This window comes from Bidens hawaiensis, unplaced genomic scaffold (genome assembly GCF_021521415.1).
Source record: "Bidens hawaiensis isolate Kalapana, Puna unplaced genomic scaffold, B.hawaiensis_p1.1 tig00037766_1, whole genome shotgun sequence".
NCBI classification, from domain to species: domain Eukaryota; kingdom Viridiplantae; phylum Streptophyta; class Magnoliopsida; order Asterales; family Asteraceae; genus Bidens; species Bidens hawaiensis.
In genome coordinates this window covers 1-72,089 of record NW_027496614.1, presented here as the reverse complement: position 1 = coordinate 72,089, position 72,089 = coordinate 1, and the positions used below count along the sequence as shown (strand labels likewise).

Below are 72,089 nucleotides of genomic sequence, written 5' to 3'. Positions count from 1 at the left end.
ACTATAATCGTCGATAAAAGAAACGAAGTATCTTTCATGGTTCTGAAAGGTCCACATACATCAGTATGTATGAGTCCTAACAGATCACTTGCTCGTTCACTTTTATGAGTGAAGGAGTCTTTGGCGAGTTTTCCAGCTAAGCAAGATTCATAATCATCAAATGAGTCTGGTCCTGTGGATTCAATAATCCCTTCGGATTGGAGTCTTTTAACTCTTTCCTTGCTTATGTGGCCAAGTCGGCAATGCCATAGATAAGTATCATTGATGCTAGTCTTGATACGTTTTGAAAGAGCCTTTCACCGGATATACTGGTTCCCATTCAGGCGCTAAGCCGTAAACGTTGACAATATCCTCATAATCCCTCTTCTTACAATGGATAACGACGTTATCTATGGAAGCGTTATTCTTCATCTCTTCAGCCATTTTTAGATTACACCGGTAAAATATCAGAAATCTCAGATTTAGAGTTTGAGAGGAAAAGACAAGAAAGAAAAGAATTGGAATGAGATAAGAATGAAAAGGAGTTAGAAACCTCATATTTATACACATTGCAATTAATGCGACAGATAAGACGCCAGTGGAGAGAGAAAGCGCGGCCCAGTTAGAGGGTGGCACGTCAGGCGGGAAAGACGAAAAAGCAAAACTGACTACAGAAAGGCTTCATACACGTCTTATCAATTATCCTGCGACAGTTCTCTTTCCGCCACGTCATCGCTTTACTCCCGCTTGTAAATTCAAATATCTCAAAAGAAAATTTCCTAAGTATAATACAGTACAGGATTCACAAGATGACAAAAAAAGACTTCTTTTCATTCATATCGAAAGATAATTACAAACTATGAAAAGAAATTACAAGTCAAAATCTATTCTATGGGTCTTGGGCGGACGTGTCCTCCGGAGGCGTAGGCGGAGTGTCCTCTGTTCTCCCTCCAAATATTCCTTTAACCGATCAACGCCATCACTCGCCGTTGCAAACTCAAGAAGCATGTCTTGAAAGGGAAATGACAAGTTGTCATATTCATTAAGACGCATCTCATATTCCTAAGCCACATCAAGCCCATGCAGCGGGTGCTCTTTAAAAGAACGGCCGGCCTGGGCATACGCCGTCCCTTCATTGAAACCGGACACGCGGCCGGATTGAGAAGAAGCAGTAAGCAAGAAGGCGAGGCTATCTGTTAGCTCAGTTCCTTCCTTAATATGTTTAATAACCTGCCAAGGAAAGAGAGATTCATTGACGTTGGCGACACAAAAAATATGATTAGTAAGGGAAAAAAGGGAGTAACTTACCGCGTTAAGACCTTGCCCCAACAGCCATCGTCGGCCCCTTTCCGCTCGCTCTGCCCGTTCCTGGAGCTCGTGGAACCCGTCAACTATTTTTAGTTTGTCATTTAAGTATTCAACCGCACGGGCTTCCATATCGGCAGCTCTTTTCTCCATGAGCTCCGCATGTTCCTTCTGCAGATTAGACTCTGCCTCAAGGTCCTGAATAATGGTAGCTTGGGGGTCAATTGGGCTTCCAAGGCCGAGTTTGCGTCAAGTGCTTTAGCCAAATCCTCCTTTCTTTCTTTGAGTTTCATCTCGTGCAGCTTGAACTATTTTTAGTTTGTCATTTAAGTATTCAACCGCACGGGCTTCCATATCGGCAGCTCTTTTCTCCATGAGCTCCGCATGTTCCTTCTGCAGATTAGACTCTGCCTCAAGGTCCTGAATAATGGTAGCTTGGGGGTCAATTGGGCTTCCAAGGCCGAGTTTGCGTCAAGTGCTTTAGCCAAATCCTCCTTTTTTTCTTTGAGTTTCATCTCGTGCAGCTTGAAGGATGGCATTTTGCTTGTTGCAGGACTCCCTCCACTGACGGGATGCAATGGCATGTCTTTCTACTTCAGCCTTCAGAGCGATTTCAGCATAAGACAATTTCCACTTGGCAGTACTGGCTGCCAAGCGTTGCTCATTCGCTTCTTTCCTAGCCTCGTCAGTGGCTCGAGTCATCTTGCCCCATCTTTCTCCCATGGATAGCCACTCCCGCAAAATTTCTTGTCCAGTAGCCATTGTGTTGGCTAGGGATGAAGAATAATCCATGTAAAGATCGTGGCGAGAGCGACCACGTTGAAAGATCCTTTCCGTAGTAGGGACACAATGATTGACAAACGCCGCGCAAGTGCCCGGATCTGTGAAACGAGATCCTTTCACGATATCCCAATTAGGGATAAACATGTGGTCATCTTCCCCTGGATTAGGCTCCCTATAATAGTCAAAACTTGAGGCTTGAGGACGCACCAGGGGAGAAGAGAAAGAGTGAGGTGGTGATTGATGTGGCGCGTCGCGCACTACTACTCTTTCAACGTCCGATGGTGGACGTTGAGAGTGCGAACCTTCTCCCTCACCTGTCAGAAATGGTGATGGGGAGGTCGAAAATTATGGTGGAGTTTGGTGCGGAGACTCTTGTGCCTTAGACGCCTCCACGTCCACAACTGGGTCCTTCCCCTTGGAACTGGAAGCATTCTCAGTTCCAAACAGATAGGAAAGAGGATCTTCAGTTTCTCGTGGAGGAAGGGGAACATCTTAATCTTCCTCAGGCGGTGGAGATGGTGGTTTCTCTTCCTCCGGTGGTGGAGACGGTGGTTTCTCCGATGACACACCCCCACCAGTGGCGCCAGCTGGATCTACAATACGACAAAATCATACCTAAGTACCAACAAGAGCATAAAAGAAGGATAAGGCGCCGCATCGACTTACCGACCATCATTAATGCGATCGGCAAGGCTAAGTCTTGGCTTCTTTAGACGTTGAGTCCGACGTCTCTTTGTGGATGGTCCTCCCTCGGCATCGGTGTGGCTAGCGCTCGCATCACTTGCCTGGGAGGATTGAAGACTCCTCTTCCGCTCGAATTCTGCCAACATGTTCGAGACAGATGAAATTTCTAGAGCAACATCAGAATCTCCCTCTTCGTGGGATGACGATTCGTCACTCGAAGAAAGAATGACGATCACCCTATCAGAAGTAAGAGAATTTAGCGGATGAGGGTTAAGGAAGTACGCACCTGTTTGGAAGATAGCTTTTGAAGCTATCGGTTCAGCACGCACCTTGGAAGGGAAAAAAACTAATTTCATGTCCTCTCCAAGACAGGTACTTCCTTCACATCACGGATGCGTTTTCCAGGACAACCCTTATCGTCATAAAGGGCATTCAACATAGTCCCTTCACCTGAAATGCACATAACAAAATGTCAATCAGAAGTTTTACATGAAAGAAAAGTTGACAAAAGGAATAAGACTTACGTTCATTCACACCGATGAAGACAGGCTCCAAATCTATATACAGCCACAGGCAGCTCATACCCGCCCATACTAGGGCTTCCTCCGGCATAGCCACTTTAATTTATGCTTTAATTTACGTAAGCTTACTCATATTGTTTAGTTTCTAATTACTTTAGTTTCCAAATCATTTTATTGAGTTCTATGGTATTGGGTATGTGGCAACCATCCTCAATTTCATTCCGAGTCAAGGACCGAACCAAAACCGAACTCTTGTTTAAATACTTTATTATTTACATGTTGTATATAAAACTTGAGTATTATCATTTCTACGTTTATTCTAATAACTTCTATGGTATTTGGTATGCGGTAACCACCCTCGGTCTTATTCCGAGTCAAGGACCGAACCAAGACCGAACTAACCCGAGTTCACTCGCTTAAGACACACTAGTTGTGTTTTGGGCCACAGAATCTCATATTTTTCTTCAAAACTATATTATAAACTAATTTTAACTGTTTTCTCAAAATACTTGGTATGTCGGATTCAAATTGATCTTATAACAAGTTTGGACCAACAAAGCCACGCACACGGTTAACAGACGTTGAGGTTCTTCCTAATTTTGGTTAAGTTTCTTTTGATTTCATTGAGTTATCTCAACATTTATCACTTTGGAATCTCGGCTTCGGGCTTGATCAATTATCAATACTCGAACCAACAAGTCCAAACACTCGTAAAATCTCGTCTTAGTATCTATTTAACAAAGGGTTTTGCAATATCTCAATTATGCCCAAATACTTACTTGACAAAGGTTAAGTAAAACTAATGAATAGAATACTGAGACCCTAATTCGAGTAAACTTACTTATTTAAAACCATTACTTTAATTCTTATGTATCTACACTTTAACCCTCAAACTTTAATTATTTATCTTACTTGTCATGTTATTTTACTTTAAAGCTCTTAAGTCCCTCTACTAACTCAAGACCTTTTTTAATCTAGGTCTTGCTCGTTGAACTTACCTTTCCGTTTTATTGCAAACTAATCATTAAAGTTACTTATTTCACGTGAGTACATTTCATCCCCCATTTTCATTTTTATACTTTGGGGGTAACATGCATACCTATTCAAAACAACAATGATTTATGATATTAGATTCTCTTACCCCAAACTCTAGGGTATATGATACTTTGAATATTTGGTCGATTGTGTGTTATATGTCTCATATTCTTTACGTGCACGGGTGTTTATTTATGTTGTTGTTGAGCCTCAATAAGTATGGTTACACACACCCCTAACTACTTTAGCCTTGTGCTAGTAGAATATGGCCTCATTATATGAGTATGTTGGTTGTTACCAATTAAAAAAGATCCTCATTTATTTATGTTTATATACCGCAAATGTTGCTTTTATGTATAGTTTCATATACGAGTTGTGGATTTTGCCTCATATTATATATACTCAAAGCTATGAAACTGCTCACCAACATACGTGTTGACAAATTGTATTTTATGTATTCTTACTGGTTTGATTATTGGTTGATTGGAGTTTGAAGATGCTATTTTATTTTCAGACCGTTTAGGTTATTAAAAGAATGAACAATTTAATTATTTGCATTTGGTGTTATTTTGCATGAACAAGATGTGTTACTTTTGATGATTGAAGGAAATAAATGAGTTGTTTAAATATTTTCACTTTTATAGTGTCTTGTGTTCTTGAGCAATCCGTTGCACCGGGTATGTTCTGACGCCTTTGGTCAGGGTGTGACATCATTAGTCATTGTCTCGTCTTTATTCATACATCATTTGATCTATAGCATGTTTAGGTTATGGTGATTATGGGTGTTCAAAAGTGTTTGAATCCGAATCTGTATCCGAAATATTCGAAAAATCAAAATCCGAATTATCCGAAAGTTCGGATATCCGAAATTTCGGATTCGGATATTAATTTGAAAATTTTCGGATACTTCGGATATCCGAAATATCCGAAACTTTAAGTTATTTTAAAAATATATTTATTATAGAATAACATATTACCATCTGCAGACCCTTATCCATTTTTGCCTTTCATTCTTTCATTACACACATACACAACTATCTAGTAGTTATCACAGACCATATTCATTAAATCGTCTACCTACACGCTGCGCATCGGCCATGAACGATGATGGTTATTGAAATTCATCGGCGGACGGTGGTTGTTATCGATTTACCAGCGAACGTTGGTGGCACCTGATTCAGTTTCCGGTAACTTTCTATTCAGATATGGTGGTGGTTATCGGTACATCGGTGACCGATGGTGTTTATATATCGACATGTAGAAGACCCAAGGTGGACGGTTGTTTGATGTATTAGATTGAAAGACATATCTGAGTTTTGCTTTCACTTTGAAACAATTTCCCTTTTCTTTTCTTTTCTTTTCTTTTTCTTTAGAATTTTGGATATCCGTTTCACTATCCGAACGGATATCCGAAATTTTCGGATATCTAAAATTTCGGATACGGATTCGGATAGTGAAATCCACTATCCGAAATGTTCGGAATCCGAAGTTCGGATATCCGACTTTGAACACCGCTAATGGTGATTGAGTTCAGATAAGTGCTGTAATAATCACGATTAGTCACCAATTAATCGCTAATCAGTATGTTATCGATAGGTAGACGGTCAAAGCCATTCCCAATCATTCAAAATATCAGTATAAAATCGGTTAATATTTGTTAAAATCATACAAGTATATGAAAATTTATACTTACTAATCCAATCTAATTAATAAGTTTAAAAAAACATAAATAAAATGGTGTGTGTGTGTGTGTATGTGTGTGTATAGGATCCGGTACAAGGACGCTTAATGTACAAAGCGTACAAAATCTTTCTGCGTCGGCGTCACAATTGTCACACCCCAAAGTCGTTAACTTGGCAACGAAAGACTTAATTTTGTTAATTTGGGCGGTGACAGGCGCTGTTCAGCCAACCATATTCAAAAATTATGAACCATAAGTTGGACTTTATTAAATAACAGAGTTTTACACGTGTCAAACATGCACGGTTCTATTTTAAATTACAAGTCCAACTATCATCATTCAAACGCACAACACCATTTTTCCGAATCCTTCACGAAGCATCCATTTTCATCATTTACCTAAAAAGTATGTTAAAATAATTTTGGCAACACGAATGTTGGTGAGTTTCTCAATTAAAAATCGGGATGTTATAGCTCTCGACTTTACATCATTTTATTCATCATTCTTTTCAATGATAAATTCCACAATTCATCATTCTTTTCTATGGTAATATAATTTCCAACAATTCCAAACATAACAGTATATTTCTTAAACAAGTGTTAGTTGTAAACGAGCAAAGAGTCCAACACATGTATGAATATCATTATGATAAACCTGATGCATACCAAATTTAAAATATTCCCACCTTTTTAACCAGAGCCATTGGAAGAGTGGGGGGCGTCGTCCCGATAGATCTACCAATTTCCAGGCCCTTTCTCTAGGTTAACGGTTTCTCCTTTCATAATGACTCATCCCATTTAACATAATTTTTAAAATATATAGCCCTTATTTTACATATTCTTCCCCCCAAAACAATTATAAATCATTAAAAAACGAGGGGGTTTACGAGAAAACTAACCTTTTCTTTAGCTCAAATAACATTCAAGGGTGATAATATGCCAATCAAAGTCAGAAATCAATCCAAATGATAACCCAATTCTTATGTTGATTGCCAAGTATATTAGCATAAACTTAGATACAAACGGAACCTTATCCTAACTTAATTTATTTATCCTCACGTCTTTTATTTATTATAATTCTAAGAACTAAATTACAAACTTTTATTGTTTAGGAAAAATCGTAATTGAATCGAAAGTTGTAAGATATCTTATAAATATATTGGAACAACATAGTTTCAAATAATCATTGCAAACTAATATATGTTTTCGAAACTAAACTTGAACTTTATTTAATAAAAAGCATATATATTTATTTTAAAATATAATATTCTTTTATTAATAGACGCGTGTTTGAATTATGACAAATATATTATATACCACTTTTCTTAACAAAACATAATATAATCGTTATTATTATTTATACCGAAATGTGTTATATTTTATTATTGTTAATATAAAAATTTTGTTTTCATAATTTATATAAAATTTTACATTTTCTACAAGTATATTTATTTTTAATATTAATGGTAATCACTATCCGGATAAACTATTTCAGTCAAAATATAGTGTATACACACGCATGAAATCATCCAAGTTTCGATTACACCAGTTTTAACACGAGTGGTCGGGAATTTATATTTGTTATTCATTTTTATACTCTTGTTATTAACTCTCGTTTATAAACTAACTATAGTTAAAATAATCATCTGCCACATTTTAATATTCTAAACTATACTTAATACACTATTTGAACCAATCTATCTAAATCTAACTTTATCAACTTTAAGAGATAAAAGTTATACCCTCTCACGTGGGGTTTGCGTCTAAAAATCTACTCATAGCTCACATGCAATGCTATCTAGATATACCAACACATTCTTTTTGTATCACAAACATTCCTACGGTCTCGGATCGTCCATGCAACAACTCGAAACTAACATGCAATCCGTTTTTACAAACTGTTTTCGTTCGAAAATCTGATTACAAACTGGTCAGACTAAAACCCAACCTTACCGACATCTAATGGACATTTTCTATGGTGTAAATGATTATCGATGTGTTAAGATGGTTCACCAAAAATTTCAGCCCGATTCGACTCTTAGAACTCCAGGAATATGTGTTTCTTTAAGGATGTGTTTTGCAAATCAGCCCAAAAATTCAGTCACGAAAATGAGTCTAGAAACCCAACTTAAACAAATCCAATCCTCATCTACACTGTTCAAAACGATCATTTATGGGTTATTAACCCTCTGTATAAAAATCTAGATGAGTGGACCGTTAGATCATCAGTTATGGAACGATCTTTGTAGAAATGCAAAACTAATACAACCTGTCCAGATTTTAAAACTTATTTTTAACAAACTTAAGCTCAAAATAAGGACAATCGGAGCTTACCATGGCGTTCGGGAGATCGAAAAATAGTTTCGAGTAAAAGACGGACTTCGACCACCACCGGACCCCGCCGGACCGCCACACACCACCGCCGGACCGCCGCGCACCACCACCAGATTTCTCTAGCCTCTCTCTCTTCTCTCTCTCTCTCTCTCTAAATTGCAGCTGAAAAGTAACAAATGAATAAAAAGTGGAGGATTGTGGCTTTATATAGCCGGGTTATACCCGTGGTCTACGTCGCGTGTTGGTCTCTCGCTACAACGAACCTGCTACTTCAAGTAACGCTTTATTTTCCAAATACGTTTTGTCAAAATATTTATCCCATTCTTGACATAAATTTGTTTCGTTATCTTATTGTTTCTGCAAATAAATTATTGTTAATCGTTACCCGGTGTCGGTTCTGTGTTACTCCGAACTTAATAAACATAGCATAGTTGTTTTTTCTCAAAAACAACCCATCCAAACTTATGGTGTCTATTCGATTTATTTTATCTAAATAATAAACCTCAAATACGGTGATAGTATACACTTTTTCAAACACGTCGGTATATGCTTTAACGACCTTGTTCGAAATACTAATTTGCATTTCCCTGCTTCGTTATAACTCAAAACTGAGTCATGTTTTCGCCTACATTCTCGGTTTTCAATCCTCTACAATATTCAAATGGATTCAACCATGGAAATTTCTCGAATGTCGGGTTAAATATTCACACATTTAACCGAAGACATTCGTGTATTCTTAACTTATCACCAATATTCTTTCTCTCCGCCGAACTTCTCGCGCATTTTAATATATATATATATATATATATATATTCCCTTCATTCTTAGCATAAAATAATATATTTAACTTAAGGGTCTTAATTCTCACTTAACCCAGTCTAAACATATCTTAATCTCGTTTATGGAATATAATAATATTTTTTATTTTGTCTGGTATCACATTCTCCCCACCTTATTTGAATCTCGTCCGCGAGATTCGACTGAGCATATAGGGTGCAACATTCTATTGCTTCGCTTTATCTTGATAGCTTGCTAGTAACTTACTGTTATATCAATCTTCAGATTCTTAATCATCACCAGATGCATGTTTCTGATCTGAAGAAAATCTTTAGTCGCTATTAACAACAATATCTCTCCTTGATCGCAAGGTAATCCTCCTTGAGAAGACAACGTTAGCTACTTATCATGGTATGAGCTTTTCTATAAAGATCCTTAATTTACTCCATATCATAAGTCAAGTGGTTATCTTCATGAGTGCAGTCGTGTTATGCATAAACACATACTTTAATTCATGTAAACACACACCCAAACTTTGATAAGTCTAGCAAAGTAAACTATTAGATCTTGCATCTAGTCTAAACACTGGTTCTTGGAGGTTAACCTTGTCTCTGACGTGAGGAGGAATTTATCTTATAATGCATGCATCCATATTTTCCATCCTTCTAGGGTAGTCTTTTTTCAGAACGATATTAGCCGATCTTTAGTGGACTACTACAACTTTGTGCATTTCGCGTCTTGAAAAGAGATTTATGCAAACACCTTCTCTTTATATTGTTTCTTTCTATAACGAGTAGTAAAGAATATTGTGCTAAGATTATCTCCTAGAGTCTAAGGGATCTATTACACTATAAGCATCAACATTCATTTAATAACATATAAATACTAAATGTCATCGCATGGTAGGACCTAAACGTTTAGTAATTATTTACCAAGAGAGGTAGGTACATAACGTACGTTGGAATCAAATAGATTGACAACAATGAATTCACAATAGGGTCAATGAAAAAGTAGACGAAGCTACAACGATACTTAAAGGTCTTAGAATATTATGGTTGCAAACATACACAATATTCTAAGAACAATGTAGTTGATGAATATACGAGGATAGCATCTTAACACTGTCTTGGATTGAAAAGGAGATGTTAACTCATAAACGTTTTCCAGAAATGCAATCTGCATTGATTAGGTTGGAACGTAAGTATAACGCACAGTTCGACATCGTCATATATACCGTTTGGCATGACTATATATAATTTGGCATAACTGTGTTTAAGAAGACGGATCATATATATAGAGATACATTATATTCGGATTTCGTGGACTTGTGTGTGAACTATTATCACACTTTTCTATAACGAAAGTACCGGGTATAAGTTAATATGACTTCACAATACAAGCATCCAACTAAGGTTTAATTTCTTGTGTTAAATGTATTATATAATACTCTCTAACATATGATTGGATGTGCTTAAATTATTTTCAATAATTATACGCTTTATAACAAAACTCACTAGTTTATATAAACTACTTTATATAAACTAGTTCCTAGATATAACTCATAATAGGATAGCATGACAATTCATGTGTATAACTCACGCTTTCGAAGAAATCTTTATAATCATTTAATAATTTCTATCTAAGAATAACCATACTCATTTTCATTAAAATGCTTAAATTTTCACAATGGCGATCCATTAATACAAAATACATCGATGTCTGATCCTTCGATTACGTAACTTCCTAAAAAGTGGCAGTCGATCAATATAATTCTTAACAATATACCGATAACATATTCGTGTCGTATTACTTAGCAATTCACTAGCTATGAAATAGCTCGACCTATCATAGAACGTTAATAAAATCACACTTGTTCTTGTGTTCGAGCCAAAGTATTACGATACTATACTCGTGTTTAATTCCAAGAAAGCATTCATAAAATAAATTGTTGCTCCGCTATTGTCAACAAACCATTGTTATTTGTTGAGGTGGCAACAAAATGATGTTGTATGAGGAAATGACAAAATTTGTTTTTATACACAAGACAAATGAAATAGTAGATTCAATGGAGTCTATGTAAGGCCCCGGTCCTAGTGCCCTACTTTGGCATTGGATTTACTCATAAACACAGTTCTAAATATCAGATTGAATTAAAACTTTTTGCGGAATAAATAAAGCGTTAACCATTCATTACAAAACATTCCAAATCTTGTCTTTAAACTTTAAAATTGTCTTAACATCATAAATTTTTTCAATAGACGTCAGTCAATTTAGTCCATGCCATGTATTCCCCTCAAGCTAGCTCATTCATCCTATTTGCCTGCGTGCATACTAACTATGTGTTCCTGAGCCTCACTTAGGGAGAGAAAGGAAAGGAGATGAAAGAAAAAAGAGAATTAACGCCTTGTTCTTGAGTTTTTTAACCAAGGAAAGAAAAGGAAAGGAGAGGGAAGGATAAGAAAGGGAAAGGGAGGGAATGAAAATTTTTTAATTAGGTGTGTTCTTGAGTTGGAAGGAAATTAGAGGAAAGGAAAGGATAACTATGCTAAAAAATAGTTATCCTTAGTAATCATCCCATTTTTGGGAGGATAACTTATTTGGAAAATACATTAATTTTATCCCTCCTAACTCCTCATACTCATTTCCTTTCCATCCTAAAAAAAACTCAAGAACACCCATTTTTTAACTATCCTTAGTTTTCCTTTCCTTTCCCTCCTTTAAAAAAACTCAAGAACAGGGCGTAAGTGTGTTCCTTTGCTTTTTTTAGGAAGTAAAGGAAAGGAAAGGAAAGGAAAGGAAAGTTAGATATAGTGTGTTCCCTAGTTTCATTTAAGGGAGGAAAAGAAAGGAAAACATAGGTTTTAAAGAGTAAATTGGTGGGAAGTGTTTCCTTCCAATTTAGAAGGAATTGAAAGGAAAGAAAGCTAGTAAAGAGATGGAAAGGAAATGAAAAGAAAGAGATTCATTTCCCTTCCTTTCTTTAGTTTAATGATCTCGGGAACATAATGTAAAAGTCAGCTACACTGAGTGAGTTCTAGTTAATCAGGCAACATGCATTGTATTCATATATATATATATATTCGTAGATACATATTACATACTTAACTTGATTCTTTCATTCATACATACACTCATACATATATTCATATTTCTATATTTTCATACTTGCATTGTTCCATACTTTGTATATATGTGTGAACCCTCGGGTGGGCAAAAGTAAAATTGCATATAATGTATATATGTGTGAACCCTCGGGTGCGCGCATATAATGTATATATGTGTGAACCCTCGGGTGGGCAAAAGTAAAATTGCACTAATTTTGACGTTATTTTACTAATCTCGTGAAAATAACGTTAAAAGTGGCGGAAGGTTAATCAGGCATCATGTGGTGGCGTTGATAGCCGAAAGACAAGGGCACATGCACCAATCAGCCGGTGTCCCTATGATTGAGTGCTATGTGCCTTATGTCCAAGGCTTGATGCAAAACTACTATCGAGCCGGGGGTCTCACCGGAAGCAGCCTCTCTATCCCTATGGGATAGAGGTAAGTACACGGGATCATACAACTACATAAGTAGAAAAACATTTTAAAAATAAAGTACACGGGATCAAATTTCAGTCTCGACAGGGACTACCATGTTTTAGAAAAGATCCGAACAGGAATCATACTAATTACGTGACTGTCACACAGATCCGTGTTCAGCTGTATTATGACATAAAGAAACAGGTTGTAAGCAGGTAAATAACTTAAGATGGTTTTCATCGTTTCTGTGATACGAGTTAGGTTCAATTAAGCTCAAAACTTAAATGGGCAACAACTCAGAGATTATGATGTCTCCTATCTATTCTCAAAGCGTATTTGGCTTTCCCCAAGTCACCCCGAGTTGACCTCGACCCATAGTGTCTGATTAAATAGTAAGTACATGTCGATCTTTAGACTCTTCTTCCAGTTCTCTTTCTTACATCTTGATTGAGAAGTATTAACATTATGAACTCTAGAATGTCTCAATAACACATCTTTTTTTTTAAGTATTTACACAACTTCAGAGTAGTAAACAACTGCAAGTCCCGAATCTGGATCACTGCAGTTTCTTGACACGCTATCTTCACGGGAATCAGAACACTCACGGGCTAGTGTATGACTGGGTAATTGCTTTTCTGCCTATCATACGGAAAGATATATATGGAGACATACACAACTCTTAAGGAGTTTCCACGTAAAATCGAGTAGATTTAGTTAGTATCACTTCTACTTTTACGCACCATAAAAAGCTACCATGACATACAATGACTGTTCTAAAGTCTTTTAGGCCTAATAACTTCACTAGTTAAGCACACAGAATCAGTATATCTATCACTTTCCAAGGTTGGATCAATTTTCTGTTAAACATAGTAACGGAACTTCTTACAAAGTAGTAGACTTGAAAAATAATTTCATCTCCCAGAAAAAAATTTTAACTTCGATCAAATCGAAGTTTTCAGGTAAACGGCTATCCTGAGGATCCAATGGATCAGCTGGACCGACCACATACAAGTATGTGTCCTTCTAACTAAGTATGATCGACTAATTTTCAGCGAAAGAATAAAAACACATCATAAACCGCCCCGGTCACTTTCAGTCATCTGGTTAATGGCTATCCTCATACTCTACAAGTAGAAATGAGAACCAAACATATCCGAAGATATATCCATCAAACCGAAGCAACCGACATAATTCTAAGCGATAGTGACGTTGTTTTTTTTTTTTTTTTAAACAAAGACAAAATGAAAAACATGGTTACTCGGGATTGATCATCCCATTCAGCTCAACAAGGTTTTGAAAACGAGTTTTGTCAAACGCTTTAGTGAATAAATCAACGAAATTATCTAACGTATCAACCTTTTCGAGCACAATCAATTTCTTCTCAGCACAATCCCGTATAAAATGATGACGGATGTCAATGTGTTTAGTTTTGCTATGCTTTACAGGATTGTTAGTTATTGAGATAGCAGCAGTGTTATCTATGCAAATAGGAGTATGAGTGAAATTCAGACCATAATCGCGCAATTGATGTTGTATCCAAAGAACCTGGGAGCAGCAGTTCGATGCTGCCATGTATTCTGCTTCACAGGTTGAAATGGCGACTGAGGTCTGCTTCTTGCACTGCCATGACACTGATCTGCCTCCAAGAAACTGACATCCACCTGTTGTTGACTTCCGATTCTGATTGCACCCTCCATAATCAGAATCCGTGTAGGCGACTAACTCCAAGTCTCCTCCTCTCGTGTACCACAACCCTAGCTTAGGTTTGCCTTTGAGATACCGCAATATCCTCTTTGCACCCTTCAAGTGAGATTCCTTTGGGTTTGCCTGAAAGCGTGCACAAAGACAAACTGCAAACATAATATCAGGACTAGAAGCAGTTAAGTACATTAAAGAACCTATTATTGCCCGATATTGGGTTGGGTCCACGTCCGCATCGTTGTCTGAATCAGCACCCAATTTATGGTTGACGCAGACTGGAGTATCAAATGGTGTGCTGTCCTCCATCTTGAAGCGTTTGAGAACATCATGGACATACTTAGTCTGATGAATGAACATCCCATCTTTCTTCTGATCAACCTGCAGCCCTAAAAAGAAAGTTAGTTCACCCATAGCACTCATTTCAAACCTCTTTTTCATAACGGCCTCAAACTCCTGACACATGGCGACTTTTGATGCAGCAAAGATGATGTCGTCCACGTAGACTTGCACCAGAAGAAAGTCGCTTCCTTTTCTCTTAAAGAACAGTGTGCTATCAATCTTTCCCCTTTCAAACTCATTCTCAAGCAAGTAATCGGATAAAGTTGAGTACCAGGCACGAGGGGCCTGATGTAGCCCATACAGTGCTTTACTTAGCTTGTACACGTGATCAGGAAAGTCTGGGTCAGGAAAACCCGGAGGTTGCTCAACGTACACAACCTCATCGACTTTACCGTTAAGGAACGCACTCTTCACGTCTAACTGAAATACCTTCATCTCCTTGTGTGCAGCAAATGCCAAAAACAATCGAATGGCTTCCAATCTCGCCACAGGAGCAAACACCTCATTGTAATCGATCCCCTCTTGCTGATTAAAACCTTTTACAACCAGCCTCGCCTTGTTCCTGATGATTATCCCTTTTTCATCTCTCTTGCATTTGAAAACCCATTTGGTGCCAATCGCATGCACATTCTTCGGTTTTGCAACCAAGTTCCATACCTCCATCTTCTTAAACTGGGCTAATTCTTCTTGCATGGCTTCGACCCACGAGCTGTCCTTGAGAGCCATTTGATAGTTCTTTGGTTCAATCTGGCTGATGAAGCAGGTGTATAAGCATTCGTTGATTATGCCCGTATCTTTAATGCTTGTGTAAACACAGGTGTGCTCATTCAAGCTTTGTCTTGTTTGTACACCGTCGGACAGATCACCTATCACGTTCTCCAAAGGGTGATTTTTGTGAACTCTCGTAGTCGGAACCGAACTGACTTGCAGATTGTCTTCCAGGTTCGAAGGTAGCTCATCAATGGGTGATTGTTGTTGAGAGTGAAACAGATTGAAGAATTCCTCTTCAGTAGAGGCAGCAGGGGGTAACGACAGCATTTGACGAGGAAGGCTGACATTCATCGTACTGCGGTCGTTGCACAAAATTGTCTTCCTCATCGTAAAGCATCTTCGTAGCTATTCTCTCATCAACTTCTGCACAATCCAAGTAAGGCATGTTAAAAGACTTAAAAAGCCTATCATAGTCGAAAACCTCAGCGGGTCCCGTGCTTGGTTTTGGTGATTTGTAACTTGTGATATCAGTGTTACACACCACCTCAACCTTGCTGGTCGATGTATTAAAGACTCGTCTGTTGGGAGTCCCAACAACATATCCGACTAAAATACCTTCGTCGACTATTTCACCAAATTTAGAATTTGTCTTTAATATCGAACACGGGGACCCGAATGGTTCGAGACCACTCAAGTTGGGCTTTCTCCCATGCATAAGTTCATAACATGTTTTATTCAATCTTTTGACAGTTAACACTCTATTAAGGATATAACAGGCTGTAGCAACAGCTTCAGCCCAGAACACCACAGGAAGTTTCTAATCAGCCAGCATGGTTCTGGCTCCTTCAATTAACGTTCTGTTCTTCCTCTCAGCCACTCCATTTTGTTGCGGAGTATACGGAGCGCTGTACTGGTGTTCTATCCCTTTCTGTAAGCAGAAGATCTCCATCTGATAGTTTTTGAACTCAATCCCATTGTCACTCCTGATGTATTTAACTCTTTTCCCCATAATATTCTCAACTTTGGTAATCAAATTTATTACCATCTGAACCGTTTCATCCTTCGACTTCAAGAAATATACCCAAGAGTATCAAGAGAAATCATCAGTGATCACCAAGCAGTATGATGTTCCACCTAGGTACATTCACGGGACCGAAGAGATCCATGTGAAGTAGGTCTAGGGTACTGACTATTGAATTAACCTTCTTGGTGTGATGGGATTTCTTGTGTTGCTTTCCCTTTTTGCACGATAAGCATTGGTCTTCAAAGTTGAAATTCTTCAAGGGAACACCCAGCACCAGCCCATTCTTGACAATGTAGTTCATTTTCCGAAGATGAATATGCCCCATTCTTCTATGCCATAACTCGGACTCCGATTCAGTTGCTTTTGACAGAAGACACGATTCTTCTGTTGCCATCTCCGTCGACCTCATGTCCATAACATACGTATTCTTTTCTCTTGGAGCCTTCATTACTATCCAATCCTCTGGTATCTTGAAACCAGGATACAGTACAATCGCTTCATTCTTGGTAAAGTGCACAGTGTAATCTTTGTCACAGATCTGCGATACACTCAGCAGATTATGCTTCAGTTCTTCAACGAAATTCACTTTCTCTAACGTCATTTTACCATTTGTCACCGTCCCAATTCCAGTAATCCTTCCACCGCTCTCTCCAGCAAAACTCACTCTTCCTCCCTGAACAGGTTTCCATTCGTGTAACAAATTCTTGTTACCCGTCATGTGCCGGGAACAGCCGCTATCCACAACCCATAGATTGTTTGCAGCCCTGTTCAACTGTTCCTGCATGATTAAAGCAGAGGATTAAAATCTGGGGACCCAAGACCTATTGGTCTTGGGTCGATACATCCTGTACTTTGGCTGTCCAAAGTTAGTATCAGTATGATTTCTGAAAGTCCTAAAAGGATACCTTCTTGTAAATTGACTATGAGGCCATCCAAACCTTCGTGAATTAAATGAATTATTACTCATGATTTGGTTGTTAACAGGGAAAAACTGAGATCGATTTCTTTGAAAACCTGGATTAGTCCAATTCCTGAACTTTGATGAGTTTTCATTTTTACCATTATAGTAATTACTGTTAGTTCTATTCTCAGTTTTTGACGGCCTCATACCTCTGAATCTCTGCTTCAGAGGGCAATTAGCAATCAGGTGTCCTATTTGATTGCATCTGAAACAACTCATGTGTTCAACTTTCGTATCAATTGTTGTTTTAGATGTTGAGGCTGCATTACTGCCCGTTTGTCTAACATATGGTGGGACATACGGGTTTAGTGGAGAATTCTTTTCAGTTGTTTTATTTTTCTCTCCACATTTTGGTAACACTGCCTCTTCTTTTGTCTCACTAGACTCGGATGTCTTGTCCGAATTTGATGAGACAGGACTAGGAGCAGAAATCTTAACATTAGAAACAGGCTTACATGTTTCGCCTTTAATAACTTCTGGATCTTTAATTGTAACCTTAACCGGAACTGTCTGACCAAAATCAACATCAACAGATTTCTGATTACTAGGGTCATAAGTATAGTTATGATTGTAAGGTGGTGGAACTTCATGATATCCAATTCCTCCTCTTTTAACTGGGGAACTTTGATCACTAACGAGGTGATCAAGTATAGCGGAGGAATTTCTAAATTGCTCAAGCTTTCTGTTAAGTTCCACCACTTTCACCTGGTGATCAGCTATCTGTTTATCCCTTTCAGCTATTAGTTTGGTTTTCTCTTCTAACACTTCATAGCTAAGATCAATTACTTGAATTTTTTCAGTTAGATTTGCTTTAAGACTTCTAATATCTTTCTCACTAGCTTTTATTTTTACCTTATAACTGTTTTCTCTAGCTTTAGTGAAATGATGATCTTCTTTTAATGTATTAAATTGAGCATCCAAACTAACAAACTGATCAGTTATAGTTGTCAATTGTTCAGACAGATTTTCAAATTTCGTACAAGGGAGTTTAGTACTTACCTCGGAGAGCTGGTCTGTCACTTCTGCCATGTAAGCTTCATTTTCGCCAGTCACTTTCTCACTTCCTGCAGTTTCGATGGTCACTAAATTGGCCTGTTCGAATACTTCCTCAACATGCAGATTCCAGTTGTACTCCCCGTCTTGTCTGGGTATCATCGCCCTATTCTCACTACTTCCACCACTCTGTTGTGTAGACCTGTTCTGACTGCGTTCTACACGTTCATTTGTGCACTCCTTCGCAAAGTGTCCATTTTGTTGACAGTTATAACATCGCACCTTTGACTTGTCAAAACCTGGTCTTTCACCAACAAACTTTCTACCTGTCTTCTTCATAAACCTCTTAACTCTTCTCACAATCATCGCCATCTGCCACTGCAGATCCATCTCTTCTAGATCATCAGCATCGATCTGATCATAGTCTTCGTCCAAAGTTGCAGGATCAACAATCTTACCTTTAATGTAATTTTCATACGAAGCAATGAAAGATGCATAGAGAGCAAACTGATGTTCGGCAGATTTAACACTCATGGGCATCTTAGAGTAGTTGTTGTTAGGAACACTTGAGGAAAAACTACCCTTGGTTGCTTGAGGTTTAGAAGCATTTGATCCACCAGCTACAAAACACACATCACCATTCATGTTGAGAGATACATGACCTTCATGTGTTGAGTTACCGCCCGAGTCTCCCTTTGAGTAGTAAGCAGACGATTCAGACTTCGAACTTGAACTTGAATTAACCTTTGCACCATACATACCTGGATCTTGAACCTGATCAGTTGGTGTCTCTTTACGAACCATGTTAAGTTCAAAAGTTCTTAGTTTGTTGACTGCTGTTTCCAAGTCATAGTCGGCAAACTCTTTGTCTTCTCTTATCAAGACAGTGTACATCTCCCATTTCGGTGGGAGAGCATCAAGAAGCTTTTCCACGATCTCATCTTCTTTGTAAGCAATGGAATAATTGCTGAGTTCGGTCATCAGATGATAATATCTCGTGATGATATCATCAAGTGATTCATTCTTCAAGTACTTGAACACCGAGAATTGGATTTTAAGTAGTTTAATCTTTGATGCACGAATCCCCACATTACCCTCAAATCGGTTTTCAAGCACTTCCCAAAGTTCTCTAGCAGTTTTATACTTCCTGAAGGTGTGAAGAATCTCTTGTGGAAGAGCCATTGTTATCGCTGCATGAGCTTTGCTTTCAGCCTCATACATTTTCTTTTCTTCCTCTTCCATCTTGTTGTATTTCTTAATCTGATCACGACCCTCATACTCAGCAGTTGGTGGAATGTATCCATCTTGAATGCATACCCACATCTTAGCATCTTGGTATTTGACATATTGTTCAAACCGATCCTTCCACACCACGAAATCGGTTCCCTTAAGCATCTTCGGTGCCTTAGTAGCTGAACCCGCTTCCACTTCCATTTTCACCAGTTCTGTAATATTTATTGAAGTCATCTTTTACGAAACGAAGACACACAGAAACCCGAAAAAAAAAATTTAATTTTTTTTTAACAGAACTGTAGGCGAAGTTGTGGATAACTTCGCTTAAGTCTTAACTTCGCTTGAATTCTTAACTTCGCTCCCTTTTTAAATTCGCCTGAATAGGCGAAGGTGTAGATAACTTCGCTTGAGATAAGCGAACTTGTGAGCCAGGCGAAGTTGTGGATAACTTCGCTTAACCTTATATCTTCGCCTAAACCCTACAAACAGTAGCGGCAACTTCGCCTGATGAACACGATGATTTTGCAGGTTTGATTTTTACGTTTTGCTGGGTATGCGAAGGTGTAATGGGTTGTTTATGATTGTGGGAGGTGAGTAGGACACAAAAATTCGGTAAACACGTCCCGCGAATAGTCGAACGGAACGATTTCTACACCCGCGTTATAATCCCGAACCACACAATCACGAGCAAAAGCTCTGATACCAATTGTAGGTTCCCAGCCGGATCTACACGGAATATCTCGTTCTATGTAGGTGCGGAATCCCTACGTAAGACGTTACGAGCGTAGAAGACGACACACGTTAACACGATCAAACACACGTTACAATAAACAAAGACACGTTGTATTGCAACTAAAAACACGTGATACACTGATCACCGATTACACAAACTGAATAACTCGTTACAACTCTATCAGATCTTATTATCGACCTAGCCGTAACCTAGCAGCTTATAAACACGACAACTTCGCCTAGCATGTTTAGGCGAAGTTGTCCCTAACTTCTCTTACTCTACAAGTTCGCCTATATCAGCGAACTTGTGAGCTAACTTCGCTTATTACAAAATACTAATCCAACTAACTCGATTACAGACACTATATACTGAACTACTGACATCATGCACCAACACTCAGTGGTTTGTAAAGACAAAGAAGCCAGCGGTTCCAACCATGTTCAAAAAGAGTTACAATATCAAAGGATATGCTGAGTCGAAGAAGGGTAATATTTGCTGGCTGTATGATGAGCAGTTGAATTTGTTTGTGATTAAACGCTTTGATGGGATTCAGTATTTTAAGTGGATGTTGAGATCTCTCAATACCTTGCCTGAGTGTGAGGTGAAGGATTTGGCCAAGTTGGGATTGATTAATAGGAGTGATGACAATATGGCAAGAATAATTGGGAAGATTGTGTGGAAAGAAAGTGTGAAAGAAAAAGAAGTTTGAATTGTTAAAGCCGCAGAAAGGGAAGCTAGTTGAAGATAAGGAAAGAGGAATGCGAGCTGATGGCAAACCTTGGATGGTAATGAAATATAAACCGGTTCGGTGTTTGAAAGAAGTGCCAATGAAGGCAATGCCCAAGGATGTTTTAAAGAGTCTCAAGTGGTGGTACGTTGATAGCCAAACAGCTGAAGCGGTTATGGAAGATGAAGATGAACAAGTAGTTCTGAGAGTGTATGATCCCATGCACTTGGTAAATTTGTCTCAAGCTGACTTGCATGTGCTAAACGATAAGAAGATATTTTATATTCCTGCATGGAAAGATGAAGCCAAGAAGTACCCGAGGGTGGTCTCTGTCTGTGTAAGAGAGGGCGTTCATGCTTGAAGACGGGTGACGGATTACTAGACACGAGAATGAAAATAGAGATATGAAGCTACTGCCAAGGGGGAGTCTGTTGGTACATAGTGTCAGTAGTTCAGTATCTTGTATTTTGTATGTGTCTGTAATCTTGTGAGATTGTTTGTTTTGGGTTTGAATATGGTTTTACACAAGTTCGCCTGGGATGTAGGCGAACTTGTAGGCAAGCGAAGTTATGACAACTTCGCCTAGTCTGTTAGGCGAAGTTGTCGAGGCTTATATATTCCTCACTTCGGCGTTTGTTGAAGTTTTTCCAGAACGTGTTTGTCATCTTTGATATCACGTGTTGAAGTGTTACAATACAAGCGTGTTTATTAGCATTGTAACATGTGTTTGCTTATCGGTTCAACGTGTTATATATCTTACGCTCGTATCGTATTACGTGGGGATTCGACACCCTCGTGTTACGAGATACTCCTGTGTAGATCCGGCTGGGAACCTACAAAAACATAACTATGAAATGGGGCTAGAAACTCACCTGTAAGCGATTCCTTTCTGAATTTACGGTTATGACCTTCTTGAGTTGTGTACGGCTAACTATGTATCAATTAACAAGCATCACTTTACTACTCCTAATTATATCATATTTCTAAGTCATTTCCCGTTTTAAACATTACCTTTCCTTATTAATTACTTATCTTTTGTTCGTATATCATTTCTATCGTTTACGTACGTATACGCTGTTTATCTTTCGTTTATTTTGGGAATCACTTTAAGCGTACAAGTCCTTATGGGCGTGTAAGTCTCCCCAACGTATAAGTAATATATATGCATCCAAGCATATACACCATACCTATACATATACGGCACACATGTATACATGCATGCTATATACATATATGCGGTATACACATACATATACAGTGTACACATACATATGTGTTGCGTACATATACGGGCACAAATACATAACCGCTACATACATATACGGGCATACATACACATATACATATATGCCCATACATATACTTATACAACCTATCATCTTATATTCTACCCATAATTTTACGGCCCATTATACTTATGCGTGACTTGAACTTATACGGCTTCTATACTTATACGCCGTAACGTTCTTTTTAGCTTTCCATTTCGCGTTTTCAAGGTTTTTTTTTCAATTCGGGCGCTGTCAGCCGCCGTTAACCTCCATTGTTGATCGAGGTTTGATCGTTTAATACCTAGGTAGCTTCGGGGTGCCAGATCTGAGCTAAGGTGACCCTTAAGCTCGTTTTTGGTTGATTAAACACCCAAACAAAGCTAGATCTAGATTCAAAAGGATCATTAGGCATCACGGGGTTGCGGTGTCGGGTTCTAAATTGTGGGGTCAACTGAGATATATTATTTCTATCAAGTTTCAAGCAAAACCGACTTCGTTTACCTGTCCTTTTCACGAACCAAACACTACTCTTTTAACCCGAAACGAACCAACTAACCCGTTTACTATCAAATTCATTACTTTATAAATAATTAAGACCCGATCTTTCATCCTACTAAGTTTCATGCAAATCCGTACACGAAAAGTAAGTTTTTTTTAACAAAAACGTACCTTTGAGGTTTATGTCGAAATCACTCGAATAGACCAAAACCATATCAAAAGAACTCGAAATTGAGTGATTCAAGCGGCCACGGAACCGTGTGGCCCCGATCTACAAACCCATATGTTCTCCTTTGCTAGAAAACACCGCTACAGCCACCGGAAAAGCTTGACAGTAGCTGGAAAATTCCATTTTTAGCTGTTACGGTTTTGCTAATAAAAACCAGACTTCCCAACCTCTGATCGAAGATCTGATCGATGGAAATCTTCATTTATATGCCATGAACACTTAGTTAAAATTTTAAACAGATCTGATAGTTAGATCTCTGGAAAATGTCGTGTCTTTGTGGGCTATTTTCTCAAAAACGGGAATTTGGTAGAGATTGAGTTTGAAGGTTAGGTGGGTATGAATGAGATGGTGGCTACATTTATAGGAAGATGCTAGGGTTTCATTCTCAAATTTTCATATAATGACACTTAACCCCCTCATTATTTGGATAATTACATCTATCTTATATAATTAAATTAAAACCCGATTTATTTAAATACAAACAAAACTTGGGATGTTACAAGTGTACCCACCTTATAAGAGGTTTCTTCCTCGAAACCCGTTTAATCCTTGATTCCTTGTAAAAAGGATACTGTTTTGGACAAAAATCTGCTAAGGATAGTGTATCCAAATCCGTAATTGTGAGGTTTAGTGCTACGATATTAACAACGATTATATCAATGAAATAGGGATGAACAACGTGACTTGTTGCGAGGAAAAACCCCTTGATCTTGATTAGATCAAAGAAAAAAAAACCCCGGTGATGACAACTCGTCTATCACCACTTTAATAATGTAAAAATTGGGTTACAAGGATGGAGTTTATGATCAAAGGTTGTGTATGAACTGCTCAAAGAGTTCTAGAGAGAGTGTTTGTGAAATGTCTGTAGCTAATGAGTGTGTAGTGACATAATTTGATCATAAAATTTGTTAAATAAGAAAAATATCTATAACAACTTTTCCTATTTTCTTTCCATTCTTCCACTAGCCACTCCCACTCTTTGACCACGTGCTGAAAGAGCCTTGTAGCGAAATCTTAGGTTAGACCACGTCTCCAGCCATTATACCTATCAAATATTAACCTACATATGAGAAACAATCGTTAGTAATACCAGTAACTGAGGATCCTTGATTCTGACAAGATCTGGCTAAAGATAACTGATCCAAGAACATATGTCAGGATAATGTATCCACAGTGTCAAATTTCCGTGCCCTAGCAGATACTTCCTGTATTCACATCCTATATGGAATCGTCTTAGATTCATAGCTTACATGCTTATCCTTGTCTCACAGTCATCGAGTGATGTTCATTAGTTTAAGCTGTTCACGGTAGCTTGTACATGAAGTCCTCGATACGCTTCCTTATCTAGACTTTGCAAGTCCTCATCCTTTTCTTTAAGCATGCTTTTCTTTCTTGTTCTTCAAATAAAAACATTGCACTTACTTTCATATCACTTAGCACTGAATGACCCTTCTGTCCAATTATAAACTTTAGCAAATATACCGGTTTGCAATATGTTTAAAACATATTAATTCCAAAAAGGAAACATTTACAGCTTCTCCTTGAGGATTACTTCTTGAAATCCTTTTGTTTGTTCCTTAAGATGGAACACTTCTTGCAATTCTTGAGAGCACATCCATTGCATAACTTGTCGGAGAACTCCTTAAGTCACTATTTAAACCTTCTTTCATTCTCATCTCGGCATCAACACGTAGGGTTCATGAGTTATATCTATCTAAGGTAGCTTGATCATGAAGTCCATGAGGATACATCTTCCTTTTCTTGACTAATAAAGTCTCACCTTGTCCTATTAATCCCTTGTTGTCTGCTGCTGCATATCATGGTGTCTGATATATCATAACTATATATCTTAACCGACTTCCTTTCTGGGCATGTCATGAACTTCATATGGATATTTATAATACCATCCTATCTTTATCATTAGAGAGGACATCCCGTCCATGTTCACATGATTATCAGTTACACACTAATCATTCATGTTAAGACTAAATTCCAATAACATAAGTCTAAGCCATCTCTACGCCTTCCTTGCATGTCTTTCCAACTTTTGTCCTCGGTTTCTTGCATCCTCTTGCTGCGTTGTTGTCGGTTTCACCTTCGCACACTTGCGGTTGTCTTGTATGTGTAGGCAATGTATATTGTCTTTCCACATCTCTCACATGCCATGAACTCATCTACACCTAACTACTACTTAAGGTTTTCGCTTTCATTGGTATCCGCCTTCATTGTAACCGACATCTTTCCTTTCGAAGCCTCGATGTAAATCGAGTATTTAGACTTATGAGCTTTATCTAGGATTTGGCCTTGAAGATCTCCAAGACGTGGAATCCTCACGCGACCAAATCTGATTTTCACATCATAAGTATTATCTTTCAAATCTCGGTGTAACCAGAAAAGTTTACTTCTTTTTCATCTTGGTCTCGTTCTTTATAACTTCTATTGTGTCTCGCGGATCTCTCTCATGAAATCTGAAGTGCTAACTAATTTATACAACATAATCATCGTGATAACCTCCCCACCTTTACAACTTAGTGCGTCAGTAACCTCATTAGCCTTACCAGGATATTACTTGATTTCACAATCATAATCCTTTATCAGCCTTAACCATGCTATTTGCCTCGTATTCTGTTCTTTCTGCTTGAAGGGATATCCAAACTCTTATGACCTGTATCAATGGTACACCTTGAGAACCTAGCATGCAGTTACTCTTTCTTCAGCGTTACCAACAATTCTCTCAAGTGTTCAACATGGTTGGACTTATCCCTTGAATAAGTCAAAACTATCGTTCAGAAAGGCAATGACATATTAGTCCTAATATCGGAGGACATGCCCTATTCATCATAACCATAAATTCTACTTTATCATTCGTCTATCCAACGATATCACGAGAAACTCGTAGTATTCATATCGCCTCTGAAATTTTGTCTTAGGGATGTCTGCCTCTTTCACTTTCAACTGATGATAGCCTGCTCTGAGGTCTATTTGCGAGGACCAACTAGAACCTTGTATTTGATCAAACAAATCATCCATTTGTGGCAATGAATATCTATTCTTCACAGCAAGCTTGTTCAACTCGCAGTATTCTATACACATTCTTGTAGTTCTGTCTTTCTCCTTCACGAACATCACCGGTACACCCCACATGGAAATACTCGTCATTAAAACACGTTCGTCGAGGAGTTCTTGCAGTTGGGACATTAATCCTTTCATCTCGGACGGTGCCAGGCGGTAAGGTGCCTTCGCGACAGGTTGTACTCCTGGTATTACTTCTATCGAGAATTCTACTTTTCGTTCCGATGGTAACCCTGGAAGGTCCTATGGGAACACTTCTGGATAGTCAAACACTATAGGAACATCCTTCACTTCTTTCGTCTCGGCCGTAGCTTTGACAACATACACCAAGTAGGCACTGCACCCTCGCCTTAACAAACATTTGGCTTTTATCATCGAAATGACGTTAAGCCCTGAACTTTCCTTAATATCATAAACCGTCAATGTACAGCCATCCAAAGACTTCAACCTTATCAACTTACTCTTACATGCTACATGAGCCTCATACTCAAATAGAAAATCCATTCCCAAACGACATCAAACTCTCTTAAGGTCAAACAATAGGAGTAACAAGGAACTCACGTCCCTCTAGTTCTACCTTACAATTCTTAATCATTCTCATACTTTAACCTAGGTCCATAAAGTCTCAGGTACACAACAACATTATTCATAGCATTTTCCTTTCATGTTCGCTACATTATGTAGACTAATCCTTTCATGCATGTTCAATTAGGATATCTTGACAATCACCCATCCTTCTCGATCATCTCTGCTTTCTCATCGTTCGCTTTGTTACTCCCGATCCCAGCAAGTTCCCTTATGGAGTTAACTATTGTAGGCATACTACATGTCTTGAGTCATTCTAGCTGGCTTATCTCCGTTTCTTTCATGTTGCTTCTACTTGGATTTTCCAGTTTGGGCTACCTTTGATGCTTCAGCGAACATTGTTGGCATTGTAGTGTGAAACAATTGAGCAACACCCTTAGTGTACATCACTACAAGCTCCAAGCGTGATCCTTCTTCATTAATTCCTAAAGTCTAAGTCCTACTGCTTTCATATATCGCTTTGTCACACCTTCTTCAAACAGGTGTCTAGTTGGCACGTGTTTTACCACAATGTCCAGTTCGACCTCCCCGTGATCGTTCCTTTGTATCAGTCATCTATATTATCTCGTAAGGTAAGTACTTAGTGACAGTGGCCAAGTGTAATTAACTCTTTACATTACTCCTCAGGTTCTACGTGCTTCCCTTTATGATTTCACTTGTGCTAGTTTCTACTTCTCACATAATCATGTAAACATACATATAACCTACATTCTTATCCATTACAATTAAGCCAGCATACACACATTCTTTCCCTAGCAATTAACCTAGCATACGAGCATTCAATCTTTAGCAATAAGCTAACACCATACATTCTTCAACTTTCATTTAACATGCATGTACATATATCTATAAATCTTTACATGAACTTAATCATGCAACTTACCATTACCGAGCTTGCTTGAGTGACACATGGCTTTATTGAACTGACATCTTCTTTCTTTTCTTACTTAAGTCCCATTCTCTGTTCGAGTCTAAGCATGTAGGATGCTTATTTCTCTCAAACTTTTTATGCTCTGATACCAACTTGTAAGGCCCCGGTTCGAGTGCCCTACTTTAGCATAGGATTTACTCATAAATACAATATTAAATATCAGGGTGAATTAAAACTTACTGCGGAATAAATTAAACGTTAACCATTCATTACAAAACATTCCAAATCTTATCTTTAAACTTTCAATTGTCTTAACATCATAACTTTTCTTCACTAGATGTTAGTCAGTTTAGTCCATGCCATGTGTTCCCCTCAAGCTAGCTCCTTCATCCTGTTTGCCTGCGTGCATACTAAAAGCCAGGTAGGCTGAGTGAGTTCTATTTAATCAGGCACCATACATTATATTCATACACACACACACACACACATATCCGTAGATAAATATTACATAATTAACTTACTTCTTTCATTAATACATACACTCATACATATATTCATACTTCTATATTTTCGTACTTGCATTGTTCCATACTTTCTTACTTACATTCTTTCATACTTTCCTACTTACATTTTTTCATACTTTCATACTTTCTTTCTTTCTTTCATACTTTCATTCATACATAACCATCTATATGTTTTAAAGAGCATTTCGCTCTATAACCTTCGCATATATTATTAGTGTCTGTTCCCTACATTCGCATATATTATTAGGTTATGTTCCCAACATTCGCAGATATTATAGGGCATGTCCCCTACATTTGCATATATTATTAGGGTATGTTCCCTACATTCGCATATATTTTTATGGGATGTTCCCTACATTCGCAGATATTGTTAGGGTCTGTTCACTTCTTAGCCATACATACATTTCTTTTTTAATATATATTTATATATGCTTTCATACATACTCTTAATATTTTCTATATCATTCATATACAATTCGTATATCATTCATAAAGCATTCACATATCATACACTTACCACTCAAGGTAAGTGTATTAACTAATCACATCGAGTACGCACACAACCCCGAAAACATAATAAGGAAATGGGGCTAGAAACTCACATATAAGCGATTTCTTTCTGAATTTACGGTTATGCCTTTCTTGAGTTGTGCACGGCTAACTGTGTATCAATTAACAAGCATCACTTTACTACTACTAATTATATAATACTTCTAATTCATTTCCCGTTTGAAACGTTACCTTTCCTTATTACTTACTTATCTTTAGTTCGTATATCATTTCTATCGTTTACGTATTTATACGATGTTTATCTTTCGTTTATTTTGGAAATCACTTTAAGCGTATAAGTCCTTATGGGCGTGTAAGTCTCCCCAACGTATAAGTCGTCCCCAACGTATAAGTCATACGTATGCGTCCATGCATGTACACCATACCTATACATATACGGCACACATGCATACATACACGCTATATACATATACGTGGTATACACATACATATACGGGCATACATACACATATACATATACGCCCATACATATACTTATACAGCCTATCATCTTATACGCTACCCATACTTATACGGCCCATTATACTTATGTGCGACTTGAATTTATACAGCGTATATACTTATACGCCTGTATATACGCCGTAACGTTTTGTTCAGCTTTCCATTTCGCGTTTTCAAGGTTTTTTTCGATTCCGGCACCGTAAGCCGCTGTTAACCACCATTGTTGATCGGGTTTGATCGTTTATGACCTAAGTAGCTTCGGAGTGCCAGATCTGAGCTAAGGTGGCCCTTAAGCTCGTTTTTGGTTGATTAAACAACCAAACAAAGTTAGATCTAGATTCAAACGGATCATTAGGCATCACGGGGCCGCGGTGTCAGGTTATAAAATCTGGGGTCAGCTGAGATAAATGATTTCTACCAAGTTTCATGCAAAAACTGACTTCGTTTACCCGTCCTTTTCACGAACTGAACACTACTCGTTTTACCTGAAACGAACCAACTAACCCGTTTACTTTCAAGTTCATTACTTTATCAATAATCATGACCCGATCTATCATCCTACCAACTTAATATCATAACCGTCACTGTACCGCCATCCAAAGAATTCAACCTTATCAACTTACTCTTACATGCTATATGAGCCTCATACTCAAATTACAAATCCATTCCAAAATGACATCAAACTCCCTTAAGGTCAGACAATAGGAGTAACAAGAAATTCACATCCCTCTAGTTCTACCTTACAATTCTTAATCATTCTCATACTTTAACGAAGCTCGATAAAGTCTCAGGTACACAACTACATTATTCATAGTGTCTTCCTTTCATGTTCGCTACACTATGTAGCCTCATCCTTTCATGCATGTTCAATTAGGATATCTTGACAATCACCCGTCCTTCTTGATCATCTCTGCTTTCTTATCATTCACTTCGTTACTCACGATCCTAGCAAGTTCTAGTTGGCTTATCTTCGTCATTCTAGTTGGCTTATCTTCGTTTCTTTCATGTTGCTTCTACCTGGATTTCCCAGTTTGAACTACCTTTGATGCATCAGTGAACATTGTTGGCATTCTAGTGTGAAACAATTGAGCAACACCCTTAGTGTACATGACTACAAGCTCCAAGCGTGATCCTTCTTAATTACATCCTATAGTCAAAGTTCTACTGCTTTCGTGTATCGCTTTGTCACACCTTTGTCAAACAGGTATCTAGTTGGTATGTGTCTTACCACAGCGTCCAGTACGACCTCCACTTGCTCGTTCCTTTGTATCAGTCATCTATCTTATCTATAAGGAAACAAAGATGTTGTTAATGACAGTGGCCAAGTGTAATTGACTCTTTAAATTACTCCTCATGTTCTAATTGCTTCCCTTTATGATTTCACTTGTGCTAGTTTCTACTTCTCACATAATCATGTAAACATAAATATAACCTACATTCTTATACATAACAATTAAGCTAGCATGCACACATTCTTTCCCAAGCAATTAAGCTAGCATACGAACATTCAATCTTAGCAATTAAGCTAACATCATATATTCTTCCACTTTCATTTAACATGCATGTACATATATATCTAAATATTTACATGAACTTATTCATGCAACTTACCATTACCGAGCTTGCTTGAGTGACACATGGCTTTCTTGTACTGATATCTTCTTTTTTTTCTTACTTAAGTCTCATTCTCTGTTCGAGTCTAAGCATGTAGGATGCTTATTTTTCTCGAACTTATGCTATGATACCAACTTGTAAGGCCACGGTCCCGGTGCCCTACTTTAGCATTGGATTTACTCATAAACACAATTCTAAATATCAGAGTGTATTAAAACTTTTCGCGGAATAAATAAAACGTTAACCATTCATTACAAAAGATTCCAAATCTTGTCTTTAAAATTTCAAATTGTCTTAACATCATAACTTTTCTTCACTAGATTTCAGTCAGTTCAGTCCATTCTGTGTGTTCCCCTCAAGCTAGCTCCTTCATCCTATTTGCCTGTGTGCATACTAAAAGTCAACTACGCTGAGTGAGTTCTAGTTAATCAGGCAATATACATTATATTCATACACACACACACATATCTGTACATAAATATTACATACTTAACTTGCTTCTTTCATTCATACATTCTTTCATACTTTCATACTTTCTTTCTTTCAAACTTTTATTCATACATAACCATCTATATGTTTTAAAGAGCATTTCGCCCTAAAACTTTCGCAGATATTATCAGGGTTTCTTCCCTACATTCGCATGTATTATTAGGGTATGTTCCCTACATTCGAAAATATTATTAGGGTATGTTCCCTACATTCGCAGATATTATAGGGTCTGTCCCCTACATTCGCGGATATTATTAGGTTATGTGCCCTACATTCGCAGATATTATTAGGGTATGTTCACTTCTTAAACATACAACCATACATACATTTCTTTTTAGATATATATTTATATATACTTTCAAACATACTCTTAACATTTTCTATATCATTCATATATAATTCATTTATCATTCATAAAGCATTCACATATCATACACTTACCACTCAAGATAAGTGTATTAACTAATCACATCGAGTATGCACACAGCCCCGAAAACATAACAAGGAAATGGGGCTAGAAACCCACTTGTAAGCGATTTCTTTCTGAATTTACGGTTATGCCCTTCTTGAGTTGTGCACGGCTTTTGGTGTATCAATTAACAAGCATCACTTTACTACTCCTAATTATATCATATTTCTAAGTCATTTCCCGTTTTAAACGTAACCTTTCTTTATTAATTACTTATATTTAGTTCGTATATCATTTTTATAGTTTATGTATGTATACGCTGTTTATCTTTCGTTTATTTTTGAAAAAACTTTAAGCGTATAAGTCTTTATGGGCGTGTAAGTCTCCCCAACGTATAAGTCGTCCATAGCGTATAAGTCATACGTATATGTCCATGCATATATGCCATACTTATACATATACGACACACATGCATACATACGCACTATATACATATACGTGGTATACACATACATATACGGTGTACACATACATACACACTACCTACATATACGGGCACACATACATGCACGCTACATACATATACGGGCATACATACACATATACATATACCCCCATACATATACTTATACAGCCTATTATCTTATACGCAACCCATACTTATACGGCCCCTTATACTTATGCGCGGCTTGAACTTATAAGGCGTATATACTTATACGTCGTAACGTTCTGTTCTACTTTCCATTTCGCGTTTTCAAGGTTTTTTTTATTTCGGCGCCGTCAGCCGCTGTTAACAACCATTGTTGATCGGGGTTTGGTAGGTTATCACCTAGGTAGCTTCGGGGGTACCAGATCTGAGCTAGGGTGGCCCTTAAGCTCGTTTTTGGTTGATTAAACACCCAAACAAAGTTAGATCTAGATTCAAACGGATCATAAGGCATCACGGGGCTGCGGTGTCGGGTTCTAAAATGTGGGGTCAGCTGAGATAAATGATTTCTACTAAGTTTCATGCAAAACCAACTTCGTTTACCCGTCCTTTTCACGAATCGAACACTACTCGTTTTACCCGAAATGAACCAACTAACCTCTTTACTATCAAGTTCATTGCTTTATTAATAATCATGAGCCTATCTATCATCATCGGTTCCTTCTTCACAATAGGTATTTTAGATTGTTATAAATTAGTCTTCTAATTTGATTAGTAGAACCTTCTAGTTGATAAGGTAACTTCCTAATTCGATATTATGGATTAAAAGTTAATCGGAAATTGGTTAATTGTTGCAATCATTGTTGCTTATAGGGAAGTAGACCTTTGGAGTTTCTAGGGGTAGAGGACGGAAAGTGTTCTACTCAATTTGATGTAAGTTTAAATGTAAGGCCTCGAGCCGGTGTCTTATATTATCGTTGGAATTACTCATAAACACAGTTATAATTATCATAGTGAATTAAAACTTTCACGGAAATATTAAACTTCAACCATATATTACATAATCATTCAAATTTTTTCATAACAATCGAACTTTTGTCTTAAAATATGATATACAAAGTCATATTTAAAACGCCATGACATTCTTCTCAAGATTCCAGTTTCTTCAGTCCAATGCCATGTAGGGATGAGCACGGTATCTTACCGGTACCGAAAATACCGATCACGAAAATCACCAATTCTTGGTACTGGTACCGGTATTGAAAGTCAAATTTTGAAGTCAGATACGCTAAGTGAGTTCTAGTTTATTAGGCAACATACATTTCATTCACATTCCTGCGCATACGTATCCAAGGAAACATATTACTTACTTAACCCGCTTATCTTTCTTTCGTAATTACATACATGCATATGTTCATACTTTTATACTTTCACACTTTCATATCTCATACTTTTATTCTTTCATAATTTGTGCATACTATTCTCTACGTTATAAAGAGCATTTCGCCCTACTTCCTCGGATATTATTAGGGTTTGGTCCCTTCTTCCTCGGATATTATTAGAGTCCGGTCCCTTCTTCCTCGAAAATTATTAGGGTCCGGTCCCTTCTGCATTGGTTAACCATACATACTTTACCATATAGTCATACATACGTTGGGTGTACATATATATATATATACAAACCTTTTTTATGTTCATACATCATTCATTTAATCGAATCAAGTTTTGAAATGAATCGAATCGAGTTCTGAAATGAATCGAATTCTTATGAATTCGATTCAAAAACTTATTTTTCATATCTTTCCATTTAATCATTTTCTTGCATCCCGTTATGCCTGTTTTACTGACGAAACGAGTTCTGGGCTATAACAACATAATTTTCTTGTTTTAACTCGGTCCAAACGTCACTCGCTAGTCTTGTTTCAATCCAAGCATCTTATTTAGATCAATTTTATGTTTTTTTAACACTATAAGGCCTAATTTGCCTTCATATCAAATCTTAAGACAAATGGATGTCTAAAGCCTAACCTTTATATCAAAAACATACCTTTTTGAGTTCCGATTTTGCTTCATATTTGATTCAGCACTTGAATCTAGATTTGTTCCTTGTTTCTCGTTTGTTTAGGTGAAGATTTGAACACAACCCCACCTTGGTTCGGATTGGATTTGGATCCTGATCCAAATGGATGGAAGGTGTTTGTGTGTGTTTTTGAGTGTGTAGAGAGGCTGGATGAAGGAAATGAGGGTTTTAGAGAGGTTTAAGGGTGTTTATATACCCCTAAGGCCCATCACCATCTCTTATTACATCTTTTATTGTTTAAGCTCATGCTCTATTATATTTATTTAACTTAACTAAATAATAAAACACCATTAAGTAAATGAAATTCTTTTATTTATTATTATCAAAATTAGGATGTTACATAAAAATTTTGATTCAATTCATTGTTTTAAATTTTGATTAGATCCATGATTAACTTTCTGAATCTAAAATTTTTATATGATATTGATGCTGGGATTTGATTGTAGACTGAATCATTCTTTTTGTTGTGTTTTTAACCATCTGTGTATCTCACGGGTTCTAATATAGTAATTTGTTATAAAGTATAACTTAGATGGTTCATTAATTTTTTTGTTTATGATTCTCTAAGCCAAGGATTTTTTTTGGTAATGTTTAAACATTCTGTTCAACTGTTATAAAATCCTTGGGTTAAAGAAGGGAAGTATAGTTTTCATTTAGTAGTTAAATCATTTCCAATTCCAATTCAATTATTTGACAACTGAACATTATTTTTATATGAAGAAGAATGAGACTGATTATGACGGACCAAAGTTATAAATGGACCCATATTAGCAACAAAATAATTTTTACACATTTTTCTTCTATGAATTTTGTTTTTTCGTTTGATATAAAACTTGTTATAATATGATAAAGATAAAAAAAATCACTTTAGAACTTCGATAAAAGTTATATTGGTAATGCAACAAAACATCACTCATGACTCTTTCACTTCTGTGAGGGAGTGTCAATATGACAGGGAAGTAATTATATTTGTCCATATACTTATGTGTCTCAATGCGGTTGTCTCTTAGCCTCGATATGGTTTATTTTGAAGTAGCGGAACGCAAGAACATTTGACCACTGGTGTTAGTCAAATGATGCAATTATGTGTAGCAACTCAGTTTTTACGTTAATTAAATAAGTATCTAATACCCGACCCGTTTTTATTTTTGGGTAATCTAATCAATAAAGTATTCAATTAATTAAAAATATTTTTTCTTTTCCTTTATTTAATTTATAAAATTTGTTAAATATGCAATTAACACCCTAAACTTAATTCTAAACTTATTATGTATTAAAGTTAAAGCACAAGGACCATTTTGCAATTATTATAAATCATTATCCATCTTCTTTATCCCATACCCGATTTGTATTTGGATCCAAACTGTGATCTATTTGTTTTCTTGCACCTTGATTCTCGTATTATAATTGAAATTGATCCTTTCAAATCGTTTATTTACCATATACGACTTACACCGACAATTTAATTAAAGGATGATCAACAAATGATTTAGTTAATTAAAATATACCACTGTCTTATATAAATTCACTAATATATCAGTTAGGATGAATATTAGTTCAATTAACCTCATGCAAACCTACCTGCAATTCCTCGCGACCAAAAGCAGAAGTATAATTGATTTAAAAGCATCTTCAAACATCAATCTGATTCGTTTATAAGCCGTCAGCTCCAGTTCTTCGTTTGCCATCATTTCGTTACAGGTAAAGGTAATTAATATACGCATCATGTTCGTTTTCAATCCAATTTTAATAACCCTAATGTTAATTAAACAAACATCAAGCAAATTGATCGATTATAGATTCTAGGGTTTTGAATTGAATCTGGGTTTATTAGCTTCTGTATTTAATAGTTTGTTCTCATATAATAATCAACTTACTGTGCGTGTGTTAAAAATCTTGAGCCGGATGGGGCATGGGTTCACCCTCCCTCGACCCAGTTTTGGCTATTTTTTATTTTTTTTTTATTTTTTGATTGTTAAATGATTTATAATTAATAATATAAAATAAACATTATTTTATTAAACAGACATCATTAAGTTTACGTTCTTGTCAATTAATCTCGTTACAAGCTTTTGTATGTGTGTGTGTGTATTATTTTTAAACAAAAATATAACAAAGGTATTAAATGTATTAACTATATTTTACCAATTAGATTTTCGTTAAAGATTCTAAAATACATATTTTATTATGATAATTATTTATTTAATTAATTAATTATATATATATATATATATATATATATATATTACATGTTTTAATTATTTATGTAAACATTTATCTTATTATTGCATATTATAATTAACTATTTAAACATTTATTATTATAGTATATCTCAACTCATATTTATTTATTTAAACTAAATATTTATAAATTCAATTATATGTTTATTATATTTAGTATAAAAGTGATTTTATAAATAATAAAAATAATGATTCTTATAACAAATGATAAACAATAATATTGATTTTTGTAATAACAATAACCGTAGAAATCAGTCGTCCGATCAATAAAATTCTAATCACCAACATAACTCAAATCACATCGATATCCCATACATTATACGTGTTATGTCATTTATAATTAACTCATAATATTATATTTAACTAGGAATCCTTGTCAGTGAATCTCGAAGGGTTTAAAAGTTTACTTTCTCACATCATCCCTTGATCTTTTGTTCATCCGTTAAGGTGAGTAATCACTCCCCTATTTTACTTGTTTTCAATACTTTTGGGGACTTATGCGTACCAGTTATCAAGTTACATTTTATATCATATTCTCAATAGCAAATTGTGATCTTTGTGTGTGTATCAATTAAATGATTATATGCTACATGTTTATTTGTTTATTTTATCGCATTCAGATAGGTCCATCATAATCACATTCTAGTATGATCATATGACCCTTGTAGTAGCCATGGTCTGATTCGCATGACAATGGTTTTACCGACGCTTATTATTTGCTCAATGGTTTGATTGTTTGTACTCACAGATAACATTTTTGCTCTTTATTTATATATTATTATATAGTAATAAAAAACTTGTGATCTACTCACTCAACATGTGTTTTTGACAATAATATCTATTTTGTACGCATTTGCAGTTTATCACTGGATTGTTTAATAAGATGAAGATCACGTAGAGATGACCTTTAGGATTAAAACTTGTACTTGTAAGGCCCCGGGTCCCGGTGCCCTACATTGGCGTTGGATTTACTCATAAACATAGTTCTAAATATCAGAGTGAATTAAAACTTTTCACGAAATATAAAAAAATCAAAAATTCATTACAAAATATTAAAATCTTGTCTTTAAACTTTCAAATTATCTTAACATAAAACATCATAACTTTTCTTCACTGGATGCCAATCAGCTCAGTCCATGCCCTGTGTTCCCCTCAAGCCAACTCCTTCATCCTATTTGCCTGCGTGCATACTAAAAGTCAGCTACGCTGAGTGAGTTCTAGTTAATCAGGCGACCTACAGTACATTCACATATGTACATATACGTATCTGAAGATACGTATTACATACTAAACCTGTTTTCTTTCTTTCATGTATACATACATACATACTTACATTCGTTCTTTCATACTTTCTTACTTTCATAATTTCTTTCATACATAACTATCTATACGTTTAAAGGCATTTCTCCCTATAACATTCGCAGATATTATTAGGGTATGTTCCCTACATTCGCAGATATTGTTACGGTCTGCTTCCTACATTCGCAGATTATTATTAGGGTCTTCCCCCGACATTCGTAGATATTATTAATGTATGTTCCCTACATTCGCAGATATTATTAGGGCATGTTCTCTACATTCGCAGATATTATTAGGGTTTGTTTCCCACATTCGCGGATATTATTAGGGTCTGTTCCCTTCTTACTCGACTACCATACATTCATACAACCATACATAGATTTCTTTATATATATATATATATATACTTTCATACATACTCTTAACATTTTCTATACCATTCATATATAATTCGTATATCATTCATAAAGCATTCACATATCATACACTTCAAATAAAGTATGCACACAGCCCCGAAAACATAACAAGGAAATGGGGCTAGAAACTCACATGGGTCCTGCTTCTTTCAGAATTGATTGTAACACCTTTCTTTGGTTGGGCACGACTAACTGTGTAACAAGGCACATAAGTTTAATAACTACTCTCGTGCTCTTACGTATCTATTCTAGCCTCGCTCTTTCTTTTCTAGGCTTTTACCATTTTTAAACATTAACTTTAGTTATTAATTAATTACTAATTCTTGTCGCATAAGTTCTTGGCGCACAAGTCATTTTTACGTATAAGTCAGCTCATAAGTTAATACGTATAAGCTAGGCTAGCGTATAAGTCATGGTGGTGTATACGTCATGTTAGCGCATAAGTCTTGGGACGTATATGTTATATGTCCGCATAATTTATGTGCCCCGTATAACTTATACTCCCATGCTTATACACTTCATACATATTGTCACACCCCAACTTACGGTGGAAATGCCGGGGCGCGAACTGATTGCTCACAGCTTTTCAAAGGTTACTATCATGCATTATTAAAATGACAATATATATTAATTAAATTAAGTTTTCAAATAAATCAAACACAAACATATACATAATCCATAATCATACAACTTATATCACAAATGATCTTGATTAATTATTTTCTAACTTAAATTCTTCACTAAGTCTTCAACAACCTGCATTAAATTTCTACGATAACCTGCATATGCGTATAAAATAGAATTTTGTCAACAACACATGTTAAGTGAGCAGCACACCAGTTTAAATGTACATATAGTATATATAAAAATAGGTAATTGCAACAAGTAATATGAGAATAAGAAATTAGCCAAATGAGTAAGTATAACTAAGATGTCGAGAAGCACAAAGGCTATAACGGCTGGCGTATGATCATACTATTCTGAGATTATGTTGGACCTCTCCGAATGCGGAAGCATATAAAGCAAGTAAGCACATAAACAAATAAGGTATAATTTGTTAACACATAAGACAATAGTTGCAGTTTTGAGTATAAGTATATATAAGAAATATAATTTACGCATATGTCCCAAAACGTGGAAAACAAGTAAAATAGGGGAATGTGGTACTCACCTTAATAGACGAGCAAAATAAAATGATCAGGTAAGAAAGTGGTAAGTCAAGCTCTTCGGGTGTTACCCGACGAGAATCCTATTTACAATAATTAAGGAAATAAATATTGAAAGAATAACGAAGCTAACACTAGATAAATGTTCGGGATTCGATGATCGGGTACATTCTAATGAAAGTTTAATATTACAAAGATTTATTATCAATTTTATTACTTTTATTTAACAACGGTTTGTCATAAATAATATTATATTAATTATACAAGATTACATAAAAATATTTATAAGACTTTGGATAAGTTATTTTAAACTAAAAATAAATTTAATGTTTCTATATATTCTTATTAAAGATAGCTTTTAAAATATATATTGTGAATTATAGATAGTAGATAATAATAAATAATAATACTTATACTAAATATGATCTTTTAATAAATACGTAAACTATATTTTCATACGTGAATAAACCAGATAAATTTTAAATATATATTTTAAATTAAAATTCTTTTTAATTAAAATTTTTAACAAATTTAAATGAACATACATATACATATATAGTTTTTAATCATGATTCGGAAAATGACTAGTTAGAGTGTCGATTTTAAAAATATATACATTAATTGTGATTTTATAACATTTATTAACAAATTATTAGTATTATAGTTTAAATATTAAAAAATTGGTTAACATGAATTATTGTCAAGAAATACTAAAAAAACCGGCTGGGGGTAGCTCGAACCCACGCCCCCAGCCACACACAACCTTAAGACAAACCACAAAGCCAACTGAACTAGCTGTTCTGATGGTAACAACCCGGAAACAAAAATATATATTCAGGCAGAAATAATAATTAGTTGAACAAAACCCTAAATTCTTAATCGCGTAATTCGTTAATAGCTGATTCAATTAATGTTAGGGTTAACGATGAGGATCAAACGACGATAGGTACCATATAATTAATTACCTCGCTCGTTGATGGATCGATGGTGTATTGACGACTAGACCCGACGGCTGGATACATCGATGAACAGGGGTTTGCGGCCAAAATCAATACAATTCAGTTTAGGGGTTATGATCGACAGGTTTAGGTTACTGTGACTGCAAGTTTGATTTAATTATTATGATCTTTTATAAGTATAACAGGTTTAATCTAGGTTAGGCCGATATGGGAATGCATAATACGCGTATTGATATATTTTCCATATAGATTACGAAACTTGAGGTCCAAGACACGAATTGTATACATGGGTTTGTAAAACATGTATGGGTTAACGAGTCTGGATCTTGGATAAACTAGTTAGGATGATAAGAATAGTAATATTTGCAATTTAGTCCATAAGATTTGAGGGTGGGAACATAAGAGGATAAAAGTTTAAGTTTTGGAGATTTTTGCCAAACTTTGAAGGTTATAATTATATAATATACAGATAATTAAGAATAATATTATAATTAAAAATAATATTATAATAATGAATCAACTTGATGAATTGTAACATCCCGTTTTCTTGTATCGGTTAATAAAATGAAAATATAAGTTATTATGAGTCGGGCTAGTGTTGGGTTAAATAGATATGGGTTATGGACTTGGATTAAAAGGAAAGGAAGAAAAGACCATGGGCTTGAGCCCATGACCCATAGTATATAAACCAAACTTATGCATTAATCCATTCATTTTCCACTAACTCCATACACCATCAAAAACACACACTTATCTCTCTCTCATCCTACTTTCTCTCTCCAACCGAAACCAAGAAGAAGAATCGATCCCGACCCGAGGTAATGATAGTATGATATTGTATGAGCTCAAACCCGTTAAATTTAGTCACGAAACGATGATCCGACACCTTTTAACCGTTAAAGTCACGAGATCCTGGTGGAATCGGGTATAAACCGAACCTAAGACGAGCTTAGAGGTCACCCTAGCTCAGATTTGGATCGAACGGGATGAAAAACAGTGAAAAACGGTGGAAAACGAGTCAGATCTCGTTTTTCCGGTGAAGTCGCGGTTTTCCCGGCGACGACAGCGCCGGAAAGGCGGCGCTGGAAAACGGCGTACGAGGTTAGCGAAATGTCAGAGAATGTTTCTGACATTCTCTGACCTAACCCTAATTCGTTAATGGAGAGTTAACAAACTAGAGGTAATTCGTCAAGTGATTCGTTAACGGAAGCATAACGAACTAGCCTTAGTTCGTATCCAAATTCGTTAAGGAAAAGATAACGAATTAACCCCAATTCGTTATAACCATTCGTTAGAAGGAGATAACGAACTAGAATGTTCAATTCGTTACAGAAGGGTCATTCGCTATGAAGTTCAATTCGTTACAAGGACCAGTTCGTTATAACAGTAAATTCGTTATAAAGTAACGAATGGGTCATTCGTTATGAACCCGATTCGCTAAGAACCAAGTAACGAACTAGAAGTTTGATAAATGACAGAACTGTCTCTAGACTTAGAAAAATAATGATTTAATTACAAAATAACCCTTGAACTTTATTAATTTATTTAAGATACCTTAAAGGATTGAGAGGTTAACAATAAAATATTATCATGAAATCCTAATGGAAAATGTGTTAAGACAGTTAATGAAAATAAAATTTTTCCAAGCTGACCTGGCAGCTTAACCCCAGCCAGGGGCTCTGCCCCTTGGACCCCGCTAGGGGCTGTTGCCCCTAAAACCCCGCTGCTAGGGGCGTTGCCCCCGGACCCCCATTCGTTGAGGGTAATAATTAAACTAGAAACACGATATGGGTAGTGATAGTTAAATTGATACGTGTAATTGTTATACAGTTAGTCGTGCACAGCTCAAGAATGGAATAACCATAAATGGTGAACGTAACCGGGTTCAGGTGAGTTTCTAGCCCCACTTCCTAGTTATATTTTCGGGGTTGTGTGCATACTCGATGTGATAGTTAATACACTTACCTTAAGTGGTAAGTGTATGCCTTGTATGATTCATGTATGATGATTGCTTGACGGTGCGTGAATGATCTTCGGATATTGCATGCATCGCCAGTTGGTAGTTAAAGATATGATTGCTATATATGATGTATGTTAAATTGATAGTACGTGAACGATCTTCTGATATTGCACGTATCGTTAAGGAAAGTATGTGAAGAAAGGTATGGTATAGTTGCATGAAACAAAGGGACCAGACCCTTATAATATCTGTGAGGGTAGGGACCAGACCCTAATAATATCTGTGATGTTGGGGACCAGACCCTAATAATATATGTGAGGATAGGGACCAGACCCTTATAATATCTGTGAGGATAGGGACCATACCCTTATAATATCTATGAGGATAGGGACCAGACCCTTATAATATCTATGAGGGTAGGGACCATACCCTAATAATATCTGTGATGTTGGGGACCAGACCCTTATAATTTTTGTGAGGTTATAGGAAGGAAGGCTCTTTAAGTATTATGGATAGTGATGTATGTGAGTTAATTGTATGTTATATGATTCACTAGAACTCACTCAGCGTAGCTGACTTTTAGTATGCACACAGGCTAACAGATTGAGACAGCTGGCTTGAGCGGGGGCATATGGCAGAAGAATAAGAGTCTGGCATCTGAAGACTTATGATGTTTTATAATTGATGTTTTGATTTTGAAAGACAAGATGAATGTTTTAAGACAATGTTTTGAATTACTATGTATTGTTTTATGAAAGTTTTAATATTCCGTGAATGTTTTTATTAACTCTGATATTTAGAACTATGTTAATGTGTAAATCCAACGTCCAATGTAGGGTACCGGTAACGGGGCCTTACATGAATGCGGTATTATATTTGATAAAAATAACCCGAATATAAAAGCGGGTCGGGTATAATATATGGGGAAATCCGAGTTGTTACACATATACGTGGCCACACATATGCTCTCCCAAAACTTATACGTGATACCTACATATGCGTGGTTCATACATATGCACTCCTCATACGTATACGTCGTTACTACATATGCGCCTCTAATCATATACTATCACACATACATATACGTACATGTACACATATACGCTGATATACATATGCGCTCGTATAACATATACGGCGTATATGTTCAGATCTGATTGTCCTTAACACGTTTTTCGGGTTTTTCTTCGATTCTGGCACCGTCAGCCACCGTTACTAACCACGGTTGGCCAAATTTTGATCATTTATAACCCTGGTACATATCCAAGCTAAGGTGACCCTTAAGCTCGTTTTTTATTGACTAAACACCCAATTAAACATAGATCTAAATTTTAATGGCTCATTCGGCATCACGGGGCTGTGGTGTCGGGGTCTAAAATATTGAGTCGGCTGAGATAAATGGTTTATACCAAGTTTCATGCAAAACCGACTTCGTTTACCCATACTTTTCACGAACCGAACACTATGTAAGGCCCCGATCCCGGTGCTCTACTTTAGCATTGGATTTACTCATAAGCACAGTTCTAAATATCAGAGTTAATTAAAACTTTCGCGGAAGTATGATAAATACTTCAAATATTCATTACAAACATTCATAACTTATCTTTTAAAACATAACATAAATGAATATCAAAACATCATGACAAATCTTCAGACGCTAGCCTCTTCAGATCTTGCCATGTGTCCGCCTCAGGCTAGCTGTCTCAGTCTATTCACCTGCGTGCATACTAAAAGTCAGCTATGCTGAGTGAGCTCTAGTTAATCAGGCAACATACATTACATTCACATACTTACATAAATACGTATCCGGAGATACATATATTCTAATATTTCCTTACGTACTTACATACATACGTATCTTCATTCTTTCTTTCATACTTACATACGTACATACATACTTCCAATCATACATATACGTTTTAAAGAGCATTCCGCCCAATAACCTTCGCATATACAATTAGGGTATGTTCCCTACATTCGCCGATATTATTAGGGTCGGTCCCCTACATTCGCCGATATTATTAGGGTCGGTCCCCTACATTCGCCGATATTATTAGGGTCGGTTCCCTACATTCGCCGATATTATTAGGGTCGGTTCCCTACATTAGCCGATGTTATTAGGGTCGGTGTAACATCCAAAAATCTATATTAATAAATAAAAAAGAATTATGTTTGTTAATGTGTGTTAATATTTAATTAAGATTAAATATTATAAAGAGTATGGACTTGGGTGAGAAAGATGGAATAAGGGTGGGATGGGCTTTAGGTCCATGGGCCTTAGAGAGTATAAATACTCCCTTAAACCTCTCTAAAACCCTAAAACTCATTTCTATCTTTCATAATTCCCCTACACACTCCAAAACACACACATGCACTACCCTATTCACGGCCGCAAGCACAGAACAAGATCCAAGGCCCAAACCAAGCTAAATCTTGATTAATCTTAGCTATACAAACAAGATACAAGATTGTAGTTCATAACCAAGCTAAAACGTAACCTAAAAACGAGTAAAGGTACGTTCTTTATCTTTAAAGGTTCTGTTTTTATGAACAGTTTGCCATGAAACTTAACCCTAGAGTAGATCGGGTATATATAAATCATAAAAATGCAAACTTGATGTTTAAAATGGACTTAACGAACTCGTGGTTATATACGGCTCATAAAGAAACCCTAGATCTAGCTTTGAATGTTTTAAGCCATAAAGGTCCAAGCTTTATGGTTGCACGGATCAAGTCTTGGCCGAAAATGGAAACGGGAACGTTTATGGGTTCATATCGAACCATAATAGGGTGTTAAAGTCATGAAACATAATGTTAATGGTGATATAAGAACCAAACTGGTTCAGCCAGTTCAAATACAAACCATAGATTCGAATACATGCTTATATTAGACTACATAGGTTAAATACGAATACAATCACATAATTCGCATACAATGGTATAATTCGAATATAATAAGCCCAATCGAATACATAGTGTAATTCGAATACAATGTGGATTTTCAAATACAATGAGCTCATTCGAATACATAGTGTAATTCGAATACAATATGGATTTTCGAATACAATGAGCTCGTTCGAATACATAGTGTAATTCGAATACAATGGAGATTTTCGAATACAACGAGTTCAATCGAATATGATGATTAAACTCAAATAAAATGGGCAATTCGATTACAATGCCCCATTTCGATTACAATACATAATTCGATTACAAATGCCCCATTCAATTACAATGACTCATTCAATTACAATGAATCATTCAATTACAATGACCCATTCAATTACAATGAATCATTCAACTACAATGAGTCATTAAATTATAATGAATCATTCAATTACAATGACTCATTCAATTACAATGACCCATTCAATTACAAAGACCCATTCAATTACAATGAATCATTCAATTACAACGGACTCATTAGAATACAATATGATCATTAGAATACAATATGATCATTTGAATACAAATGTATTTTAACACAAATGTATTCTAATACCATTTGAATACAAGGTATTCAAATACAATGCTATTAGAATAGACCAGACTTAACCATTTTTGGCTGAAATATGAATTATATGAATAGGAACTATATTGATACATGTAATTAATATACAGTTAACAGAGCTCAGTTAAAGAAAGAAATAACTATGAACGGAGAACGTAACAGGATCCAGGTGAGTTGCTAGCCCCATTCCTTGTTATGTTTTCGGGAATGTGTGCATACTCGATGTGATTATTTAATACCCTTATCTTAAATGATAAGTGTATGTCATATATGTTATGTGATAGATATGAATGTTTTCTTGTCGGTACATGAACGATCTTCGGATATTGCATGTATTGCCAGGGTTATAAAGAAAGATATGAATGCTATATATAGTGTATGGATGATATATGTATGTTATGAATGAATATAAAGTGATGGCAAGGTACAGAAGAAAGGGACCGAGCCCTAATAATACTCGAGGTAGAAATGGACCGAGCCCTAATAGTACTAGAGGTAGAAAGGGACCGGACCCTAATAATATTCGAGGCATAAAAGGGACCGGACCCTAATAATATTCGAGAAAGAAAAGGGACCGAGCCCTTATAATACTCGAGGCAGTAGGGCGTAGTGCTCTTTAAAACGAATAAGTATGTAAAGTATGAATAGATGTAAAGTATGTAAAAAGAATGGAAGAAAGGGAGAATGTATATACTCATGTATGTACGAAAGTAAGATAAGCAGGTTAAGTATATAATATGTATCTACGGAAGCGTATGTATAAGTATGTGAAAGTATTGTATGTTATTTGATTAACTAGAACTCACTCAACGTAGCTGACTTTTAGTATGCACGCAGGTGAGTAGGATGAGGCAGCTAGCTTGAGGAGGACACATGGTGGAAGAATCAGAATCTGGCATCTGAAGACCTGTGACGTTTTATTTAAATGATGTTTATGTTTGAAAGACAAAAGATGTTAAGTGAGACAAGTTTTTATAATGACTTGAAATGTCTATTAAACTTTTAATATTCCGTGAAAGCTTTATTTAACTATGATATTTAGAACTATGTTAATGATTAAATCCAACATCCAAAGTAGGGCACTGGCGACGAGGCCTTACAAGTTGGTACTTAGAACTGTGTTTGAAAGACAAAAGATGTTAATTGTGACATCCCACATCGGTTGGGAAGGAGAACTAAGCCTTCTTTATAAGGAGGCAGATACCTTCCCCATCATAACGTGCTTTGGGCGCTTAATGGTGGTGGATGAGAGGAGAATTCCACAGTTAAGTGTGCTCAGGTGGGAGTAGTATGAGGATTGGTGACCACCTGGGCAACCAAAAGCAAATCCGTGGGGCAATGGTGGTACGTCGCGGAATAAGCGCACAATATTATGGCGCGGTGGTAACTGGGCTGTTACAGTCGGTTCCCTACATTCGCAGATATTATTAGGGTTTGTTCCCTACTTAAACCATACCTTTCATTCGTGCTATAACCATGCATACATTTCTTTACATAATCATACTTTCATACATATTCATTTAATTACGTACTTTCATACTTACATATAGGGGTGTGCATTGGGCGGTTTGGGGCGGGTTTGGGTAAAACCCATAACCATAACCAACATGGCGGTTAATAAAAAACCATAACCGATCCGTTATGGCGGTTTCGGTTAATCGGTTTTATGGTTATAACGAGTCGGTTATGGGTCGATTAACCGTGACCAGAACAAATATGATTAGGCCTAAAACTTTTGTACCAAATATTATCAAAAAACAAAATAAGACATGGAACGATCAAAAAAAATACATAATCCATAATATTAATACCAAATATTCAAAAAAAAGCCATGACATAACCCAACAATAAAATTCAAGTTAATTCGATAAGAAACAATGAACCAAAACAAAAAAATATACAATCTGAATATATTTAATTAATATTGATATATTGATTGTGAATATCAATATAAAATCCACCATTAATAACGTTCCAATTGATGTAGTATGTTGAGATAAGTTAGGAAGAGAAACTGAAGCTAAAAAGTCAAAAGAATGCCTCGTGCTATGGCACTAATTCCAATATCCAAACCTCTTTGTCGATTCATAAGTATAATAAAAGGGCGATTCGGTTATGGCGGGTTTGATATTATCAATAACCAAAACCGGCCCGTATTTGGCGGTTTTCAAAAATCATTAAACCGACCCACCGGTTATAGCGGTTATCGGTTAAAATCGGTTCGGTTATGCCGGTTATGGTTCGGTTTTTGGTTAAAAACGGTTAATTTGCTGACCCCTACTTACATATTTCACACAAGGCATACTAATATTACTTTCCCCGTCGATACGTGCAATATGCGAAGATCGTTCACGCACCAACGAGATTTCATTCATACATTAATACTATCACATAGATCATAGTAGCATACACTTACCATTTAAGTAAGTGTATTAACATTCACATTGAGTATGCATACAGTCCCGAAAACATAACAAGAAAGTGGGGCTAGAAACTCACTTGAGTCCTGTTACGTTCACCACTAATGGTTATTCCCTTCTTTAGCTATGCACGATTAACAGTATAACAATTACACATATCAATTAATTATCACTACCCATATCGTGTTTCTAGTTTAATCATAACCCTCAACGAACGGGGGTCCAGGGGCAGTGCCCCTGGCAGCGGGGTTCTAGGGGCGGAAACCCCTAGCAGGGTCCAAGGGGCAGAGCCCCTGGCTGGGGTCGAGCTGCCAGGTCAGCTTGGAAAAATTTTATTTTCATTAACTACCTTACACAATTTTCATTAGGATTCTTAATTTATTATTTTATTTGCTAAATCATAAAGTTTGAGGGCTTCTTTGTAATTAATCCATTATTTTCTAAGTCCATGGACCTTTATGTCATTCTTTCAAAGTCCAATTCGTTATCTTGCCCCTTAACGAATGAGGTTCATTTGTTACTTCTTAACAGATGGATCATTATAATGAATTGGCACTCATAACTAATTGGTCTTTATAACGAACTGGTCATTATAATGAACTGGAATTTATAACGAACTGACCTTTATAACAAACTGACCTTTATAACGAACTAAGGGTTCATTCGTTAGTTCTTCATTAACGAATTGCTTAATGAATGAAGCTCATTCGTTATTCTTTCTTAACGAATTGACATAGCGAATGAGCCTAACGAATGAGGGCTTATTCTTAACCCTCCGTAACGAATTGCTTAACGAATTCGTTACACGCGCGAATATGGTTAGGTCAGAATGTCAGGGAACATTCTCTAATATCCTTTCCTCGTACGCCACCTTTCCGGCGCCGCCGTGCCGAAAAACCGGGCGGTGGCCGGAAAAACGTATTATACACCGTTTTTCACCGTTTTTTATCCCGTTCGATCCAGATCTGAGCTAGGGTGACCCCTAAGATCGTCTATTGATCAGTTTACACCCGATTCCATCCGGATCTCGTGACTTTAACGGTTGAGGGTGTCGACTCGTCATTTCGCGACTAGATCTAGCGGGTTTGGATCCATATGATATCATAAAATCATTACCTCGGGTCGGGATCGGTTCTTCTCTTGGTTTCGGCTAGAGAAAGAGAGAAATAGAGAGAGAGCTTAAGTGTGTGTTTTGGTGGTGTAAAATGAATGAATGGGTGAATAAATGGGTGGATTATGGTTTATATATTTATGGATCATGGGTCATAGCCCACAATCCTTCTTTCTTCCTTACTAATCCAAGTCCATTACCCACATATATTTGGCTCAACACATAACTCATGACAACTAGTATTATTATTTTATTAACCGAAACGGGAAACAAGATGTTACACACTGCTCGTTTTACCCAAAACGAACCAACTAACCCTTTACTAGCAAGTCAATTACTTTATCAATAATCATGACCCGTTCTATCATCCTATAAATTTTCATGCAAATCCATACACGAAAAGTAAACCTTTTTAACAAAAACATACATTTGAGGTTTATGTTCGAAATCACTCTAATAGACCAAAACCATATCAAACGAACTCGGAAACATTTGAGGTTTATGATTCAAGTGGCCACGGAACCGTCTCATCCCGATCTACAAACTCATTAGCTCTCCTTCGCCGGAAAACACCGCTACAGTCGCCGAAAAAGTTGAACAGTGGCCGGAAAATTCCATTAATAACTGTTACGGTTTTGCTGATGAAAACCAAACTTCCCGACCTCTGATTGAAAATCTGATCGGTGGAAATCTTCATTTATATGCCATGAACACTTCTAAAATTTGATACCGGTCCGACGATTAGATCTTCGAAATCGTCGTGTTTTTGTGGGTTATTTTCTCAAAAACGGAACTTTGGTAAAGAATGAGTTTGGAGGCTAGGATGGGTATGAATGAGATGGTGACTACATTTATAAGAAGACGGTAGGGTTTCATTTTTAGTTGTTCATCTAATGACACTTAACCCTTCCTACTTTAGATAATTACATTTATCTTCTATAATTTAATTAAACTCAATTCCATTTAAATATCGACGAAACTTGGGATGTTACAAGTCTACCCACCTTATAAGAGGTTTCTTCCTCAAAACCTGCTTAGTCCTTGTAACAAGAATACTTCCTGTATTCACATCCTTTCTTCAACTTCCTAATTTACCGGTTTATTTTTAGTCTTACAATCATCAAGTGATGTTAATTGGTTTTAGCCGTCCATAGTAGCTTTTCCATGAAGTCCTCGATGATACGCTTCCTTATCTAGACTTAGCAAGTCCCATCATTTCCTTAAGCATGCTTTTCTTTCTTGTTCTTCAAATATCAACATTGCACTTACTATCATAACACTTAGCACTGAATGATCCTTATGTCCAATTACAACTTTTAGCAAATATACTGATTTGCAATACGTTTAAAACATATTAATTACAAAAAGGAAACATTTCCAGTTTCTCCTTAAGGATTATTTCTTGAAATCTCTTTGTCTATTCCTTAAGATAGAACACTTCTTGCAATTCTTGAGCACATCTATTGCATAACTTGTCGGAGAACTCCTTAAGTCACCATTTAAACTTTCTTTCATTCTCAGCTCTGCATCAATAAGTAGGGTTCATGAGTTATAACTGTCTAAGGTAGCTTGATCATGAAGTACATGATGACACATCTTCCTTTTCTTGACTAAAAGTCTCACATTGTACTATGAATCAATTGTTGTCTGCTGTTGCATATCATGCTGCCTGATATATCATAACTATTTATATTAACCGACTTCCTTCACAAGCATGTTTTGACCTCCATATGGGCTTTATAATACCATTCTATCTTTATCGCTCTAGAGGACTTCTCGTTCATGATCACATGATTATCTGTTACACACTAATCATTCGTGTCAAGACTCAATTCAAGTAGGCATAAGTCTAAACCACCTCTACACCTTCCGTGCATGTATTTCCAGCTTTTGTCCTTGGTTTCTTGCATCCTCTTGTTGCATCACTACCGGTTTCACCTTCGTAACACTTGTTCTTGTCCATGTAGGCAAAGTATCATGTCCTTCCACAGTTGTCACATACCATGGACTCATCTTCAATGACTTCTACTTAAGGGTTTCACTTTCATCAGTATTTGCCTTCATTGTAATCAAATTATTTCCCTTCGAAACCTCAATGTAAACCGAGTATCTAGACATATGAGCTTTATCTAGGATTTGGCCTCAAATATCTCCATGACGTGGAATCCTCAGGTGACCAAATCTGATTTTTCACATCATAAGTATTATCTTCCAAATCTCGGTGTAACCAGCAAATTCATTTCTTTTTTTTTTTCATATTTCTCTCATCCTTTATAAATTCTATTGCGCCTCACAGATCTCACTTATGAGATCCGAAGGGCTAACTACTTTATATGACCTAATTGTTGTGATAACTTCTTTACCCTCATGGCTGATTTGCGTCAACAACCATATTAGCCTCACCAGGATAATACTTGATTTCACACTCATAAACCTTTATCAGCTCTAACCATCCTCTTTGCCTCATGTTCAATCCTTTCTGCTTGAAGAAATACTTCACACTTTTACGATATGTATAGATGGCATGCTTCGAAAACATAGAATACAACTTTTCTTTCTTCAGCGTTCCCAACGTTTCTCTTAAATGTTTGGCATGGTCGAACCTATTCCTTGAATAAATCAAAACTATTGCCACTAAGGCAACAATAGATTCCTCCTGCGTCGGACGACATACCCTATTCATCATAATCATAAATCCAAACGATATCATGAGAAACTCTTAGTGTCCATATCGTGTCCAAAACATAGTCTTAGAGATGTCTGCCTTTTTTCACTTTCAGTGATGATAGCCTGCTCTATGATCCATTCGCGAGAAACGACTAGCACATTGTAATTGATCGAACAAATCATCAATCTGTCTTATTGGCCTGTCGGTTTTAAAGTACTGGACGATATGATAGCTAAGCCAAAACTAGTTAGAGAAAAACAACGTGTTTGGTCTACAAAAATTATTAAATGAACATGTTGAAGAATGTAAATAGATAAACAAAAACAAATGTAAATGTGTTAACATAGACGAATTTAAATGAATGCACGTTAACAAACGATACATGTGTTCATTTTCGTTCGTCTAACTAAATGAAAGTTTGTTGTTCGTATTCATTCTTTATTAAATAGACGAACATACACAAATTTCCCATAGAAAGATTCACAAACTATTCATCGAACTTTTCATTCATTTATATAATTACAAAAAATTAGGTCTTTATATTAACTAATATGAAAGCCCTAAATAAAATTAGTGAATATATGAGTTTTCTTGGGCTATTGTAAGAAACGTGTATGTTATAAAATATGGGCGCTCTTCATGTTATCCACAAATACAATATAATCAGCTAACTTAAGTACAGGAAATGTAATAAAAACAAAGTGTTGGGTATTCTTATATTTAGAGAATTTAAGTTTGAAAATAATGATACCTTATATTTTTCAAAATAAATATTTTATCAACCAGGTTCTCAAATCTCAAAATAAATATTTTATCAATCAGGTTCTCAAATCTGAACGGTTGGTACATTCTCATTCTCTGGCCCGATATGAAAAGATTGCAACCAACACAAATAATGATTCATTTCATTTCAATTGATTAACCAAACAAATCAATGGAATAATAATTATCTATTTAAGGTAACTCAATTCTAACCTAGGTCATGTGATATACATTCATCTCACGTAGGTGCCATATCAGACACTTAAAAGAAATTCTTAAATAATTTTGTGTAAGTGTAGAATAGTTTAAAGCATGATGTTAACACTTTAACTTAGTTTTCCTTTAACGTCCTTTAATACCCGTGAAGGGATTGGCACTTGTTAACCATTGTCAAACCGGCTTGAACTCCGTAAACGTTAAAGTATAACCCAAGGCGTAGGGGTCAAACCGGTATAAGGTAGTTAAAAAGTAAAAAATAAAAAAAGAAAAGAAAAAATGAGATGGATGTTGCGACCGAATACCCGTTGTGGAAAGAAGGGATGATGATTTGGTTGGATCCTACCGCCCCAAATCAGACAAACCAAAGAATTATTTTCTCTAATTCAATCTCAATCCATCCTTCAAGGTTAGGTTGGGTTGCGTTACGTTTCAATCCAATTCTCCGTTGTCACTCGTAAGTCCCATTCTTCACTTGCTCTTTTGCTATTATTATTATTTAGGGTTTTCATACTTACAACAATCCATTTGTTTTCCCTCTTTCAATCAATCAATCAGTTTAGGTTTTACGCTTCATTCAACTTTCCATTCATTTCTTGCCACACACGCACCGTTACTTCAATCTTCTCTTCCAAGAAACATATATTCTTCTTAGTTTCACTTTCAGTTTTTAATTTTGTTTGGGATATCAACAATTATGCATTTTGACCTAATTGTGTAATATTATACCCAAAACAACTGCTGGAAACTTCAGCCTTGGGATAATCTTTGTGCCAACTTCTTTAATTGTGTAATAATTAGTAAACCGTTGGTTATGTCACCATTTACTTGATACCCTAAATAAGTTATAATAATAAAAAAAAAAATAATACATATCTTCACATATATTGTATAGGGCGGAGGCATATACTTATCAGTCGCTTTAACTTCTTTATATGTCCCATACCTAGACCCTTAATCTTAAACATTACAATTACATTTTTTTTATTTACAGGTCTGATTGTTTTTGTTTTTGTTTTTGTTTTTGTGTCTGAATTCTGTATTTTCAAGACTGGCAATGGAAAGAAGTTAACTTTGATTAGATTCAAATTGCTCTGTAATCAATGGCTCGCAAAGGAAACCAACAGAAGAACGGGTTGGGTGGAACCACATCAACCAACAAAAAAGGCGGACTCCAGCCAGTCTCTGCGACACCACATAAAAAGCAAAAGGGAAGTGTGAACAACGCGAAAGATGTTAAACGGGAAGAGCATTCAAGTGATGCGCAGCCGTCCAATCATGTTAATGAAGATAAGAAAAAAACAAGCAATTCGGGTGATCATATCAATGTAGAGCAATCAGAACCTGGTGATGGTCCTTCTCAAGATTGTGGTCCTGACATGCCAACAACCGGAAGCTCTCGTTTGGAAGAAAATAAATGGACGCCACCTAGTCGTATTCGTAGATCAAAGAATAGAAATTTTGAAAACGTTGAGCTTCCAGAAACTTTAAAGACATTTGTGTCGTCTGTCTCAAAGGCCTCAACTGAGTGGCTGCACAAACACAGGCCATTGCTTGATAGGTTAATAGCCAATATATTAATCTCTCGTGATTATGTTAGAGTGAAGTTCAAGCATGTGTACCCGATTGTTATGAAATGGCTTGCACATTTCACGAGCATATTGCTTGTCGTTTCGATGGTGTGGCTGGATTGCGCACTTAGAGGTATAGACTCGCTTATTCGCATGGGGACCACATCATTTTTCACAGTTATCTGGTGCGGTATATTTTCTTCGGTTGCAATGATTGGAATGCTCAAGTTTATGACTGTCGGGGTAAGCATATTTTAGTTTACTATTATGCTTATTAACATATAAAGACTTATTCTTGCTTCTATGATAACTGACTTTCTTTGTTTTTACAGGCTATAGTTGCTTTGGTAGCAGTTTTTGCAGGGTTCACTCTTGGTTTGTTGTTGTTTGCTGTTTCTGGGATTGTTTTCTTATGGTTGTATGGAAGCTTCTGGACAACTTTACTTGTTTTAACCATTAGTGGTGAGTCACCCAACATTTGACCAACATGTTTTACAGTGCTGCCTAAATTTCTTTTATGTAATATGCAGGAATGTCGTTTACATTAAACTATCAGCGTCTTGCGCTGCTAGTTATGACTGTGTACTCTCTATATTCTGCATGGACACTGGTCGGCTGGCTCGGTCTTGTCTTAGCCTTGAATTTATCATTTTTCTCAAGTGACGGCCTCATATTTTTCTTGAGGAATAACATGAATGAACAAAGAAGAGCCAACAGTGTACCAGAACAGACAGCTGGCATGCCAAGCGGACCAGGTGTCCCTAATGAGGAAGAGCATGCCGATGGTGGGTCCCACCCACCACCTGACTGCGGTTCTGGTGTACCTTCAACTAGTGAGTCTGATTCTGAAGATGAAGTTGTTCGGTTGTTAAACTCAGTAGATCATTATGCAGCATTGGGTTTGTCTAGATTCCAAGAAATAGATGTCACTTTTCTCAAACGGGAATACAGAAAAAAGGTTCAAACAAAAATATTTGCCACCTGTAAACTAAAAATGAGTAATGATGTGTTAATGCAAACTTTTTTTTATTTTGATATCAGGCAATGATGGTACATCCGGATAAAAATATGGGTAATGAAAAAGCTGCTGAAGCTTTTAAGAAACTTCAGAACGCATACGAGGTACCTTTATTTGTTTCCAAGTTTTTTATATTTCAATGGCTATTGTTTTTGTTTCTTTTTTTTTTTTTTTTTTTGACTATAGTGCAAATATTTATTTTTCTCAAGGTTTTGTTAGACACTTCTAAGCAAAAAGCATATGATGATGAATTAAGAAGAGAAGATCTCTTGAATTACTTCAAAAGATTTCAAAATGCAACCCCAAAGGTTTGATTATATATTTTGCTTTATGTTTTGTTTATTTACTTTTGTGGATATATGACCTTAAAAAATATACCTTTCAGAATAAACGAGATGTTCATGCTGATGATCCTTTGGGAGAATCTAGACGAATTGCATGCCAAAAGTGTGGCAGTTTTCATATGTGGTTTTACTCAAACAAGACAAAATCTAGAGCAAGATCGTGTCAGGTATTGTCTTTGTTTATGTACACAAGGTAGTTAGTTATTATCTATGTGCAATCAGTAGATGACTTTTTTTTTCATTGTTGACTTTGAAGGACTGTAAAGATTTTCATCCAGCCAAAGACGGGGATGGGTGGGTTGAACAATCATCCCAACCATTCCTTTTTGGGATATTTCAGAAGGTATGTTAGCATTATGGATACATGTTTTTGTTTGGCATATGGTGCTAATTTAAACTTACATTAAATTTGCCATTAATGTGCAGGTGGATACCCCTCGTGCTTATGTTTGTGCGGATAGCAAGATATATGATTCCACAGAATGGTATCTCTGCCAGGTAAATATTTTCTTTAATTTTATGCCCTGGAAAAAGATAATAATATTATTTTTTTATGGACTAAAAGAAGACATTTTAGTTGTGTATGCATATAAAACGTAACATTTGAAAGCTAAACGCTAACGAGTGAATTTTCTGTAAAACAATTTAGACTTGTATATCGAACATTGTGATTATATAACATAATATGACAAGCATAACAGAACATAAAAGAAAATTCCACTGCCCACACACGATGTGTGTTATACTCAGATATAAATAATTGACCTGTTTCAACTCGAACCCGTTATCCTTCATATCATCACCTCAATTCATTGTGTATTAATGGAAAGGTTATATTTTCTTGAAGTATAGTTATGGCTAATGATGTAATTTTTTGACACAACAGTACAACACGGATCTAACACGAAATTTGTGGGTATAAGTTTGGTAATTGGTATAAATGGGTACTGGTTGAACCCTTGAACCCGTTTAGCTAAACTGGTTGTTTTCTTGTCAACCTGGCATGATCCATTTAACCCATACTATTATATTATATTTACTTGAAAATGTTTTATGTAATAAGTTAAATTGATTAGGTATTTATCACAAAATTTAAACCTATAAAGGAATTTGACATAAGTTATTAAAATTAAGTTGTAAATAATTTATGTAAATTTGTATTTTCTGTTTTGAAAGTGTAAATTTAAAGTTTTAATTTGTAAAATAAATCAAAAATTAAAAGTTTTGGGTCAACACGCGAGTATGCGTGTCGTGTTTGGGTTCATGTGTCTTACAGTGTTTTTTGGTCCGTGTTAGACATGTGAATCCGAACATGGCATGAGTACTCGCAGCTTGACACAAAATCATCCGTGTAACCTGATTTTTTTCTTATTTTAATGTTTTTACTTATTGATACTTCAATTTACATTGTTTACAACAAAAATTACATATTTATATAAAATAATTACAGTTTAGTTTCAAAATCTTACATCAATATCCTTTTTAGTTTTAATCTTTGGCACAAGATGCCTAGTAATCCAACCAAATTAATTTATTACATAAAACACGTTTAATAAAATAAAAGAAAAGATAAATGAGTTAAACGTGTCAATCAAAGAACATGACGGGTTGACCCAAACACGGACAGTTTATCTAAACGAGTTGACTGAACCTGTTTATACCAAACCCACAAATTTGTGGTCTGAAATTCACGCACGTAGGTTGGACCATCGAACCCCCAAACGCAACCCGTTTAACACCCCTTGTGACAGCTTCTATGTTACGAACCATCACCAACATGACAATTATTTTGGTTGCAGGGAATGAGATGTCCAGCCAATACTCACAAACCGAGTTTTCATGTGAACACAAGTGTTATATCAAAGCATAGTAAGGGGGCAAGCTCGAGTCATAAAGGAGGGATACCAAACATGGATGAAACCATGATGGAAGAAGAATTCATGGAGTGGTTACAAAACGCTGTCCAGTCGGGCATGTTTGACAATTTTGCAGCCAATGGTGGTTCACCTAATTTTGCAGCAGCTAATGGTGGTTCAGCTTCCAAAAACGGGAGCTCTAGTAAACGGAAGAAGAAAGGGAGGAAATGATAATAAAAGTTACAAGATCTGGTATTGTATATTGTCATGAAATAACGTTCTAAAGTCAATACCTAATAGTTTTTTTTAACGTTTGCCAACTATATTACTTGAGCAAGAGAGTGAATGTCTTGATCTGAATTGCATGTCAAATTTCAACCCATCCGTTTGCTTGTGAATTGAGTAGAAGATTTGGGTTGTGTTTTATCAAATGAAGGTTTTAATTCTAAATTATTTTGTGTTGTAAGAAACTTTGGTGTTGTAGATTTGAAGAGGGCGACGAAACACTGAGAAGTTTCTGCAACAAACATCATGGACATGTTCCTTGGTTTTATTTCTGTCTCAACCTCAGCAGATGATATACATGAATTGGTTAAAAGAAATGATGCTTGTTTTGTTTTTCAAAATTAAGTTCCACTCTCTTTTTTCTTACAAGTATTGTTTTATTTCAAGGAGTAGCAAAACTAAAATAAGGTGCCATTCAAAAAACTAAAAAAGTGAAGAAAAAGAAAACGCTAGCTATAAAACTATGCGGTATACCTTGCTCACCGCTGACATTGCTTCACCCTCATCGCCAAGCCGGTATGGTCGCCATTCCCTCCACGCTCACCCTACCCTTTCCGCCCTGCATGTTTCCTTGCTCTCTCCTACCCTCGTATGGCCCTCAGTGGTGAGTGTTGCATAGTCTATGCCACGGGTGGATGGATGGTAACATCCATCTTTCGTCATTCACTTCTTCACATAAGCGTCACGTCAACTTTTTACCGTTATATTCCTTACCATCTTTCATGAGCAGTATGAACATCTTACACCATTCAATAAAATATAAATTAGTAACAATTTTTTAAAATTAAATTTCGTTCATAAATTAAAAACTACAACATTAAAGAACATTACATAAAAACAAAAACTAAATGATTAGAAAAACATTAAAAGTTAGTTTCTCTTCAAGGTGGGGGAATATACGCTGAAGATGAAGGTAGGGCGGTATCTTTAGTATACATACTTGATCCTCCAAACAATGGGGTGAAAATGGAAGGTGGAAGAAGATGAAAATAATAATATTAGATTTAATTAATAATTTAATTTAAGAAAGTGTGGTCCACCTGAAACCTAATTAAAAATATAGTCGGAGTAGACGGAACATTTTAGTCGGTCGAGACGATATTAAACTTTTAAAACATAGAAGATAAGAAACATGAGAATATGAACTTGGAAGATGAACATCTCTTTTCTCAAGAAAAAAAGAATTTAAACGAACCAGATAAGAAACATAAAAAACCGTCTGGAGAGACTATTTTTTACAAAATGATTTAAATTAGAAATATGAACAAAAACCCCAAGATTTTTAAAATCTCGTCAAAAACGTCAGAAACTTTCCAAGTGTCATATTTTAATTGGCTATAAAATCCCGTTGGTTATAATATCAAGGTGTCTACTCAGTACGAATTTCATGAGTCATATTGGGAATTTGGTTTCTTTTAGTATCATTTTTTATTTTTTCTCTCCGTCATTTTAGGAATTTTCCCTAATTAAAAGGTAATACTCCAACAAATAGCGAAAAAAGAAAAGAAAGATTCTTTGTTAATTCGCTTACTCTTTGCCCAAATCCTTGCTTAGTATTTGAAACCGTAACATGGATTGAATTTTGTACCTCGTATATTTTCATCTTTCTTCTGTAACCTAACCAAAATGACGACGATGATGAGCATTGATCTCCAAACGCTTTGCTTTAAACATTAATAATCCACCAGATAAAGATAATATAATATGGAATCCGAAACTTGTGTTTCTCTTCTAAAGGTTTCATCTTTTTTTCTTTCTTATTTATTTAGTAAAACCCATCATCACAGAATGAATGATATGTTGTTATTTTGTTGCAGTTTATGGGGCTTTTGGTTTCTCCAGAACAACAGCTGAAGAGAAAGAACCTCATTCACAACCTTAAACAGGTAACGGAGGAGGTTCTTTCGTTTTCACCATACCTGGTTCTGCTTCTTTAACATCTACTACTGGTGTATGAAATGACCATGCAGATACTCATGATCTGGATTACAAGAGTTGCTTAGGCTGCCACAGAACCAGATCAAACACGCCTCAGCAACGCTATTGGTCTATGGCCTTGATGTCACTTTCACTTTCTCTCTTCTTCATATATATACTCTCTATGCTGCACTGAACAACATAAGATAATCTATCATTTTTTTTTTGGTTTATGATGCAGACTCCAACATTGATGCTGTTTGCGTTGCCCCTTGTTTTGCTTCTATGACAGTGGGCATATTGTTTGAAACATTTTGGAACTCTTAACGCTTTCTGAACTTGATTCTTTATCTGTTTTCGCAGGAGGATTTCTTCATAGTTTTCTACAACATGCTTGCAGGGAGACCAGAGGTGTCTGGGATCCACTCTGTCAAGGAAGCCAAGGTTCCGATCTTGCAGTTTATGTTTCATGGAATCTTGATTGATTTGTCTTTTGCTAAACTTCAATACACAGCTGTTCCTGAGGTGAGTGCGATTGATGTTTATGTTTCTTGCACGTAGCTTTCTGTTATTGATTTATATTATGTTTTCAGGATGTGGATGTATCCAGTTCGTTGTTCAAACAGGACGTTGATGAAACGAGCTGGATGAGTTTGTCTGGAGTACGTGTAATGAATCGGATCCTGCAGATTGTTCCAGATGTGAAGGTACAAATTGCTTGTCTATAACTTGTTCCAACATAATTTCCAGTTCTTTTGTTTTCCTCACTTCTTTGGTTCTTGCAGATATTTCAGGAGCTGTTACAATGTGCCAAGTCATGGGCAAAGAGAAGAGGGGTGTATAGTGAAGTAAGGATTTCGTTTTCAATCCGTTTTACATTTATCTTTTCTTTAGGACCCATAAAAGACACCCCTCTTTTGCTTCTTTGGCACACTCACCTCTTGTTGGATAATTGGTAAAGGTGCCAATTTTGGTCCATTTAACTGTAATTGGGTTGATTTGGGTTATGCTTAACTCTATAGGGGCCAGACAATTTAAATTAATAGATTTAACAAAAAAAACACACACACACACACACAAATTAAATTAATGGGTCAAAAGTAAACCCAAGTGTATTCAAATGCATAAAACCTCCAAAATCATCTCATTAGAAAATGGGTTATGTTTTATCTCTAACGAGACATACGGGCTAGCCTGAAAGATTAAACCAAAGACTGAGGATACATTTCAAACAGATAACTGATTGTAAAATTAACAAAATGCATAAAACAGAGTTGCCCGTTTAGGACCCGTCTTTCCATAAACTGGTATCATGTGTTATTAATCGTATTCTTGTTATTCCGTTTTTGCAGTTATTTGGGCTGTTTGGGGGCATCCAGTTGGCTGTTTTGGCTGCTTTTATTTGTATCAAGAACCCAAGTGGCAGTTTGGTCAACCTAATGTCAGCCTTTTTTAAAACATATGCCTTTTGGCCTTGGCCTGAACCAGTTGTTGTAGAAGACGGACCAATGCCTTTGCTGCCACCTCTTCCTCCCGGAACCCGAGCGTTGATGCCTATTCGGTTGCCAAGCACTCCAGATGAGTATTGCCATTCAGACATCACTACTAGTACCTTTAACAAGATCAGATCCGAGTTTCATAGAGGATATCGTCACACTCAGGTCTACAACTATCTTTTCTGTTAAATAGTATTAAATACATTGAAAGTTATACTTATTATCTACTATTCAGAGTTAATTAGAGATATGGTCCCTTTGGTTTGTTCAAAGTTATATCTTTAGGTATTAAGTTCTAAAAGCCAAATTGTTCGAATCACATCAGTAAAAGGGTATTTTGGTCATTTTTACCTAGATTGAATAGAAAAACTACCGAAAGTAACTTGCTGCAAAAGAAAAAAAAACTGCGTAACCTAAACTTGCAACTCTTAGAACTTAGTACCTAAATGTGTGAATTTGACCAAACCACACTGGGACCATATTGTAACATACATGCACAAGGTGACCCAATTGCCATTTTTTTCTTATCAAACAAACCCGGTTACTGCAGGATCCTTTCAAGCCACAATTTCACTGGGGTAACCTATTTGAGCCATTTATTTACTCAAAGAGTTACTTGCGGTTCATAAAAATATGTGTTTCAGCATATAACAACGTCGAGCTTGGGACTTGGGTACACTGGGTTAAGTCGTGCTTCCACAGTCTTCTTGTTAAGGTAAGCATGCCATCTTTATAGAATTAATAATCACCAATAACATATTTATAGCATTGGTTTTGGTTATAACAAGGCTGCGTTAATCGTCACGTAGAGGGTTATATTAGTGATTTGACCAACAGTGGAAGTTTCAGCTAGGCGTTGCATTTATTCCAAGCTAGAATGTTGAATACTTCCTGTATTTTAATATTAATTCGGATTGTGGGTCGAGTTACGAGTTAAATATTTAGGAATTTGAGTCATGAGTAGATCACATTGTTGAACCCATATATAGAGGCCAGGCTCGTGTAGTGTCTTTCCTCTAATACGGATTGGGTTAACCCGCTTATGCTTTTTGTCCATTTGTTTTATTTAATAAATAATTAGCTTTTTAGATATATTAAACTAAAATGTAAAAATAGTAAAGGCAAATTGGAATTTATTAATCCCTCTTTTTTGTCATTGACCGATAATAATCCCAACTGAGAATAATCCTGTTGGTGGTCCCACCTTTAAAAAATAATTATCATTGGACCTCCGTTAAAAGAAACTTAACGGTCTATCCGAATTTCAAAACGATGTTTAAGAGATTTTGATCGGAAGGAGGATACGAGTCTATTGATGTAAAAACTTGCCTCGAAACGTTGCTTCAAACGATGAAACGGTGATTCAATTCGTGTGTTTGAACTTCCAATTAACAAAAATCAAGTCATTTGGAGCGCCGTTTCGAGATAAGTTTTACATCAGTCGACTCATATTCTCCTTCCGGTCAAAAGCCCTAAAACATCAATTGGAAGTTCGGATAAATCTTAATGCCGTTAACTCCTTTTTAACGGAGGTCCAATGAGAAAAAAAATATTTTAGAAGGTGGGACCGCCAGCAGGAATATTCTCAGTTGGGATTATTATTGACCAACCACACAAAGGTGGGATTATAAAATACAATTTGCCAAATAGTAATTAATTTTTTAGTATAATAAAGCTACCAATTGAAGAATACAAGTTGTACGACTTTCAACATGTTTTTACTCAATTTTGATCCGTTGGTGATAAAGTATAAAGCAAAATCAACTCATTGGTTAGCAAATACGTTTTAACAACCTCTGATGAAGAACACCGTTTGTTCGGCTTTCTACCCGTTTGACTCATTTTTAGTCGATGTCCTACCGTTTGATCTGTTGGTGTTAAAATATAGATCAGAATCTGGCACATTTGTTAGGTAAGATATGCTAAAACTGAACCTCTTATGACATAATGTGATAAGCTGCTTGAGAAGTAAGTATTATGATTAGTTGGTCCGATTGCAGTTATTAATGTTGTATTTGGTCATGACTGACAGTTGGAGGAGATGCATGCTTTATGTGACCCAAACCCAACAGAATACATTGATGCAAACATACAAACAACCAACATTGTATTTTACTGGGGATTAGTTCCCGGCCGGGGGGATACCTTGGACCTAAACAATGCAACAAACGACTTCATGAGAGATCTTGTTATCGGTTATCCTAATAACCCGGGAAGTTTGACTCTAACCCTTGTTCAAGCATCTCAGTTGCCCAAGATATTGGAGCTTGCAAATGATGATTTAAAAGCAGAATTAAGGTTGTCAAACTTTAACTGTCAGCAGCAAATGATACCTGTTTATTCAACGCATGAGCCTTGTTATCTTGTTGGATATTCAGCCACCCAATGATGAGTTGACGGAGACATAAATTTTGGGATATGTGGTTTTGTAATTGAGAGGGTATAGTGAGGGATAGATAGTATTCTTTTTGTAGTTTTAACACCACTATATCTTTCTAACTGATGTACCGGATGCATTTATAATCTGCGGACTCTACATACTTTGTTGTAAGTTGCATTTTTGGTGGGGCGAAAGCAGGAATCATGGATCATTGTCACCAATATTTCTTTTTTAAAGAATGTGTGTGATGCATGCATAAGAACCAAATCTGAGTCTTGTAATATTAGAAATCGGACCCAAATATGAAAATTATATCTCGATAATAACGGCTGCAGCCACCTAAGTTTATTTGCGCAGAAAAGGACCAATATGGTAGTGCAGCTATAGAATAAGTACTTGAACTATGGTTTACTACATGCGTTGAAATGTAGCCTTTGTGCGATTCTTTTAATATGAAGCCAATCTAGTCTCAAAAAAGAGCATATAAAGGATCTTTTGAGTTTCTAACGTAAAAAGTTTAGGAAGCAATTAGATAGTGACATGTGCACGCGTGAGTTTTATGGGCAATGGTATTTCCGTCTGTTTACGAACAAAGGGCTTCCAGTGCCCAACAACAACCCGATGCAAAATGAGATGACAATGCTTTTCGTAACTAAAAAAACATTTAGACATGGGCTACTAAAAGCAATGGAAAATGAGATACTAACACTTTATTTTCGTATAATAAAGATCAATCCAACCCCGAACAAACAAAATATCAATGTTATGTAAAATGGTATTATAAGATATTTATCCGCGAAGTGTGTTACACTTAAAAATCGATGTAACTACTGTTTGATGAAAAAATTCCGCACAAGTTGCAGATTCTCTTTTTTACTCTTACAAGCCTTTACCAGCTCCCATTTAACTACAGAACTGCTATCAGATTAATCTTAATCGTTGTCTGAGTGAGTTTTTGTTTTGGAAATTCGTTTTGAGTTACAATGTAGTAACACATGATGAATACATTAACTATTTGGGTCTCGGAAGTGCATTTGGTGTTCCTAGAGTGGTTGAATTACGACACAACTCCGTTAAGTTGGGGAGAGTTTGTAATGCTTGCTTTCAAGGGGTGTTATAATTCTAGTGATGTGAAAGGTTAGTTTGGTTAACTTTTGACCATGATGTATTGATGTGTATGGATTTGGTGAGCCAACTAATTTGGAATTAAAGTATATGGGGCATGGGCTAGGGTACGCGTTAATGTGATTTGGTAGGATGGGCTAGTTTTTGGCATCTAATAAATTTACAAAAAGTTATCTAAGTGTCAAACTCACATATATAATATATATAAACGAAAACATAAAAATCTTACGTTTCGCGATGTGGTCGCTCCCCTTTTTTTGGAGTCACCAGATTTGCTTGATTTAACCCGAATTCACGGGTATGGGTCTTATCAAACCCAGATATTTCTTAAACGGGTTATAACATCTAATTAAATTAAAAACTAATCTCACCAAATATTTGATACAAAAATCCTATAAAGTAGGGATATACTAAAGATTAATATATGATTTATTTAAAAAAAAGATATATGTTATTTATAATTAAAAAATCAATTTTATAGTAAAAAAAAATAAACGGGTCTTGGGTCCCATCAAACTCATATAACTTTTAAACAGGGTTACATCTTATTTATTTGTGAAACAGTTTAATATCAAAGCATAAGTATATTATTAACTTTCATACAATAAAAAAATAAAAATTTAAAAAATAAATAAATATTAAAAACAAATAATATAAAACGACCCACGTAATACGAGAGATAAAAAATATATATCCTAAGATTTTGTATTAATTAATGTGACAGATGATTTAGGCAAAATATAAATTGGTGTGACATAATACCGATTAGCAAATATAAATAGTGTGACACGGAATCTATCCATCTATAATCTATTAAATATAAATAAACGAAAGCTTCTTAAATTTTTTCAAGGTCTTAAGATTTTTTTATTTGTAAATGAAGACTTCTCATGTATTTGACTTGAATTTACGGGTATAGGTCTCTCCAAACCCAGATAACCTTAAACGGGCTATAACATCTCATTATGTTAAAATTTAATCTTATCAACCGCATTCGATGATGAGATCGACTGAATATTAGATGAAAATGCTGAAAAAATTTTCTCCAATCATATGGATGAGCTTCATAGAACTGGATGAGAATGCTTTAAAATTTCATAGCATGCAATCAACAACTTTCTAAGAATGCTTTGAACAATTTTTTCTTAAAATTTCTAAGAAAGTAATAATGTTTTCTCTTTGTATGTCTGTATATACTAAAAAAATTAATATTCATCTTTTTAATAAAGATATTATTTATAATTAAAAAACAATTTTATAGTAAAATAAATAAGTAAATTAAGGAGCCATGGGTCTCACTAAACCCAGATAGCTTTTAAACCAGTATAACATCTCATTTATTTATGAAACTCTTATATCATTAAATCTTAAGTATATTATTAACTTTCCTAAAATAAATAAAATTAAAATTCAAAAAAATATATAAATATTATAAACGACTAATGTTAACAACATATGAGGATGTAAATAAATTACAATACATACTGCGTGCAAAAAAAAGTAAAGGAAAAAGAAACAAAACTATAGAACTAAGAATTTAATCTTAAATATATATAAACGAAACCTTTAAAAACTCTCTGGTTGCTTCTTACATTATTTCAAGCCACCCGATTGTTTTATTTGTAAATGAAGACTTCTCATGTATTTGACCCGAATTCACGGGTATATGTCTCCCCAAACCCAGATAACCTTAAACGGGCTATAACATCTCATTATGTTAAAATTTAATCTTATCAACCGCATTCGATGATGAGATCGACTGAATATTAGATGAAAATGCTGAAAAAATTTTCTCCAATCATATGGATGAGCTTCATAGAACTGGATGAGAATGCTTTAAAATTTCATAGCATGAAATCAACAACTTTCTAAGAATGCTTTGAACAACTTTTTCTTAAAATTTCTAAGAAAGTAATAATGTTTTCTCTTTGGATGTCTGTATATACTAAAAAATTTAATATTCATCTTTTTAATAAAGATATTATTTATAATTAAGAAACAATTTTATAGTAAAATAAATAAGTAAATTAAGGAGTCATGGGTCTTACTAAACCCAGATAGCTTTTAAACCAGTATAACATCTCATTTATTTATGAAACTCTTATATCATTAAATCTTAAGTATATTATTAACTTTCTTAAAATAAATAAAATTAAAATTCAAAAAAATATATAAATATTATAAACGACTAATGTTAACAACATATGAGGATGTAAATAAATTACAATACATATTGCGTGCAAAAAAAAGTAAAGGAAAAGGAAACAAAAACTATAGAACTAAGAATTTTAATCTTAAATATATATAAACGAAACCTTTAAAAACTCTCTGGTTGCTTCTTACGTTATTTCAAGCCACCAGATTGTTTTATTTGTAAATGAAGACTTCTCATGTATTTGACCCGAATTCACGGGTATAGGTCTCCCCAAACCCAGATAACCTTAAACGGGCTATAACATCTCATTATGTTAAAATTTAATCTTATCAACCGCATTCGATGATGAGATCGACTGAATATTAGATGAAAATGCTGAAAAAAATTTCTCCAATCATATGGATGAGCTTCATAGAACTGGATGAGAATACTTTAAAATTTCATAGCATGCAATCAACAACTTTTTAAGATTGCTTTGAACAACTTTTTCTTTGGATTTCTAAGAAAGTAATAATGTTTTCTCTTTGGATGTCTGTATATACTAAAAAAATTAATATTCATCTTTTTAATAAAGATATTATTTATAATTAAGAAACAATTTTATAGTAAAATAAATAAGTAAATAAATGGGTCATGGGTCTCACTAAACCCAGATAGCTTTTAAACCAGTATAACATCTCATTTATTTATGAAACTCTTATATCATCAAATCTTAAATATATTATTAACTTTCTTAAAATAAATAAAATTAATATTCAAAAAAATATATAAATATTATAAACGACTAATGTTAACAACATATGAGGATGTAAATAAATTACAATACATATTGCGTGCAAAAAAAAAGTAAAGGAAAAGGAAACAAAAACTATAGAACTAAGAATTTTAATCTTAAATATATATAAACGAACCCTTTAAAAACTCTCTGGTTGCTTCTTACATTATTTCAAGCCACCAGATTGTTTTATTTGTAAATGAAGACTTCTCATGTATTTGACCCGAATTCACAGGTATAGGTCTCCCCAAACCCAAATAACCTTAAACGGGCTATAACATCTCATTATATTAAAATTTAATCTCACCAGATATTTGATATGAAAATCCTATAAAATAGAGATATCTAAAAATTAATATCCAATTTTCTTTAAGAAAAAAATATTATTTATATTAAGAAACAATTTTGTAGTAAAAAGAAAAAAATGAGCGGGTCATGGGTCTCACCAAACCCATAACCTTTAAACGGGTTATAACATCTCATTTATTTGTGAACCCCTTTCATTATCAAGCCCTAGGTAAATTATTAACTTTCATACAATAAATAAAATTAAAATCTAAAAAAATATAAATGTTAGACACAAAAAAGAAACACAACCCCGTAATACGGGGGATAAAAACTAGTAATATATATAAACGAAACCTTTAAAATCCTAGGTGTCGCGCTCTGGTCGCTCCCCCACCACCTCTCAAGTCACCAGATTGCTTCATTTGTAAATAGAGGTTTTTCATGCATTTGACCCGTTTTGACGGGTATGGGTCTCACCAAACCCGGATAGCCCTTAAACGAGTTATAACATCTCATTATGTTAAAAATTAATCTCACCAAACCCATATAACTCTTAAACGGGTTATAACATCTCAATAAGTTATAAAAAAACGGGTCATGGTCACACCAAACCCATATAGCTCTTAAACGGGTTATAACATCTCATTTATTTGTTAAACTCTTTCATTATCAAACTATGATCTAATTTCTCTATATAGATTTAGTTACATTAGTGATTATTTTCTTTTAAGTTTAACTTAAAGAAAATGTTTCATAAAATAATATCCAAATTATAACAAATGAACATAAACGAATAAATATATACATTAAGTAGATGATTCATTCAATGTTAAACAAAAAATGTAAAAAAACCTCGTATATATCTATCTATTTTAATAAAAAACTATCAATTTTTGCCACTTGTCAATCTCATAATCCTCCTCACCTTTTTTTTCAACATATTTCTGTATGTAGCCTTTATCTTTTAAACAATTTCAATACATGTATTCAATTTGTTTTTATTAAACGTAAATTCTAACCGATTCATTTATTAACATTAATTGTGAAATAAGAAAATAAGGAAAATATCAAACTTGAAGTTGCAAGCCTGTTAGAATAAAATTTTAAATTAATAGGTAATTGCAAATTAAAGAAAATAGAGTAGCTTAATTGCCCAAGAATTTGGATTTGTATGGCCATAAACTAAAACTTGTCTTTAAATTGAGATTCCACCAGCAGTGCATAATTTTTTTTATAAGTTTGGTTTCAGATCTGGATTTAAAAATGTTCTCATATGCATTTAAACTCAGAAGAATGTGTATTTTCTTAATTTTCTCCAAACATCATTGTTTCAGTAAATCCCACCAATAGCAAAGCTATGATATGGTATGATGAGGGTAAAATGTAGACAGCCTTACCTCTAACCCCATAGAAATAGAGAGTGTTAGGCCACAAATAATTAAGTACTGAGGATATGTTATTCTTGGAGACGAGTCTGGATCAATTATCCTTCTGAAGAGTTCCGGAGTTGTGTCAGGGTCAAGAATCCTCGGTAATTGGTATTCCTAATGATTGTTTCTAATGTTTATGTTGATATTTAATAAGTGTAATGGCTCCAAGACCTAGTCTACAAGATATTTCGTTACTGGACCTGTTCAGCACGTGGTTAATAGGTTTCTTTGTATTTGTATTTGTTTTTGTTTTTGTATTTGTAGTTGTTTCAGTATTAAGCATCACGTTTATTATGCTTAAAAAAGGTGTCTGTTTATATTCAGTTACGTAATTAGTAGTTCGTTTGTAAAAAAATGGAGATTCAGTTGGTAGGTTAGTTTGTTTATTTAGATGTTTTGTAATAAGCCGAGTCGGATCTTTGGAGCTACTTAAAAATTTCCCTTCCAAACCCTTACACCTAGCCCCGTTACAACCTTTTTAAGTCCTCTTGATTTGCATTTGTGTCAAAGCAGTTTTATGGATGGACAGCTGTTTATGAGTGATACTGAGAGCAGAGTGATACTAGCACATCTTTTGCTAGTCCAGATATTAAACCGAGAGGAGAGTTATTATATTATGAGGGGTATGAGCATGTGTGCCTTAACCGGAAATAAAGTTGTGACATTCGGCAATTTTGGGTCCGATTCGTTTTCGTTATTTTATTCATATTTATAAATCGACCCGTTTTTTAAACCGAAACCCATAATATATAAAATATTGGATTTTTATGTTACCAAATCATTCCCTTTTGTTCAATTTGAAAAACCCCTTTTGTAAGGCCCCGTTACCGGTGCCTCACTTTAACGTTGGATTTACTAATTAACATAGTTCTAAATATCAAAGTTAAAAAAAACATTCGCGGAATATTATAAACATTCGAACCATTACATTACATGACCATTAATCCTTGTCTTAACGAACATTCAAATTATTTAAACATAAAACATTGTCTTTTAAATATCATAACATAACACTTCATTGAGATGCCAGTGTCTTCAAATCCATGCCATGTGCTTCCCCTCAAGCAAGTTGCCTCATTCTACTCACCTGCGTGCATACTAAAAGTCAGCTACGCTGAGTGAGTTCTAGTAAATCAGACGACATACAATACATTCACATACTGACATATGCACCCGAAGGTACATACGTCATATTTACTTACATGCTTACATACATTCGTACTTTCATCCTTTCTTTCGTACCTACGTAATACTTCCATTCGTACATATACGTTTTAAAGAGCATTTCGCCCTATTAACTTCGTCGATATTATTAGGGTCGGTTCCCTACATTCGCCGATACTATTAGGGTCGGTTCCCTTTATTCGTACTACTATAACATACATGTCCTTTACATACTTTCCTTGACAATACGTGCAATCTCTGAAGAGCGTTCACGTACCATCAACATATCATACATACATTATTCATACATCATATATATTCATACATACATCATTTATACATCAAATACCAATCATACCCTTAAACTACCACTTGACGGCACATGCAATATCCGAAGATCGTTCACACACCGTCAAGCAATCATCATACATAAATCATACAAGGCATACACTTACCACCTAATGTAAGTGTATCAACTATCACATCGAGTACGCATACAATCTCGAAAACATAACAAGGAAGTGGGGCTAGAAACTCACCTCAATGCGGTTGCGTTCACCGTTTACGGTTATTCCCCTCTTTAGCGGTGCACGACTAACTGTATAACAATTGCGCGTATTAATTACTATCACTATCCATATCATATTTCTAGTCCAATTATAACCCTCAACGAACGGGGGGTCCAGGGGCAGCGCCCTTGGGCAGTGGGGTCTAGGGGCGGCAGCCCCTAGTAGGGTCCAAGGGGCAAAGCCCCTGGCTGGGGTCGAGCTGGGGTCTAGGGGCGGCAGCCCCTAGTAGGGTCCAAGGGGCAAAGCCTCTGGCTGGGGTCCCCTACTTAAAAGTTCAATGGCTTCTTTGTAATTAATCCATTCCTTTCTAAGTCCAGGGACCATTCTGCCATTTTATTAAACTTCTAGTTCGTCCCAGTCCTTTAACGAATGGGGTTATTAACGAATGAACCCATTCATTACTTTATAACGAATAAGACCTCATTCGTTTGGTCTGGTTAACGAATTGGACCTTATGACGAATTGAACTCTTATAACGAGCCAGTCCTCATAACAAGTTAGACCTTTTAACAAACTGGTCATCATAACGAATTGGACTCTTTATAACGAACTGGCATTATAACGAACCGCTTAGCGAATGAGACTTAGTTCGTTATTCCTCCCTTAACGAATCAACACACGAATTACTTGCTAATTCGTTACGCCCGCTAACGAACTAGGGTTAGGTCAGAATGTCAGGGAACATTCCCTGACATTCTTACGTCGTACACCTTTTCCGGCGCCGCCTTTCCGGCGCCGTAGCCGGAAAAACGCGGTTTCGCCGGAAAAAACGAGTTTTGACTCTTTTTTCACCGTTTTACGCCCCCGTTCGATCCATATCTGAGCTAGGGTGATCCCTAAGCTCATTTTAGGTTTGGTTTATACCCGAT

At 35.7% G+C, this 72,089-nt stretch overlaps 2 protein-coding genes across 2 annotated transcripts; both read left to right on the top strand.

The window, feature by feature from the left end:
- Positions 1–53,866: 53,866 nt before the first annotated feature.
- On the top strand, positions 53,867–58,089 carry LOC143589722 (uncharacterized). The gene is made up of 9 exons (XM_077070408.1): positions 53,867–54,661; positions 54,751–54,880; positions 54,949–55,376; positions 55,460–55,540; positions 55,646–55,744; positions 55,822–55,947; positions 56,037–56,123; positions 56,207–56,278; positions 57,580–58,089. Exons 1-9 carry the CDS (start codon positions 53,951–53,953, stop codon positions 57,865–57,867), a joined length of 2,022 nt encoding a protein of 673 aa, XP_076926523.1. The 5' UTR covers positions 53,867–53,950; the 3' UTR covers positions 57,868–58,089.
- A 1,977-nt stretch (positions 58,090–60,066) lies between these two features.
- On the top strand, positions 60,067–63,925 carry LOC143589724 (nuclear poly(A) polymerase 3-like). Its single transcript, XM_077070409.1, has 7 exons — positions 60,067–60,140; positions 60,202–60,363; positions 60,432–60,545; positions 60,624–60,686; positions 61,191–61,499; positions 61,885–62,049; positions 63,367–63,925. The coding sequence occupies exons 2-7, from the start codon at positions 60,229–60,231 to the stop codon at positions 63,721–63,723; spliced, it is 1,143 nt and encodes a 380-aa protein (XP_076926524.1). The 5' UTR covers positions 60,067–60,140; positions 60,202–60,228; the 3' UTR covers positions 63,724–63,925.
- Positions 63,926–72,089: the final 8,164 nt, after the last annotated feature.

What these genes read in the sequence shown, in the direction of transcription:
- LOC143589724 (XM_077070409.1), top strand. Translation starts at nt 60,229, where the DNA reads ATGCTTGCAGGGAGACCAGAGGTGTCTGGGATCCACTCTGTCAAGGAA. An exon ending in GAGGATATCGTCACACTCAG is followed by an intron (nt 61,500 to 61,884) that starts GTCTACAACTAT and finishes CGGTTACTGCAG; the next exon opens with GATCCTTTCAAGCCACAATT. An exon ending in TCCACAGTCTTCTTGTTAAG is followed by an intron (nt 62,050 to 63,366) that starts GTAAGCATGCCA and finishes CATGACTGACAG; the next exon opens with TTGGAGGAGATGCATGCTTT.
- LOC143589722 (XM_077070408.1), top strand. Translation starts at nt 53,951, where the DNA reads ATGGCTCGCAAAGGAAACCAACAGAAGAACGGGTTGGGTGGAACCACA. An exon ending in AACTTCAGAACGCATACGAG is followed by an intron (nt 55,541 to 55,645) that starts GTACCTTTATTT and finishes ATTTTTCTCAAG; the next exon opens with GTTTTGTTAGACACTTCTAA. An exon ending in TTTTTGGGATATTTCAGAAG is followed by an intron (nt 56,124 to 56,206) that starts GTATGTTAGCAT and finishes ATTAATGTGCAG; the next exon opens with GTGGATACCCCTCGTGCTTA.